The following is a 70,510-nucleotide window of genomic DNA, read 5'->3' on the forward strand; positions in this document are numbered from 1 at the left end:
GTGAAGACGAGGTGGCCATTGGGCATGTCAATCATGAAGATTGTAAGTTCTGCTCATCACCATACTTAACACGTTGTCTCCAATGTTAACAGTTGGATACTTATATACTTCACATACGAAATCATCAATATAAAAGGAAGGTGTTTCTGCGTAAGACGAGGAGCTGCAGTAGGAGAAGGTTCGCCTGCATGACGTTGGCAATTGTGACGACAACAACCAAGATGTCCATGAAGATGTGCCGGAAGCAAGAGTCCTCGTCTCACATAGAGGCATCGTCCTCATAGCCCTCGAAGCGCGATCACTCCCATGTAAACGACGACAAACCCCTAGACGTCGTGATTCTGATGTAACCAACCGCGTTTGATTCGGCTCGGTACTGTAGTGCGCTTCATGCTGCAAACATCGAGGCGATGGCTCTGAGCAAAATGCTAGTCGTTAACATGTAGGAAGCTGGGGCAACAGCCCCGGGCACATGACGGATGCTGCAGTCCTATTCACACGGGTGTGGCGTGGCTATTGGCATATCAGGGACGCGTCATGGATGACACCCTGACGGCTCGGGCAGTGGTCTATTATAGGAGGATGCCCCACCCATCCGCTAGTGTCATTTTTGTTTGACATGGAGTACATACCGGGGTGACTATCGAAAGATCTGTCCTTCATATGGTGATTCGATTACTGATTCATGCCTGGATTCTGGAGTGAAAACTTATTTTATGGCTTTGATTGGTTGGTCTCAATAACGATAAACTTGCGTCGTTACCTTATGGTGTTGTCTCCTTGCCGATGCTTGTCTTCGGCGGTTGGTCTCGTTGTTACCTTGCGCGCCATTGTCTTTTTATTGATGTGCTAGCCTTGGGTCGTTGGTATCGGCAATCAAGATGAAAATCCTTGTCTTGAAAAACGTTATCTCTTTGCTGATGTGTTGATCTTCGGTAGTTGGTCTAGGCAACCAAAAATGCAGAGCCTTGTCTTTGGCCGTATGTAGCAATGATGGTGAGATGCCGCTTATTATTTTTAAAGGCATTGTTGTAGAAGAAGTCAAACTTAATCATATATTTTTATTTTCCTGAATGATAACGCACACACGTGTGGCATACTTGCACATCATCCGCACGCCTTGATCCACCTTGATTCTGTTTTGTACGGATCCTAAAGAAATATGAGTGCCACGTAGACATAGCGTGTTGTGTGAGCGTCAGAGCGCTCGCCCACATGACCCGCAGCGCGCGGTTTGCCAGCTACGCCGTGTGGGCGAACCGGTTCCCGCCCACATAGTCACCAATCGTGTGGGCGAGCGCCTCTTTGCCCACACGACGCTCGTACTGTGATAGATGGCAACTGCAGTTGCGCGTATGCAGCAACTAGGTAAACACACACGACAACTATGATTTGTTGGTAGATGGCAACTGTAGTTGCGCGTACGTGGCAACCAGGTAAACATACATGGCAAATATGGTTAACTATACATGGCAACTAGGTAAGCACGCATGGCAACTATGATTTGATTTGCACGCGGCAACTACCATTAATTAGACATGGCAACTATAGTTAACCAAAACAGAGAGAGTTGCCATGCTTTTACAACTACATTTGCCATCCCGGAGGGCAACTAAAGCGTCATCCCGCGGGTAACTAACGCAGCTGCGCCAGGACGTGTGGGCATTTTTGCTTCGTACCACACGCACGGGATGGGATGAGCAGTACTTGTTGGGCGTGTGGCACAAAGTAGTTGTGCCCACACGTGTGAGCAATTCTAATATTGCCCACACATGGCCCGTGTGGGCTGCCTTCTGCTTACACCACACACGGTGTGTGGGCGGATGTCTAGTTTGCCACGCGTGTGGGCATTATCAGCGTCCTTTATTTTACTCTCGTAATGGTTCGAACGTGGGTATCTTTTTTTATATTTTTTATTTAATGGCTTGAGCGTGGGTATCTTCATTTTATATTCTATTTAATACACCATCCGTTCATAAATATAAGATATTTTGGATATTTTGATTTGCACCACATAGATAGTACAATAAGTAAACAGACATACTAAAACATGTCTGTACATCCGACTAAAAAAAAGAAGTGACTAGAGGTAAGTCGACTGAAAAATAAATTTAGGGCAGTCCATTCTTATCAATCCTCGAGTGCAAAATAAGAGGTCAAGATTGCATTTTCAACCTCCAGCGCTCAAGTTCTTCATCTCCCCGAACCGCCCAACATACCACCGCCCACGGCCGGCGGCGCTCCCGCGCCAGTCTTGCCGCCCCGCCCTCCCCTCAACTGCTTTCCATCGTTGTACTACCATCGCTCCGGGCCATCCCGCTAGCCCCGACAATGGCTAGTTTTTCTCCGGCAAACTTGCACCCCCCTCCACTCCCCTCAAGATAGATAATGAGGTAGCCTTCTCCAACAAGCTTATTCCTTCCCTCCGGCAAGCTCCTTCCTTCCCTCCGTTGTTCCTCCCGTCATGTGAAAATCGACTGACCGAAATTGTGTTTTCAGGCGATTGATGTGCAGCTAAAAAAAAAACTTATTTTATAGTATTTGTGAACGGAGGGAGTAACTGATAAAAATAATTGTATGCATCAGAGGCCAGGGTTTCATCTCCTTTTTTGAAAAAAATAAATCAGAAGGCGTTTCTCAACAAGGATTGAATCGTGAAATCCCATAGAGCGCACAAAGCTTAGAGCATCTCTAGTAGACCCCGAATAACGCCGACCCGCAAAACACGTTTACAGTTCGAGGAAAAACGGCTTTGCGGGCCGGCGCGGGCGGCCGCAGAGTCAGACACCGCAAAATGGACCCGTATAAAAGGATATTCGCGAATATTCCGTTTTACAATTCCGCTATGCGGGGTCTGACTCTGCCGCCGACCCGCAAACGGCCCACAAAAGCGATGTGGTATTTCTAAATTGGACACATATGCACATATTCAGAAAAATATCAATAACACAATACAACAATCATCCACATTACAATAATTATTCAAATCACCGAAGCAAACTAAATAATTCAATATAAAACTTGTCCCGAATACAAATCACACATGAATTAAATGAAAATGAGTAGAAACATGAATTTTGTTACTGCTCGGCACAAGCACAAGTAAAAACTCACCGGCTGCTCGAGGGCGGTGGTTCTCCGACGGCTCTGTGGCGGTTGATCCCGGGCGGCGACGGCGACTAGGGGGGCGGCGGCGACGACGACTTGGGGCGCCTCAGGTCGCCGGATCCAGGGGGCGGGGGGGGCGGGGGGGAGGGGGGGCGGGGGTGCAGCGGCTTGATGGAAGAGGGTAGGGGCGCCCCCGCGGCGCGATTCCGCCCGCAGATTTGGACGGAATCGCCGGCGGCGGACGGGCGGAACCAATGGCAGGCGGCGGCGGAAGGAAGTGGGGAAAGAGCGCGGGCTGAAATGTCCCTCCCGCCAACCGCTTTCCTGCGATACGAGGCACCGTAGGGGCGAGGCGGAAACCTGCGTATTCGCAGGTTGGGGACGAGATTTTGCCACGCCCCTCAAAATATTTACGGGTCGGACGCGTTTGCAGGGTCTGATTGGGCAACTTTTCCCGCGCCGACCCGTATTTTGGCGGTTATTTTGCGGGTCGCGGTTTTATACAAGGTTTGCTAGAGATGCTCTTAGACACGCACTATGCACATCTGAAACAGTGTGCCATGGCAAACTCTGATCCACTGCCATACGAAACACCTAAACAAAAAATATGTGCACCTCAAGAGAAGGCCAAATTTCCAGTAGCCAACAACAGGGCCAAAATACATGTTGGGTGATCAACCACATGAAACTAATCAAGCAGTAAAACCATACATATTTATCTAGTTAGAAGACAGGTGCATCCACCTGCTGTCAGAGCCTAGCTACCTATTTTCTCTGATGAATTGAATGAATACAGACATCATACGACATGTAAACAAAGCTACAGGATATGCACGTCCTGATGGCTATTTTTTAGTGCAGTCACCCCAGCAGAGCCAGCAGCAGGTTGGTGGTCCTCTGAGATATCATCTGGGCCTTTTATGTTGTTCAGCGACTTCTTGGCGTAAACTGTGAAGGCGACCGTGAGGGCAGCGGCAGCGATGAATGAGATTATGCTGTAGATTATCTCCACTGTAGTCAACTTATGCTTGCCATACTTCACATCGGCCAGCGTACGTATCAACCGCCCGCTGCATAAGCATTAAGCAAGATCAGTAAGTCATCACTACTTTGAGAGATGTCTCTGTTTGGGTCACTACAGTCTAGCTTAAATCAGCAGCAAGAAAACTCCTGCTTATCAAGAGCAGAAATGTATAGATTATGACGCTTGTCTACCAAATACTGCACGCTCTACTGGAAAAGAATTGGTTAACGATCGGCAATCCATGTACTATTTTGTTATATAAGGGCATTAATCAGATGACAGATGCACAATAAACCTAGATGCATGGCCTCAATAGTCATGACAAAATGATGCAGCGGAATTTAGTAAACCCATAATCTGTAATGTGGATATCCGTATATACCTGTAGATATAGATGAATGCCTCAGGTGTCATTCCGGCAACTGAACCACATACATAAGGGCTGAATTTGATTTCTGTCACGGCCACGGCATAGTTAAAAATCGAGTATGGAAACGGTGAGACTCTGAATAGCGCAACCACTCGAAACTGGTGGAACCAACTCCCTTCGCCAGCAAGCTTTATTAGAGCTATCTGCTGAGGCCATCTCTTTAACCATGCCTGCATTGAAAAAAAGGAAGAAAACAGAGAAGAAGATATTAAGGCACAGCTCCTCAGGTAGAGAAAAGATGCAAGTCTGAGAAATCTTACATGTAGTCGCTCGCGGAACAATGAGCCGATCCAATATGCTCCAACCATGCCAAGAGTCGTCCCAACAATAATAATCACGAAACCCCAGCCATAACCGAAGATCATTCCTGCTAACCACATAGAAGGTCCAGAGGGGACTAAAATGAGTGGGAAGATAGCCAAAGACGCGACGAGGACAAGAGCCAATACTGGACGACCAAAGGCACTTGCTTCCCATTTCATGATTGGAAAAAGAACCTGCAAGTAACAAACGCAAGAAAATACATACATACATATTAGCGTAGACGTTCTGTTTCAACAACCCAACTCAAAATCTTCTTCATAAAAAAGAGAGAGAATAAGATCAAAGAGTACAAATGCACAACATTGCTTAAAAACATGACACAATTGATATTTTCATACATACAACTAAAATTTCTCTCAAAGTAGTATGCCACATATGCATTCACTAAACAAATAGCATTCTAATTATATGAACCAACCAGAATATTCATGTCAATGGTGTAACAGTAATTCCTAACAATTACAAGCTGAACACTGAACATATGCTTGAGATCTAAGCAGATGTGACAAAAGGAAACATATAACAGACATGTTCGACAAAAAACCAAAAGTATTAAGTTGAATGCCTCACTGGTGCTAGTTTAAGTATATTGAAGGACAACCAAACAAAAAATGAGCAGTGTGATAACGACTTCAAGCATTATGATTGTCCCATGGAATTTATAGATGCATGCCACCTCAAAGTTCCTGATTATTATATAAAAAAAAACTATGGACCAATACAGACCAAGCAAAAGATCACAGCCCAAAATGGCCAACTACCAAAGAGTCAACCAACAAGCCAAAATCAGTTGGTTCTGAAATGCATTTTGTGAAATTCGGTGAAAGGTAACCAGAAGAATGGAAGTCTACTGACATTCCAGTGGGCTGCCTAAAATTACCCTGTAAGGAAGAGATTTTATTTTGCACCCACCTTCTCAAAGGCAAAGGGGGCTCCAAATTTCACAAAGATATAAGTTGCCATTATAAGAAGGAAGCAGACAAGCAGAGCTGTCATCCACCAACTGAAGTGACTTGACTTGGGTTGCTGAGGTAAAATTTCTGTGTTGTTGTCAGCTGTTGCATGTTGAGTTGGCGTCATCAGCATCGTGTATTCGTCGTCCTTTATGTTTTGCTCAGAATGCTCAATTCTATTGCATGACACCACAGCTGAAGAGCTTGGCGTGCTAGCAACCGTCTCACCAGCTCTGTTTACAAGCCAGGAAATATTATCAAATAAAGGTACTGATGCTGCCCACGAATGTAGAGATGTTATTAATTCGTGTCATAGATGTAAGGTTAAGGTTGACATGTGACAGATCCTTATCTACTCCCTCCGTTCCTAAATATAAGTCTTTTAAGACATTTCAAATGAAATACAAGATACGGATGTATGTAGACATATTTTAGAGTATAGATTCACTCATTTTGCTTTGTATGTAGCCACTTGTTGGAATCTCTAGAAAGACTTATATTTGGGAACGGAGGGAGTAAATTAGAGTCGCGCAGGCCCAACTCCATGTTATTTCCTTAAAACAACAATCGGGGTTACAGCTTATTCACCCACATATTACTGAACTCAAAATGCACTGGTTTGGGTAGCATGGTGTAGTGTTAACAAACAGTGACTGAATCATGATAGTTAAAAGCAGCATGGATGGATGTAACATGCTAGTGCAAGTAAGATCCCCAAATTGGATACAGCATTAGACTATTATGAAAGAAAAACGTTGAGTAATGCGACACGTGTTATCCTAGTCAAATTAGGACTGGAGATCAGGAGATATGTGCTCCTAAATGAATTCTAGGCTCAGAAACACCTGCTCTGTTATCTTTAAAACCATGATATGATATTGGGCCACAGGGAAGGGAACCCAAGCAACGATTGGAAGGAAAATAAAATTAGATAATCTGAGAGCAGGATGTAACATACTCATAAGTTGCCTGGATTTCTGATTCTTAAATCTCAGCCAGCTTTGGAAACCCTTGGATCAACATCCATCCCAAATACCTCCCAACCTCACCCCACACATCAAACTAAAAAGTGCAGATAGATATACGTCTGCTAAAATTGCATGCCTAGAACACTAGAATGTCTGTCTATGAGATGTACAAGCAAGCAATTCTGAAGGAGACCGGGATTTACTGAAACTTTAGACAAGCGAGAATGATGAGGAAAAGGATAACATTAACCAGGCTGGCCATCTAGCCGGCGTCCGTCGCCGTCCAGGACGAGCGCGGCGACGAGGTCGGGGACAAGGAATCCGCGGGGGCGGAAGGGGGGACGGCCTAGAGGCCCCGGCGCCACCGGCGAGGAGAGGAGCGGCGGCTTTATTGTGGCGGCCTCGAGGGCTAGGTTTTCGCTCCCGACGATAGGCATACATCGCCGAGCACCGAATTTCCAAAAATAGCTCCGCTCCACAGATAAAAACAACAAACATGGCGGAATCCGAGCAGGGAAAAGCAATACTAATACTGTAAAAGGAACAGAAACTGCATGCGGTGGCTCGAGAGGACGAGGCGCTGCTACCTGGGCGCCTCCCCGGGCTCGATGTCCAGAGGGAGGACGCGTGCCATGTCCGAGGCTTTGCTTCTTCCTCCCCTCTCCGTTGGAGCTCGCGGCGGAGGGGCAGAGGAGGGAGAGAACCAGAATAAGTGGGCCGGGCCGTCCGGCGCTGCGAGTAGCTCGCCGGCGGCGGAAGGTTTGATATGATATGATGGGATAGATTCGGGAGCGTTGGTTGGTTGGTGGCCGGCCGGTTTGCTTCAAACCAAAGCGAAGTACTATCCGCGGTCGACTCTTTCTATTGTGCGCGGTGCTCGTGGCAAAACCGCACCGGTGAATGAATTCTGGTCGTGTCTTAGGTGTGACTTTCTTTCGTCTCTAGAAGTTTTCTTTTCTATAGAAGGCTGCGGATATGTTATTTTAAAATAAAGGAACAACACAAGTATAAGGTCTTTTTTTTCACACAGTACAAACGGGCAAGCGCTCATATATACGTGCGGGTTTGCAATTGCAACGGGCTTTGTCATGTTGAAAGGAATCATCTTGTTTCATCGGTCAATGTATTGATTTTGGACCCTGATAAGTGTCACACGTGTGGCACGAACACATGACAACTTCAAACATTTTTTATGGTAAATTTAGTGACACGAGGGCGACAATTTTAGTTGTCAAGCATGACAACTTCTTTTCGGAAGACAAGTTTCAGTTTTTTAGGTTTGTTTTTTCTTTTTGAATGACAACTTTAGTTGTAAAACCTCAGGGCCGGAGTGCTTCGTGCCACACGTGTAACACTTATCATTTGGGTTGATTTTTTACAGCAACATGGCCGATTATTATAATTCCTTTTGTGCACTTGTTTGAAAATTGCTCGTGATAGTGAGTTTCATATCGTGCATGAATGCCTCGATGGTTAAAGCATTTTTTATGGAGTGCTATACTGTCATAATAATCACTTATTTAGCATTTGAGGGATAAAAACAGGTGTAGCATAATCACTGTATCTGTCCCAGCCCTATAATTTTTGGAGGCAGCTTCAAAGAGTCCATGAGCCTTCAAAGTTAGAGATTGGAAGTGTTGATATGCAATGAGCTCCAAAGCCAACCGCCCGGGTGGGAAGGAAGTTCCAACCAGTTTCTTCCTCCCGCGACTATTCTTGTCAATGACGCAGCCGTACATATGACTGTCGTGCCAACGACACAATCGTTATTCCATCAGGAAGAGAGTCGCTTAATAGCCGCCACGCCGCATGCCGCCTCCTCGACTACCCCTAATGGTTTGGAGGTCGCCTCAAGGTCTACTACTAGTGGTTGAGAATCGTATTTATGGTGATTTCTCAAGGAGAATAGCATGGGCCTTCGTGGTAACATGTACCTCCTCCAATGATGAATAGTCCCCCCTTCAAGAAAGTGAATATGTTGATACATCCTCGTCTCCACGGTCTTGGGTTAACCCTAACCCTAACGTGTTTACTTCTACCTTGCAAGCATCATATATGTTGTTCTCTCACCTTAGCCTTGCTAGGATCACTTTCATATTCTGTATAGCCTAAATTGCTAATAATCACTTTCATATACTTGTAGATTTGGGTGCAATCAGAATGTCCAACGCAAAGTCTGGCATCTGTGTTCTGCCAACTAAGCTTTGTGAATCTAGTTAAACTTCCTGGAGGGTGTGATCTCACCTGGACAATGATCATTCTTGAAACCGTGCCCTTACTGAAGGAGCTATACATGATAGTATGTGCTTACCTAAAGATCTATTTTAGCCACATGGGCCTAATATTTGTTTTTTCAAGATTTTTTCACCAGGTACATATGTGTGCTCATTGACTCCTATTGCTGACAAGCAGTTATGGGATGATTTGTGTTCGATGGAAATGGACGAGGAGAAGAGAAAAAAGAATTCTATAGCAAGAATAAGGGTGTAGAGTGAGGCTCAGCCGCAACTGATTTCCAACACCACAATTTGGTCACACTCGTCATCTTTGGCTTTGAATTTGAAGATTACTTTGTTAGTTATGTCAAACGTGTTAGGGCTGCGGCGGTTAGGACTGTCAGGACAAGAAGCTGACCAGGTTCCCCTAGACTAAAAGGCAGAAGATTTTGTTGAAGAAGAGAGTCACCACGGGGATCGAGTCGCTTTCCATAATACACTCCAACAAGACGATAAGGGTTGATCATAAAGCAATAATGCTTTTATCCATAGTGCTCACTCCATGACACAAAAAGTTGTTGATTTAACAGTCAACTATTGGAAGTCTTTGTTACTTTGGTTCTTTAGGAGTTCTTTCAATTTAGTTGGTACCTCTTCGCTCGTACGCACGAGGTAACCATCCGCTAGGGTTTATGCTGTCTCCCACTGCGCAGCCGCCGGCCTTCCTCATATCCTATGACCTTAGGGTCATGAAGATTTGGTGTATCCCGGTCTTTGCCGGCGGGAGGGCTTCGTTTTTAGGCATTTTTTGAGTTTTGTTAGCATTTGTGTTTTGCTCAAGAAGGTGAGACGACGCCGGCTTCCTGAAGACGGAATAAGGTTCTCAACGCCTAGTCCCCGTCCAGGTGGTGCTTCTAGCATCGTCAGAAGGCGTGTGGAGATTTGTCTCCGGCGAATCTCGCAGGATTTGGTCAGCGTTTTGTTGGGAAACGTAGTAGAAAACAGAAAAATTTCGTCCTATGATCACCCATGAACAATATGAAGATGCATAATGGGTTGTGATCAACGATCGTTACCGACTCCGGGAGTGCAGTGGAAGTAGACGAGTCGGTGTAGATTGTACTTGGAGTCCCTCGAACGTCTATGACGATCCCGCGAACCGCCCTCAAATGATCCCTCGAACTGAAGACCGAAAGCACAAGCTCTCTACTTGGTTGCAAGCGTACGGTCTTCACGATCCGGCAGCGCTTCGCCGTCCAGAGCTAATCATCATCGGAGAATTAGAGGGAGAAGTTTAGAACCACATGGGACTTCTAATTGTGGGGATTAGAGGTGGCTAGGGCTTGCTACTTCTTGAGTTTGTGTTGGTTTTTCCCTTGAAAGGAAAAGGTAATGTAGCAAAGTAGAGATAAGTATTTCCCACAGTTAAGAACCAAGGTATCAATCCAGTAGGAGAAGAACGCACAAATCACCAATACTTGCACAAACAATCAAACACTTGCACCCAACGCAATAAAGAGGTTGTCAATCCCTTCACGGTCACTTGCAAAAGTGAGATCTGATAGAGATAGATAAATAAAACTAAACAAAAGATAAAATATTTTTGGGTTTTTGGTTTTATAGATCTGAAAGTAAAGATTGAAAAATAATAGATCAAAAACTAATATGATGGAAAATAGACCCAGGGGCCATAGGTTTCACTAGAGGCTTCTCTCTTGAAGACAAATAATACGGTGGGTGAACAAATTACTGTTGAGCAATTGATAGAAAAGCGCAAAGTTATGACAATATCCAAGCAATGATTATGTAATATAGGCATCACGTCCGTGTCAAGTAGACCGACTCCTGCCTGCATCTACTACTATTACTCCACACATCGACCGACTCCTGCCTGCATCTAGAGTATTAAGTTCATGAAGAAAAGAGTAACGCTTTAAGTAATATGATGTAAACCCTATCTTTTTATCCTCGATGGTAACAATACAATACGTGCCTCGCTACCCCTACTTTGTCACTTGGTGAGGACACCGCAAGATTAAACCCAAAACTAAGCATTTTTCCTATTAAAAAAACCAATCTAGTTGGCCAAACTAGACTAATAGTTCAAAGAGAATTACATAAATATCAAATCATGCATAAGTAGATTCACGCATGCATAGCCCGGCCTCCGCACTCGGCCACTAAATACGATTGCCAGCACAGGTTTCAAATTTGTCGTCCAAATCTTCCATAGGTCACTGCTGCCACTGTGACAGCATATGACGTTGATGAAAGCGTAATGTAAAGCATATCCAGAACCTAAAAGATGCTGATATCAAAGTTTAAAAAAAATAGAAAAGGAGGATTGCCCCCAGCCTCTGCATGAGAGCTGCTGATATCGAAGTGGAGTCGCTCATACCTTAAACAAGAATAGCAAGGTCAGACTATGGCTTCAACGTTAGAATTTATTTGAAGCTCTGCAGTCAGCATAGCGGCGCATGCCAATGATGTTACAAACACAGATACATCTGAATGTACAACGTCGAGTAATTAGCATCCTCGGATCAACGGCCGGTTCTGTGAAAATTCTAACCGGACTACAGTCCCCTCCATGCGACAAAGGCTGACTAACTGGCAGCAGAGGTAGCAGGATCAGTGTCCGTTATGGACAGGATATAAGTTACTACCTTACACTTCTTCAGTGCAGACAGGTAAATCTGGATATTCAGTGAAGGCGGTTCAGCTGGGAAATCTGGCTCCTCCTCCGACTTCTTCAGTGCAGACAGGTCTTTTATGGCCTGAAGTCCTTTCCTGTTCCCAGCCATTATTTTCGTGGCCATCGTTCTTATAGATTCTTCTTCCGTGGACGGTCGTCTTCACCATTCGAGTCTCCTGATCTCAGGCCCTTGGCCATCTTTCTCCTCCTGTACCGCCGCGAAGCAGCTTGGATGAGGCGCGCGCCCCAGGTTCTCCACTTGTGTGAGTAGAAACGGAGACTGTGCTGCAACTTCTTGCTGTTCAAACTGCTAAATTGCATGGCCACGAACTTCAGATCCTCCGGCTTAAGTGAGAAGGCCTCCACTTCTGTGACCGCCTTCACTGTACGAGTGGCTGATGGCAACCTGGCGGTAGGCTTCGGGACAGGAGCCCACCCAAGAAGTTCCTCACCGCAGAAATCACCAGCTTTAAGGGTAATTGAAGTGAACAAGCCTGTGAGGCGATCTGTTGTCGAGCTTTCTAGTTCTCCACGAATGATGAAAAGCATCTCAGTCACCGGATCACCCTCACGAACAATGTATGTGCCCTTTGTGCACAGTGATGATACAAGACGCGCGCAGATGGTATCTAGAAGTTGGTCATCCATCTGGGAGAAAAACGGAACCTGAAACCTCACAATAGAAGAGAGATTAGCACATGACAAATGATAACAAGAAGTCCAGTCCTAAAGGCAAACCAGGAACTTTCAAACGTGGATTCCTTGTGTATTACACATAATCGTGTAGAAGTAGTTACCTGGCGAACAAGCTCCAAGCAAAGGTGGCGTTTAATGTCACGTCGTAGATCCTCTGGTAGAAACTTCAATACAGCCTCTTCATGCACACCTCCAGTCGCATGCCACTTGAACTGCATAAATCGTCTAACTCTTTCCCGCAGTTCATTAGGAAGTTGACGACGTCTCATCCACTCCTCCGCATCTCTTTGGTGTAACCTCCATTCGTCCTCCCTTGTCACAGTGATGGATTGGAGGGAGGTCTGCAATGATAACAATGTAAGATATTATGTTTTAAAAAACAGTTCTAATTGACCGTGCATTGCAACGTGGGCATACATATTATAGTGGTTCAGCATCAATCGTGCCCGATATATACCTTACACCCACCATATTCTAGATTTTTTGTAAGATTTGATTTGATTTGAATATGGGTAGGGGCATGCAAGAATATTTTAGATTTAGTTAAGGTTTTGGTATGATTTGATTTGATTCGGCTATGGGTGGGGAAGGCAAATAAAGTTTTGATTTAGTTGAGGTTTTAGTATGATTTGATTTGATTGAGTTAATGCAGGACATGGTTTTGGAAAGAGGTGAGAATGAAACCAATGAAACGACATACCTACCGCCATTTGTTGGAACTGATCTAAGGCCTAATGGGCCAAAGAGATAAACCAGAATAAAAGTTACGTTAAGGGGAGGTGGTCATGAACCAACGTTCGTACCCCCTCGACCCCGACTAACGCGCCTTGATCAGGGGCGACCCAAACCAACGTGGTTTATGTCCCCTGATTGCCAGCGCCACATATAAAGAGAGGTGGCAGCCGGCCACGCACGATCTGACATGTTCACATGCGTTTACTCTGCCCTCCTAAATCTCAAAACCCTAATCCGATCTGGGGGAGTGCTGTGCGACGAGAAGGCCTTCTCCTACCTCTGCTCTGGTGCCAGGGCAGTGTCGCTGGCGCCCGGAGGGACGCCGCTACCCGCTGCGAGCATCTACACCGAGCCTGCATCACGCCTGCATCGAGTAGGCACGGGACTTCGCATCGCCTACACCAATGGCTGCTTCCATTGGTGGTAAGATCCTAAACTATCCCTCTCATCTATGCAACTAGGTGATCTAATGACTAGGCTTGAGATCTAATCACATCAACCCTATTGGATTTTTTTCTAACAATGGTATCTTGAGCTAATTAAGCCTAAATTAGATCCCTAAATATGATATGTTTAAATCATTGATCATGATTACGTAGTAATGATTGTGGTTTAAGTTTATGGTTCATGATCAAGATTAAATGCCTCTGTTATAGTCAATGCTTAATGCCTAGGGTTTATACTTTCCGGTTAATGACTAATAGGCTACGAGTTAGTGCTAATTATCTACTGAAGATGCTCAATCCTTTCGGTTAGAGTAATTAAGCCATGCTTCCGCTTTTAAGTTAAATGTTCAATTAGCACGGTTAAGCAATTAGAAGGAGGGGAATCTATGATTATGTAAAATCCAATATTTTTCCCCGATTTCGTGTGAAACCGAAACCCTAGATCCTCCCCCCCGGCCTTCCGGGTCCACACGGCCGCCGCCGTGCGTGCACGCCGTAGCCGGAACACCGCCGTCCTTGGAACGTCGCGTGGAATGATGGAGCAGCAGCCATCGATGTTGCACCCTAATGGATGCGCGTGTGCCGTGGGTGGTTCACCTCGCACGTGGCCATCCCCGCCAAAACATTGTGCCGGCAGACGCCGGTGAAATGCTTCCTTGCACGCGCCGCCGAACGTCGTGCTCGCGACGCCAGTAGCCATGCTCGCCGGAGGAGCGCCCCGGACTCAGTACGCGACACGCTGCTTCGTTGAGCGTAACCACTGGGCCGCCATGGCGGGGCGCCACTCGCCACCGTGGTGTCGTCGTGGGTCCAGGTTAATCGTGGAGGAAATGGGGAAATGGGGGCTAGGGTTTGACCCGGTGCTGGTTTTGCTTCGCTCCAGGGCGATCGGGGCCGTCGGCTTGATCCGACGGACGAGACCGGACGAGCCTTCGGCCACTTGACGAGCCGTTTTCGCGGCTCGGCCTCAGCCCAGGTTGTCTTGGCCCAGTGTGACCAGTTTTTTCTTTCATGAGTTTTTCGCCGTTGGACCGCTGCATAATGGGTAGCCGTGGGCTATTAGGCAAACTAAAATTCTGTGCGTTCTTTTTACTTTTTATTCAGTGCATTTTTATTGTAATGATTATCCTCCAAATGTTTTGCATTGTATTAAATTAAAAATAGCCAGAAAAATTATGTTATAAATTATGCTTTAGTTTTCTGAATGAAATGGAACCAACTAGAGATTTTATTTAGAAAACTCTTATGAAATTAATGTTTGTGTCATTTTATGGCATATAAATGTTATCCTTTTTTGTGATATAGACCAATGTTGTTTTACAATTTTGAATCACCCTGTTGATTCCTTATTATTTTCTGCCCAACGGTGATATAATTTGGAGTTGTTTTTTGCATCAAAATTGATCAAACTAATGTAGGTTAATTTTTATGCAATTTAATTTAATTATGATGTTCTTTTCCTTTACTTATGCTATTTTGAAATGATGATAGCTCCCGGTCCTCGTGTTTTTCAAAACATCAAGCCACCCACGGGAAACAACTTCCAAACATGGAAGGACTTGTTGCTATTGCACTTGGGATGGCATGAGGTTGACCCGCACTGAGGGAAAGTAAACTAGTGGAACCTGAAAAGGGTGCCACTAGGTATGTTGAGCTTAAGAAAGCCTATGATGCTAAGTTGAGAAGTGTGAGAGGTCAAATAGAATGGCGCTCCTAATTATGAACTTCTCCATCTAGACTGATATTAAAGGGGCTATTCCCGCTAAAGGAAATGTCGCCGAATATTTGAAATCGGTGGAAGAACAATTTAAGGGCTCAGAGAAAGTGTATGTGGATGAGCTTTTGCACAAGCTGCTTGCAAAATATGATGGGCACGTGAGGGAGCACATTTTAAGTATGAGCAATGCCACGACAAAGCTTAAAACCATGAAGTGTGACTTGAACGAAGAGCTTCTTGTGCTCCTAGTTTTTAGGTCATTATCCTCACAATTCAATCCATTCAAGATAAACTATAATTCTCTTGAAATCAAATGGAAACTACTTGAACTCATTGCACATTGCGTTCAGGAGGAAGAGAGAATGAAGAGTGAACAGAAAGATCAAGCTTTCCATGTTAACTCCGAAAAAGGAAGCATGAGAAGAATGCTCATAGCAATGATGTGCCCAACAAAAAGCAGTTCTTCAAAAAGAATCCTCCAAAGCCTAAGCAATGCAATGAGGCAAGTTGTTCACATCCCACTCCTTCAGCGGCTTTGGACAAATTTAAGATTTATAAAGCCGAGGTTGAAAATCAACTCAATCTAAAGATCAAAGTATTACGTTCTGATCGTGGGGGAGAATATTATGGCAGGCATGCTCCTTATGAGCAAAGGCCATGACCATTCGCGAAATATCTTGCTGAAAATGGAATTATTGCCCAATATTCAATGCCTGGTGAACCTCAGCAAAATGGCGTGGCTGAACGTCGCAACCGCAGTCTGATGGATATGGTATGTAGCATGCTTAGTCATGCAAGTTTACTAGTAAGTCTTTGGATGGAGGCATTGAAAACAGATGCACACATCCTGAATCTTGATCCAACTAAGTTAGCACCGGGCACACCTTATGAGATGTGGGCGGGAAAGAAACCGAGCTTGAATTACTTGTGTGTGGGGGGTTGCCTGACTGAAGCTAAAGTGTCCAATCCACATATTAAGAAGTGGGACCCAAAGACAGTTAGTTGTTTTTTCATTAGGTACCCTCATAGAGGAAAAGGATATCGCTTTTATTTCCCAGGTCATACCACCAAGTTTGTGGAAACTAGGCAAGCGGTGTTTTTTGAGGATAATGAAGTGTTACGGTGATTGATCTTGAGGAGAACCGGGTGTATGTTCCATCCCTGTCTATCCTTGAGAACTTTATCCCTATGTACGAGACACCTACTAGTGATCCCGAACCTGAAGTGGATCCTCAATCTGACGAGGAGCCTCAGCATAATGAAGATCCTCAGCATGATGAAGACCCTCAGCCAAATGATGATCCTCAACCCAGTGTTAATCCTCAACCTTCTCGGGCAAGAAGAAATTCACATACTAATTAACGAGCCTATGAGAAGATCACAATGGGAAAAGAAAAATGCCATCTCCAGCGATTATGTCACTTTCATGTGTGAGGATGAAAATGACATAGGGAAGGTACAAGATCCGACCTCATATAAGGAAGCCACTAAAAGTGAAGACTTATCCAAATGGTTGGTGGCTATGGAAGACGAATTGAAATCTATGAGCTCGAATGATGTTTGGGACTTAGTAGAAGTTCCTGATGGAGCCAAAAGGGTAGGCTGCAAGTGGGTCTACAAAACCAAATATGATTCCAAAGGGAACGTCGAAATTTTCAAAGTGATACTTGTAGCAAAAGGTTTTACACAGAGAGAAGGGATCGATTTTAAGGAGATCTTCTCACCTGTGTCAGCCAAAGATTATTTCAGAATTGTCATGGCACTTGTAGCTCATTATGATTTAGAGCTGCATCAAATGGATGTCAAGACGACATTTTGAATTGGTGACTTAAGCTAAGAAGTTTACATGACTCATCCTGAAGGTTTTTTCATGGAAGGAAAAGAACATATGGCATGTTGTTTAAAGAAATCCATATATGGCTTGAGGCAAGCTTCAAGGCAGTGGTACCTCAAGTTCGACAAGATTATTAGAACGTTTGGTTTTAAAGAAAATGAAGTGGGCAACTGCATATATGTTAAATTTAAAGGCAGTTATGTGGATGATATTCTATTGGCTTGCGGCGATAAAGATATGTTGCATGAGACCAAGAGATTTCTATCCTCAAAATTTGACATGAAGGACCTCGGCGAAGCCTCGTATGTCCTTGGCATTGAGATTCATCAAGATAGGTCCAAAGTAACATTAGGACTATCGCAGAAGGCATACTTTGAGAGAGTGCTAAAGAAATACAATATGCATAAGTGCCCTTCCTCACCTGCCCCATAGTCAAGGATGATAAGTTTGGGATATTCCCATGTCCAAGGAACCAAAATGAAACTGATCAGATGAAGTCGGTTCCTTATGCTTCAATTGTCGGAAGCATCATGTATGCTCAACTATGTACACGCCCTGACTTAGCTTTTGTAACCGGGATGCTTAGCAGATTTCAATCTAATCCAGGACCGGGCCACTGGAAGGCCGCAAAGAAAGTCTTACGTTATATGCAAGGTACTACAAATTTCATGCTTACATATAGAAAGTCCGATAACCTGGAAGTTGTTGGTTACCCAGACTCTGATCTTGCCGGGTGTGTGGATATTATGAAATCCACGTCAGATTATATATTCACACTCACTTGAAGAGTCATATCGTGGAAAAGCTCCAAGCAAACGATAGTTGCCTCATCTACGATGCAGGCAGGATATCTAGCATGTTTTGTTGGGCAGGTTGTATGGCTAAAGAATTTCCTTCCCGGACTTAAAGTGGTTGACAGCATTTCCAAACCACTGACATTGTAGTGCGATAATGAACCCGCAGTTTTGTATACGAATAACAACAAGTCAAGTGCTGCTGCCAAGCACATTGACCTAAAGTACTGTGTTGTTCAACATAGAATCCGGGATCAAACTAATAATGTTAAGCATATCAGTATGACACGTATGCTTGCGGATCCTCTTACTAAAGGCTTACCACCCAATATTTTTCGTGAGCACATATCCGGCATGGGTTTAATGGAAGACTTTTGATCCTGAAATTATGGGACCGCTAATATAAACTACTCAGATTAAGTCAAAATGTTTCCCATTTCGAAATAGGATGTGTGCTATGATTATTGAGTTTCAATGGCCTTTCATCGGCTGTGGTAACACCTTACTCTGGTATATCATTCCTATGGAGAATGGGCAAAAGTTATTGAGCCTAACGATCAAGGGGGAGAATGTTGAATTGATCTAAGGCCCAATGGGCCAAAGAGATAAACCAGAATATAAGTTACGTTAAGGGGGGGAGGTCACGAACCAACGTTCGTACCCCCTCGACCCCAACTAACGCGCCCTGATCGGGGGCGACCCAAACCAACGTGGTTTAGGTCCCTTGATCGCCAGCGCCACATATAAAGAGGGGTGGCAGCCGGCCACACACGATCTGACCTGTTCACGTGCGTCTACTCCGCCCTCCTAAATCCCAAAACCCTAATCCGATCTAAGGGAGCATTGTGCAACGGGAAGGCCTTCTCCTACCTCTGCTCCGGTGCCAGCGCAGTGCCGCTGGCGCCTGGAGGGACACCGCTACCCGCTGCGAGCATCTACACCGAGCCTGCATCACACCTGCATCGAGCAGGCACGGAACTTTGCATCGCCTACACCAATGGCCGCTTCCATTGGTGGTAAGATCCTAAACTATCTCTCTGATATATGCAATTAGGTGATCTAATGACTAGGGGCTTGAGATCCAATCACGTCAATCCTACTGGATTTATTTCTAACAATAATACTAGAGATGATTAAAATGGTAAATTTCATGCACATGAATAATGAACTTCTACAATATAGAGAGCGCAAGTATGTAAAATGTACCTGCACATTTCCAATCACATATGCAAACAAGACCAGACCAGATGATTCCAAGACAAGACCGAATACTGCCAAGAATATACAGAACAGTGTCTCACCAACGTAGGTGCTAACAGAAAGAGTCTGGCCATAGCAACTGTCAAGAAAATGGAAGGGAGATATACCATGTTAGAGAGCCACTCACCAATCCTCACAACTGATAAAAAGATTATGATAACACTACAGGATCTTCTAAGTTAATTTCCCAATGTTATTCAGCCGAAACTGAAAGAGTAAGATCCTAGGTTCTCATCAAAGCTTTCAACTTACATAAGTATATAATAATGGTATCAAAGTGCTACTGGTTTGTAAAAGGAAATTGCAACGTAAGTTCTCACTTAGTACTCTAGTTTGATATCAAGATGTCCAGTACAGAAATACCTTAGATTCTGTAAACCCCACCAAAAGGAATAGATCAACTTTATCAAGAAACTCTGAGCAGGCACTAGATTGGACAGTGCAGGCAGGAACATGCCATAGTCGAAGGTGATGCTGGTATCACTAGCATTGCAGCTATGGAAGACATCAGTTGTACTAGCCCATTTCTGATTTGGTGTCATATCACAATGTAGGTACCTAATATCGCACCTAGTTTCATTCCTGCAACTTATTTTCCAGCAAGCTGTTTGGCGATCAACAGATAGCAAGTACCATAGTGCACCTAACACCTGAATGAAGTGGAACGGGGATACTAAGAAACTTGTGACATAATAAATAAATGAACTAGGAAATGAAAACTTGAGCAGTACATTTAACAAGAATTTGGTGAACTTCAACATATGAAACGATGAAAGGTTGCATATGAAAGTATACAGATACCGTACATGACTAGCTATCATGTAAAGCAGCAGGTTGTATACAGCCCCTTGCCAAGCAGTCTTTGCAACAACTTTAGTAGCTTCGATAATTTCATAAGTTAAAGGGAATATGAGATATAGTCTTGGAAGATACTGAGCAAGAACTATAAGCACCATGATGTTATTGTTGTGCTCAGCAATGGAATATTTGATAGCTGGTATCACATACCAGACTATGATCTGCACATTAGTAAAGATACATAAGTAGACAAGATATTTGCCCTTACAGAACATAAACAATTCGCAATAACTGTATATGAATGAAAAAACAAGTTCAGCGGTTATCTCGTAAGCTCCACAATCTCTGCATTAGAATCTCGAATTTCATTTCAGGAAAGGATTTTGCCCATGTTGAACCAGTCACATAACTTAATATGAACATGGGTGCAGGAACACACCATGAGGTTGAGGCCCCTCAAAGTTTCGAAAAAAAAAGAAAAAAAATCTTTACTATAACCCACTCTACTCAAACTGCAGAAATTTAATTTCAGGTAATCTTTTTCTGGAATGTCCTTTACAGACAATCCCAAGGGCTGGTCTGGAGAGAGAATGGTTGAATGTCCATCATATTTCTTCACCGTGTCCAGTGGAGTGCTGCACTCACACAGAACTATATCTACTGTTATTTTAACAAAATGCTCGTATTGCAATTGCAATGAAGAAAATTATTTGAGTCCATCCCTATCTTACAATCTCACACTTAATATAGCATATCCGTGTTAAATAAGATCAAACATTGCAAATACTTGACCAAAATCCTAAAACCAAGGATCATTACTTCATTAGTACTACTTACATTCCACTTGGAACAAGAAAGAAGATTAGCAAGTTACCTGTGGCAAAGGCAATGCAGCCACCACATCAATTGCAAAGTCAGATCTCAAATATTTCCATGCAATCTCTTTAGGGTCTGTGACAAGATCTCCTCCTTTAAAAATCCCCCAGGTTGAGCTCGTTTTAATAAATGCAGTTCTGAATTTAATTATGATGTGAATCACATAGAAAAGATCGGTAATTGATCGGAAGAATGCAAGGATGATGGTTAAATGTCTGTCTGTCCCAGCACAGGAATATGCGGTGCCGTAGACAATTTTTGGGATGTAGAAGTACAGGGGGTCTATGAATAGAGCAAGGAAGCACGAAAAAAGGAAAACACGGTTCCACGTCAAGATAAAGTCACTTGATGGGTCGAAAATCTTGTTCTTCCCTGAGCTCGCGACACCAAGTTTAATAGCAGGTAATGCTGCCTGTTTCTGTTGAATTGGTGGCGGTGGCATCCCCATCTCCTCATCAAACCTGTAAATAATGGGAGCAGCACAAAAAATTAGTCGGATTGGACCTTAGCACCAGATTTCCCCAACATCTGAGCCGTGCACAAGAAAATGGACTCTTGTTCCTTACTAACAACATGGACTATAATTATTTATTCTTCATTCTATATCAAGGAAGCAAAGGAACATTCTACTTTAAATAGATTCAGTTCTCCATCAACAGTTTTTTAGTTTAGGTGAAACCCTTTTTCGTCGTCGTTTAGTTTAGGTGATGATGCTAATTTGTACCGACCAGATCAACCAAATAGGGGGAGAAGCTCCATGCCAGTGTAGCTTACCAACTCAGGGCGCGCTTGGAATGGATGTAATTCCATACGGAGCTGTTTCAGCTACACGCATATCGTACCGGCATTGGTCAAAACTAATATGTGAAGTAAATAAAAACGGAGGGAGTAGGTATTATTTACAACTGTATTTAAAACGAAAACGGCTATCCAAACAGGGCCTCAAAGATTTAGTACTATATACAGTAATAGACTACGAATAAGAATTATCCTGTCGAGCACCCATGCCCGAAGCACGCGCGGAAGCAAAAAAGCAAACAGACCGAAGAGCTAGCTCCCGCGGCTCACCTCACGATCCGCTGCCTGCCGAGCGCCATCTCGTCCTCCGTCTGCTTCAGCGGCTCAGCGCGATGCCAGTCAGCCAAGCTACGCCGGCCAGGAAGAGGCCGGCCGCTCGAAGCAAGTACGCCAACTCGATCAGCAGCAGAATCCGGCGGCGAGACAACGGGTGGCTGGTGGTCTCCTCTGAGTCCGCGGTGGGATGTGATCAAGGCGGTGAGGGCGGGACTGGAGAGCCGGCGAGGCCGAGGAGTTCGAGTGAGGGAGGCGACAAAGTGGACGACCGGACAGAGACTTCCTGCCCGTAGGTCTGCCGTTTATAATTGCTTTGGTCGCCGCCGGAAGGGCGTGTACTCTGCCTTAGCTACGTAGAATATTTGGGAGCCAACGAGGTGGGAAAGAGAGAAAACGAAAACAGAAATGCTGTCTGTTTTTCTTTAACATGGTACAGACGCAGGTGCTCCTATAGACGTCCATACACTTATCCTTATGAACGCACACGCGCATATTCTCTATGATCATCTTCAAGAGACTGAGCCGGCATGTCATCTTAAGAAATGTTGTCTGTTAATTGATATATAATAGCACGAGTCTATATTTCAAAAAATAATGGTAGACATTTGTCTCTTTGTACGTGATGTTCTTCTCTTATTCACACGCTTTCTAGTTTTAACTTTAATCGCCTCATAATTTTATAATTTTAGAATTTCGTAACATTAAGTGCTAGAAATAACATAAAAGACATTCTATTCTATAACATGTTTTATTGTCTTCTCTAAATGACTATACATCAAAAAAATACCGCCTTATCAACCATTGTATATGATTTAATGAGCCGGGAAATTATCCGGCTGAAGCGACACATGTTCTTCATGCGCCGCGCAACCTTGTCCCCTTCTTCTGGGTACCCAATATACTTCAATGAAATATAGGTGTATGGAACATAAGTATTTTGATTAATAATATGGGAACTAGGACTAAAAATGAATACGGTTTATTGTATTTGATAACTGTATAGTTGTACATATTTCTTGAATATAATCTGTTGTAACAAAAATTATTGAATATAAGCACAACAACATAATCTCAAGAATTTTCCATTCATAGTTGCATGTTGAGGTGGATCACCAGCAGCTACAAATAAACCTTCCCATGTAAGTGTCTATAAGGACTCTCCCAATAAATTTATTGGGTTTCACAGGTGTGTCGTTGTAGCGGCTCCCCTATAACCCTTCCCTATAGTTAGTCTGACACATGTGCCTTGGTAATATCTCTCTTTCTCTCTCCTGTGCACAAAAGACATCATTGACAGCGGTGAGGCATTGGTGGGCGGTGGTGAGGTGGTGATCAGCGGCGGGGAGGCGAGGCGGCGGGCGGGTGGTGGTGGGGGTTGCGGGCGGCGGGGTGGCGAGGTGGCGGGCGGGTGGGGGTGGGGGTGGCGGGTGGTGGGGGGGTTGCGGGCGGCAGGGAGGCGAGGTTGCGTGCGGGTGGTAGTGGGGGTGGCGGGCGGCGGGGAGGCGAGGTGGCGGGCGGGTGGTGGGGGGTGGCGGGCGGTTCAGGAAGCAACCCGCATGGCGCGCCAGAGGGCAGGGGAGGCGGTGCAACAGGCCCCATGGCAGGGGCGGATGGGGCAGCCCAACGATCGTCAGCAGCGATAGGGGCATCTGACGTCTGCTACTATGGCGTGCCGACCGGTGACAGGTAGTTGGCTCCCGCCTCCGTGACTTGGGATATAGGAAGAGATCAACAATTTGGGAAGATGCCGTGTTTTTTTAGGTGAGATCCTAAAAATATTGGTATAGCAGAACTATTGGAGTGTGTGTTTTTTATTAGGAAAAGAGAAGCCGCTGGAGATACTCTTATTTGGAATCACTAATTATCTCTACTATTAAGGAGGAGTTAGTAGTGACTTTGTTCGTTTGACACGCAGCTATTAACGTGCAAAAATCGTCCCAATTATCTCGCTTGCCCAATAATATAATTATAAATGTTAATTAACTACTCCCTCCGTCCCATAACATAAGAACGCTCGAAGGGAGCAGGTATTAATTCATGAAATGTATCATCGAGCATTCGACAGGAGGAAATATGAAAAATATTATTCTTTGGATGAAAGATAATTTGGTGCGTGAGGTGCGCTCCAAATTTTAAATCATTTGGACAACTGAGTAGCTCTCGGCAAAAAAGACATATTTAGGGTCTGTGAAAAAATCTACTGTTCATATATTGTTTTGACCTAATTTATCTTTTTGACTGAGAGCTACTTATATATCCAAATGATCTAAAATTTGGAGCGCGCCTCACGCACCATTTTTTTTTACTTTTTAAGTATTTTTTGTGAATTTTCTCTTCACCGGGGGTCATCGGGTGTAGATGACCCTGGGCTTAAAAATGGATATTCACTATCTAGCACGTTAATTATGACAAGTATCATCAAGCATTGGACGAAAGGGTCACCATGCTCCGGTTGCAACGCACTAGTACTGCTGGGTAGTGGCTCACTCGGCCAGCAATGGTCGTCTTGCCCGCGTCCTCACTCTCAGACTCAGTCATTTCGTTTTGCAGCGGTGGATTCGAGTCAACGGTCATTTCCCCACCGGTGCTTCGAACGGACGACAGTGCAGACAAAAACGTCGAAAAGGAGCGGAAACTGCGCGGAAGAAACATTTATTTTTCTTTTCTTTTTCCTGGGATTACGACTTGGACCAGATGACGGCAGCCTGCAAGAACGAGGAAGAACTGACGGAGAACACAAGATGTCAGGCTTTCTCAATTACCCTCGCGCGGCTTCTTAATCATCGATCACGCTTATGCCGACACGCCGACGAACAAAAACCTTACAAATCGATGTCAATCAGCTCATTAACAACGGCATCTCGTGAGACCAATGCTAAGCCCAAACCAAAAAGAATGCTATTACGAAGGCAAAACTAGAATGAAACATGTGCCACGGAAGAACATGCCAGAGAGCGAAGGAGATCATGACGCCGTCGCCATGATCTGACCACGGACGCGATTTTCAAGAACAAAAAATAACTACTGTTTGATTATTTCAAATTTGCATTTGCTATCCGTAGGTTGACTGAAAATGCAACTTGCCTCGGTGTATTTTTGCCGAAGAAGAAAGGGGAGGAGCAGAGATCCGACGACGACAAGCAGCAGCAGCGAGACACGGGGTCACCGGTTAGGCTAACCCAAGGACGACACAGCAGCGGGCATCGCCAAGGAGTCCGAGGCTTACGGTTCGAGGTGCAAGGTGGGCTGACCGAAGAATGATGGTTGGAGTGCTTAGAGGGAAGGTCAGGACGTCCACAGCACAGCAAAGGCAGCAGCGAGGCACAAACAGGAGCACCTTGTGCCAAACGAAAAAATTCCCATGGATATGCCCAAACAAAAATATGGCATTCTAAGAGTATTACCGCACACAAAGATTTACCCTCACTGTCTAGCGGCCACTAGCAAACTTAACTGAGGCTGCCACTAGAACAAATCAGACAGTTGCCTGAGATGACAAACAAACAACATTTGATAAATCAGAAGGGGATTTGACAGCATTTTCCAGCACATGAAATCTATCTTTGGACGTCTAATGTAAAAGGGTGTACAAGTACAACTGTGCTGAATGGCCAGTACACAGTAGTTTCATACTAAATGCAATATTAGGTCACAAGTACTTCAATAACAATCAAGGACTTGCCTAATATAGAAAGCAAGAATGCATCACATCTTGGAGATGGCAAGACATTCCCATTCGGAGACTACGCAGTGCAGGCAGCAGGCAGAAGACGGAGACTATGCAGTGCACGCAGCAAGTAGAAGACGGAGACTATGCAGTGTAGTTGTCGAGGATAACAAATGAAGCGCGCAGATGAAGATGAAGTCGAGCCTATGCAGTGCAGTGCAGTGCAGTGCAGGCAGCAGGCAGACTTATTCAGACTGCGAAGAATATGAATGCTGATGAAGCCCGCAAAACTGTTTAAATGGATTGACTCTCGGTGAAGACAAGATGAAGTCCACAAAACTGTTTAAGTGGATGACTCTCGATGAAGCCAGCCTCATCAAATTCCTTGATGCTCTACTACAGAGCGCAGCTCAAGGCCCATTTTTCTCCCTATGAACAAGATGTAGAATTAGTTTCACTCAAGTGCTGCACGGTCAATACCTTGTTGACTCCTGGCTCTATACACAAAACCAATGCTCCGGTTACTTTAACAAGTTGCACTTGTCAGCACATCCAAACTTATCAATTTGAGATAAAGAGATTACTAATTTTGAAGGCAGCTCTTCAACGAAGAACGTCAGACGCATCGCAGGCAGGGACTAATGGAGGATGCGCGAAGCAGTAAGGGCGTGCGAAGAATGAAGAGCGAACAACAAAACCACGAAGACAACAACTGAAGAGCCGTAGTTGGCTGAGTCGTTTAAGCAGAAGTGCAGGACGATGCCTTCTTAACACACAGAAAGAAAGGTAATATGTCTCAGTTGCATACCACATCCACCACATAAGTTTTTTAATGACAGAATCAGAAGCAAAGATAACTATAGATAAAGTTGAAACCTTAACCGAAGTCAAGAAGTTGACGTCAGGTCTCAGTACTCCTAGCAGGCAGAGCTAAAGAGTAACTTCTCTCAGAGAACATGCATCGGACACAGGCTTCAGGTCTAACTCCGGCTGCGGCGAAACCTGGGGGAGCAGTCCAGTATGAGAATAGGACACGGTAATTTTTATGAAGAAATGCAACAAAGCAGACAGGCGATATTTCCACAGAATCTGCATTACCCTTTAGCATCAGGAGAATCATCCCTGGCACGGACCGGTGACTTGCTATAGCTGCGACCACGGGCTGGGGCTGGAGAAGCACTGCGGCGTCTTGGAGAGCGATCACGAGGGCTGTAACTTCTGTTTGCAGAGTAGTTAGTTTCTAAGAGTTCATTCCTTCAATCATAATCCTAGGCATAAATGCCACAAAGTAGAAGGCGCACATAACCAACAATAACAAAAAGTAAAAAAATCAGGCACCCGAGCTTGTCATGGTAGGTAAAAGAACTCTTAAAGAACAAGCAACCATTTTTAACATAAACAGTATACAACGAAATGGACAACAGAGCTAACCTAAACAAAAGACTTAGAATACTGAATGCATTAACAAAATTTGTTACCTTCTGCCATAGCTCGGACTCCTGCGGTACCTAGGACTGCGGCTGCGGCTGCGGCTCCTGCTGCGACGCCTTCCACTGCCCAGACCACCAGAACCAATACGCAGACGACATTCACGAGCAAAATGCCCAGATTCACCACATTCATAGCATTTCATATCAGACCCACCACGATCACGACCGCCGCCGCCACCACCAGCACCACCACCACGACCTCCACGGTCACCACGGTCATTGCGAGACAGCTCAACCCTCCATCCATTCTTGCCTATTAAAAGAGAAACAATACTTTAGATTACGATCTACGGTCATGGATGAGATAACAAAGTGTGCATCTGAAAAAGCAAAGTTCATGATCTAAGAACTCAGAAAGATTGTCTAGTGGCTAGGATGTGTATATAATCTGAAAGGAAAGAGATTATTTTCTAAGTTTAAAAGAAAAGAGATTATTTTCTAAGTTCTAACCATTGAAAGCTTGCTTCCTTAACCAAAAAGATGAGCAAAAAAGACTGCAAGTTCTACATGTTTTTGCTAATCAGACATTTGCCATTAAAATCAGATCCAGGAAACAAAGTAATGATGTAATGTCCTGCCCAAGATTCAAACAAGCCTCCACAAGAGAAATGGTTACATTACCATCTAGATCACGAAGTGCATCCTCAGCATCCCGCTTGTCATCAAAATCGATAAACGCAAAACCAGGTGGCTTACGTGCAACCCAGACACTACATTGAACACGAGTCAGTCCAACATGTCAAGAGATAGAGAAAATCTTAATCTACACTAAGCCATTGAGTATTTACAAAGGAACAACTGATCATCTCATCAGCTGAATGATACCGGTCTCCACCTCAAAAGATATGAAGTTCTGAACCATACCATTTTGAAGGAAAAAAGCGTTCAAGGTTCAGACACACTTAAATAAGCAGCATGTCTCGGTGGTCCAAAAACTCAATTTAAAAGTCCATGATAGGAGTTCTTAAGCATGTTATGTTCTGATGTTCATTGGTGAACGAGCATACCCACAGCACAAGCACCGCTAGAAGTAGAAAGCATTTCACTGGATAGTTGGACATGTTTGAACATACAAGTTACGAAGATGGAATGTATCCTAGTTACATAGAGACGATTCAAACATGAATGAAAATAACTAAATAACAACTTCAATTGTGAACAACATAATTGCTTCAAAGATCTAGCATCCCTTTATAAGCATAATCGCTGGCATACATGATTATCATTTTGCTTCAAAGATCCAACATCACTTTATAAGCACTGGCATGAATGATTATCCTTGCAGTATACAATAAGTGAATTCACGCATCAAAAAAATTCCCTACAAAGAAAATACTGCGAAGGCAAACTGTAATGAAACTGACCTTCGCAAAACTCCAAACACACGAAACTCGTCTTCAAGTTCCCCAGCAGTCACCCGGGCATCCAAGTTGCCAACATACAAGCGGGCCATGGTGAACAAATCCCTGGGTTTAGTAAAGAGAGAAACCAGTTATAATGAGGATTCCTCGTCCCGAGGTATATGCACAACACGGCACGAAAGGCCGACAAGATTATATACACTTTTAGATCACCAACTGCATGTTACACAACGTAAGCATATCTAGCAAATTCCCCGAACTACGCTCTAGTTACCCCAATTCAAATCCAGACAAACAGCAACAATATCCTAGTCCCAGATCTGAAATCTCAAGATCTGGAGAGTCCACTTAACACCAATTCAACTACAGCCTCAACTAAAACTCCCCGAATTTTCGACATCGAGATACTACCTAACCCCGTGCGGAAAACAAACGCAAAAACTGAAGGGGGTGATTCCACGAATATTTCGAAGGATCCCCAAAACAGCCAATCGGGAGGAATTGGACTGAACCCGTAGAAAACCGCCGAGACCAAGAAGCTGTGAAATCAAGCCGACCAATCGCCCATCTAACTCGGAACATCGCGACGAGGCGGCCGTAACAACTGGCCGACGGGTTCCTAGGGTTCCGAAACTGGACGCATGGAGGGTTAAGTACGGTGGAATCAGATGGAATCCGGGAGTCTAGGGTTACCTGCGCCGACGAGAGCCGGGAGCTCCGTGCGTAGGGGAGCACGGGCGAGCTCTGCGTCGCGGCGCGGCGCGGAGCGGCGGCGACGGCGGCGGCGGAAGCGAGGCTTCCGGGTTCGCGTGCGGGAGAGAGAGAGAGGGGCCGGTGGTGGTACACGGGTGCTTCGTTTTATTTATTTTTTGTAGGGGATATGTGTGGACCTGGTGAGATGCGTGCACAGGCGGGCGCACTGGGCTAGTAGGCTTATTGAGTTGGGCTGTACAAGGGAAAGCATCACTACAGAACACTTCAAGGAAAAAATACCCCTCAAAAAAACTTAAAGGAAAAAAAACACTTGCCTCAAAAAAAACTTGAAAGAAAAACACAACATTCTTTAAAAAATCCTTGGCAGCTAAAACTAATATGTCTTTTACTATAAAACAACATCCCTTTGTCTTTGGGGGAACTCTCCCTAAAAATACCACTTTGTCTTTTAGGAGAACTCTGCTGAAATTTCCCTAAAAATATTCTCCAAAAATTCCCTAGAAATATCAGTACACATGTATTTTAAAGTATCAATATTTATCTTATTGGGGTGTTATCGACAACTTCTTTGTAAGCAATAAATATATTTTTATGTGACAAACTTCCAATCTGTTCATCTTCAATCATGGCCGTACAAAGAACAACAGAGGTAATGAAAATTACAAACATGTTCGTGGACCACCTAGCGACGACTACAAGCACTGGAGCGAACCAAAGGCGCGCCGCTGTCATCGCCCCTCCCTCACCGGAGCCCGGCAAACGTTGTTGTAGTAGACAGCCGGGAAGTCGTCGTGCTAAGGCCTCATAGGACCATCACACCAGAGTAGCAACCATCGACGATGAAGGAAGTCGTAGATCAGAAGGGTCAAACTTGTAAACACTCAAACGAAGATGAACGAAGACCGAATCCAAACATATCCACCGAAGACAAGCACCGACCAAATCCCGCGAGATCCGACGAAGACAAAACTCCACACGCCCTCCGACGATGCTAGAGGCACCATCGGGACGGGGATAGAACGTGGGAGACATTATTCATACTAAGTGACATCGCCGCCGCCACACAACCCCAACCAAGACGTTGAATCTAACAAGAACGAGAACGGGGTCCCTCCCTCCGGCGCGCGGGGGGGGGGGGAGATCCTCCGCACCTCCATGGCCTAAAGGCCATCAAGGATGGGGCGGACTGGCGGCGGCGCCGACGGGAGGAGAAGAGCTTTTCTTAAAGCAATAAATATAAGCAAATATGATATTCCAAATTGCTAGTTGTTACGAGCAAAAGATTTAACTACAATTGTCAGGTGAAAAACATGCATGCTTTAGTTTGTATTTCATAAATCAACACAATTGTTTATGAGTTGTTTGAATAACGTTAAATATGACAGAGCGTGGAATATATGGTTGGTGTTATAAGACATAATGTGTACATCAATGTAACGTGTTATGTGGGGCATTCTTAGTGGAAAATGTGGTTGATTTGAATGATGAACCCAAGGTTAACTCTTTTAGTTAATGTATGTAACATGAAAAACAAACACTATAATTTATACCTTTCCCATGTTTGATGGTAATTTTGGTTTATATTCTAACTGTTATGAATAAGGGGAGCAATAAAGACTATTTTAGTATATATGTATGCGCGGCAGCCAAGCTTCGAGATGTCGAAGCAACTACAGGTATGTCAGTTAATACAAGTTGTTCCATTCTGCATTTTTCAGGGCATGAGATAATAAATAATGCGGGTAACTTGGGGATCTCTCTTGGTAGTAATAGGAAGGAAATTGCCAAATCAGTTAATGACTTGTTGGACTTAGAAGCGGATAGAGCCCTGGATTTGATTCGAAATATCATGGCAGTGAAACCTATGAATGACAATGATATTAATAATATAGGTATTACAACACTACAGAGTCTGTGCGAAGATCTTGTTCCCACTACAGGGATAGAAAAGGAGTTAGAGAACGATGAGGCGGATACGGTTTCAGAGGGGTATGTGACCCCTTTGGACCCACAGGTTTCCGCTCATCCGGTGATTAATCATGAGGTGTAGGATAAACCAAAACGATTGTCGGAGTAAATGGCCACGGGTAGCCTAACCGACTCCCCTGGCTCTTCGAAAAATTATCAGGCCAATCGAGCCTTCAAGCATCCAGAGCATGGGGCCGCCTTCCTCTGGCCGGCTATCCCTAAGGCCGACTACCAGAAGGCGACCCGGCCTCAAAAACCTTCCCGAAGAAAGCTACGAGATGGCCGACTCCAGGAAGCCGGCCCCAAGAGGACCGACTCCCAGAAGCCGGCCAAGACTGCACCCACCAGGGCTGCACCCACATAACGGCGATAAGACGGGGCATGGCCGCAGTACAGCCTACTACCCCCGAATCCCGGAACATGCATGGCCACAGGGCGCCGTACGGGTCAGCCATCCCCCGTCCGGCGCGGCACTGTAGCCATGTCGACCTCGATGTCACCCACGACAGGCGCCAGTACGGCCCGCGGGCGGCGGGCCCCTTTAGCCAGAGAGACGCTCGAAGGCGGCGCGACCTCCCCTAGTCGGCCTGGGGCGTAGCCGGCTCCCAATAGCCGGCTACCTCCCTCCCTCGAAACATGTGCATCATTAAGGAGACAAGACGAGGTGAGGGTACAGTGAGAGCCCGCAAGGCGGCGACACTGTAGCCACGCTCACCCCGACAAAGCCCTCGTCATCAGGGGCGAGGCAACAGTAACCAGCCGCCAACAAGGCCCCCAGGCGGTGGGGCCAGCCTGTCGGCCAAGAGGCCGGCAGCCGGCGGGACCCACCAGTCGGCGGGCCCCAATGGCCGGCAGAGAAGCCGGCGAGCACAAACACTGACGGCTGGGACCCGCGCCCAGCCGGATTACCATTGTACCCCTGGGAGGTAGGCCTATATAAATCCCCCGGGACACCCATGCAAAGGGTTGATCTCATAGAGTTTTACACACCACATAGAGAGAAAAGGAGAGCTAGCCTTGCCCTTCTTCTTCTTCTAGCCAAACAGCTCAAGGAGCACTTGTAGCTACTTGTGTTGATCTAGTGATCATGCGGAGACCCGGCAGAGCAGGACTAGGGGTGTTATCTTCACGGAGAGCCCCGAACCTGGGTAAGATCCGCCAGCGTGCATGTCTTTGCCTTATCCCGTTTCCAGGCACCGGCGATGTCTTACTAGCTCCCACAATGATAAGCCACCCGTTGGCATATGTCGCACCTACCACCCGACATTTGGCGCCCACCGTGGGGCCAGGTGCACCGTCGTCCGGAGACCTATTCTGGACAGGAACCCTTTTCCTCCCCCGCGAGCGTAGCCAGCCCGCTACGCCCGATGGCGCTTGCCCTGACGCGCGGCAAGGCGTCGACGACGCCTACGCGACGAGCTGCCTCGCCGACCTTCTTGGCGAGACTCGCATCTCCGACGAGCCCGCGTCCGACACGGGCACAGACTACACCGATAACCGCCTCGTCAGCCTCCTCGACCAGCTTCACGTCTCCAGCGAGCTTGCTGTGGACTTGGAGTCGGTCGGCTCCACCGACCCGATGCTTGTCGACTCCGACACGGCATCGCTTGACGCCTTCCCCACCGACGTGGTAATCATCGGCGACCCTCTCACTCGAGCCGACAGTGGCAGCAGCACTGTCACTGAGGTGCTGGTCATCAGCCACGGCGTCGTCTCGGGCGAGAACGCCCACGACACCCTACAAGCGGCGCTGCACGACTTGTCTGTCCCCATCCCGGCCGACGCCGACGCTGAGACTCTGGAGGCACGCCGCTTCGCCCTCATCGCGGATGGCCAGAAGATAGCATCCATGAGACGCTTCACTGAGACTCACCAGCGCGAAGTCGACCGCGCCGCCTTCGGTACGCCGCCTCCTGGCGGGCCGAGCCGAGCCGGCCTCGTCAAGAGGCGCGGCGCGGCCATCGCCAGCATGCTGGGAGCAGACCGCCCAGTCTACGCCACGCCACTCGAGAACCTGCGTGCCGCTCAGGCGGCCGCAGAAGAGCTGAACGGGTTGGGGGCTGATGAGCTCCCCTACATGATTAGACGCATCCAGCAGCTAATCGACGCGGCCGCAGAACGGCATGAAGCCGGCGCCCGCGCTGAGAGTCCTCCCCCATGCCGAGAACACGCCGCGACATCCCGGACGCTGACTGCAAGCGGCGCCCGCGCAAGGAAAGACAAGGAGCCGGCTGCTAGCCGCAGCCGGACTCGGATCACCATTGAGCGCGACGCAGAAGGCCGCCCCCGAGCGGTGGAATGACAAGGCAATCCGCCTCCCCCCCCCCCCCGCCTCGTGGGGAGAGATATCCCACCCCGCCGCCTGTCACGCATCCGACTCTCGGTGGCCGATTAGGTCACCGCGAAGGAGTCGGCGAGAATGATGCCCGCCATCGGATCGACCGCCTAGCGCGATCCCTGGCGCTAGAAGAAGAAGATGATGTTGGCCCGCCTTGCTTTGGCCCCCGCATCCGCGACGAGCCCTTCCCCAAAGGATTCTCACTCCCCAGAGACACGCCAAAGTACAACGGCTCCGTGAAGCCGGAAGATTGGCTGATCGACTACTCTATCGCAGTCAGCATAGCAAACGGCAACAGGCGCGTTGTCGTGAAGTACGTCCCTCTCACGCTTCAAGGCACGGCACACACCTGGCTGAACAGCCTCAAGCCCTATAGCGTCAACAGCTGGCTAGACTTCACGGAAGTCTTCGTACGCAACTTCACCAGCACATACAAGCAGCCTCCCAAGCCCCGCCAGCTCTCCTTATGCGTCCAAGGGCCCAGCGAATCGACTCGCGACTACCTCACGCGTTGGGCCGAGCTCCGCAACTCCTGCGAGGGGGTGCACGAGGTTCAAGCCATAGAATACTTCACCGCCGGGTGCCGAGAGGGCACCCTCCTCAAGCACCGACTCCTCTGCGACGAGCCGACTACCCTCGACAAGCTGCTGATCATAGCAGACAAGTACGCCACGGCCGACTCCTCGATGAAGACCGAACTCCGAGTGGACGCCTCTGGAAAGGTGCTCGCTCCGGCTCCCAAGATGCCGGCTGGTGACTCCAACCGACGCCCCTACCAGAACGACCACAAGCGCAAGGCCCCCATGCCGCCTTCCACCAGTCGGCAAGTCGCCACCGTCGAAGACGAACAGCCCGAAGAGCGGCCCGCTCCCAAGAAGAAGGGCGGCAGGCCGGCTTGGCAGCCGGCCTTCTCCTACGAGCAAACTCTCGATGCCCCCTGCAAGTTTCACAGCGACGCGAAGCCGTCCAACCACACGACCCGAAAGTGCCACTAGCTCACGCGGATCTCCAAGGGCGAGGGGCTGGTGCCGCCTCCGCCTCCCGGCCGGCCGCCTCCAGCCCCTCAGCAGCCGGCTGTTCGACCAGCAGTCGGAGCCATTCAGGATGAGTTCCCAGATGAGCACGCCGCCTACGTCGTCTTCACGAGCCAGATTGAAGACAAGCGCAGTCGGCGCCGACAGCACCAAGAAGTCAACGCGGTCGCCTCCAGCAACCCCGAGTTCATGCATTGGTCTGAAAGGCCTATCAGCTGGAGCTGGGCCGATCACCCAGAGGTGATGCCGTCTCCTGGCTCCTACGCATTGGTGTTGGACGTCACCCTCGCGACGGAGAGGAGAGCTGCCCGTTTCTCCCGCGTGCTGATTGATGGTGGAAGCAGCATCAACATACTGTACCGCGACACCATGGAGAAGTTGAACCTCAAGGCGAAGCAGCTCATGCCAAGCTGGACTGTGTTCCATGGCATCGTACCCGGCCTGTCATGTTCCCCAGTCGGCAAGATCAAGATGGATGTTCTCTTCGGAGACAAGGATCACTTTCGCCGAGAAGCGATCTGGTTTGAAGTGGTGGATCTAGAAAGCCCTTACCACGCCTTGCTTGGCCGACCAGCCCTGGCCAAGTTCATGGCTGTGCCCCACTACGCCTACCTCAAGATGAAGATGCTGAGTTCGAAGGGGATCGTCACTATAGCCAGAGACTACAAGAAGTCCATCGAGTGTGCTGCAGCCAGCAGCCGACTGGCCGAGCCCCTCGTGGTTGCTAAAGAGAAGAAGATGCTGGACCGAGTCGTGGCCATGGCCGGCAAGCAGTCGGCCCTGTCCCCCAACCCCAAGGAATATGATGCTCGGGGCTCCTTCCAGCCGGCCAAGGAGACAAAGAAGATACCTCTGGACCCGGAGAACCCGGAGAGGTTTGCTGTCATTGGTGCAAACCTGGACAGTAAATAGGAAGGCGAGCTCGTCGACTTCCTCCGTGAGAATCGGGACATCTTTGCATGGTCCCCAAAGGACATGCCGGGTGTTCCGAAGGATTTCGCCGAGCACAAGCTACCCGTCCGAGCGGACGCGAAACCAGTCAAGCAGCCTCTCCGCCGACTGTCGGAGGAAAAAGAAGGATCATAGGAGAAGAGATAGCCCGGCTCTTGGCCGCCGGCTTCATTATGGAGGTGTTTTATCCAGAGTGGCTTGCCAACCCGGTCTTGGTGTTGAAGAAGAACAACAAATGGCGTATGTGTATAGATTACACCAGCCTCAACAAAGCCTGCCCCAAAGATCCGTTTGCCCTACCACGGATCGATCAAGTGATAGACTCCACAGCCGGATGTGAGCTTTTGAGTTTCTTGGATGCTTACTCAGGATACCACCAGATCAAGTTGGACCCAGCCGACCGCCTGAAGACCGCCTTCATCACACCATTCGGAGCTTTCTGCTACCTGACTATGACATTCGGCTTGAGAAATGCCGGTGCCACTTTTCAGCGTTGCATGCAGAAATGCCTCCTCAAGCAACTCGGCAGAAATGCCCACGTCTATGTAGACGATATTGTGGTGAAGACGGAGAAGCACGACACCCTGCTGGAAGACCTCAGAGAAACATTTGCCAACTTGTGCCGATTCCAGATCAAGCTCAACCCCGAGAAATGCGTGTTCGGAGTACCAGCCGGCCAGCTTCTAGGCTTTTTGGTCTCCGAACGCGGCATTGAGTGCAACCCAGTGAAGATCAAGGCCATAGAGAGAATGGAGATTCCTACCAAGTTGCGAGACGTTCAGAAGTTTACCGGGTGCCTGGCCTCCCTAAACCGCTTTATCAGCCGGCTAGGGGAGAAGGCTCTCCCCCTGTACCGACTCGTGAAGAAGTCCACCCACTTCGAGTGGAACGACCAAGCAGACCAAGTTTTCCACGAGTTGAAGAAGATGCTGACCACACCACCTGTCCTGGCAGCAGACTGAGAAGGAGCCCATGCTCCTCTACATTGCTGCGACTAGCCGAGTGGTCAGTACAGTCATCGTGGTCTAGCGCCCAGAAGAAGGCCGAGCTCAGTTAGTCCAGAGGCCGGTATATTATTTAAGCGAAGTACTGTCCACCTCGAAGCAAAACTACCCGCATTACCAGAAGATGTGCTATGGAGTGTACTTCACCGCCAAGAAGCTAAAGCCCTACTTTCAATAGCATCCCATCACGGTCGTATGCACTGCCCCGCTTGCCGAGATCATAGGCAGCCGGGATGCATCCGGTCGGGTGGCTAAGTGGGCCATTGCGCTGACTCCTCACACGATCTTCTACCAGCCCCGCACCGCCATCAAGTCCCAAGCATTGGCCGACTTCCTTGTCGACTGGGCCGAGACCCAGTACCTACCGCCGGCTCCCGACCCCACTCATTGGCGGATGCACTTCGATGGATCCAAGATGCGCACCGGCTTGGGAGCCGGCATCGTCCTCACCTCTCCCAAGGGCGACAAGCTCAGATACACATTGCAAATCCATTTTGCCGCCTCCAACAATGTGGCTGAGTACAGGCGCTCATACACGGGCTCCGGCTAGCCAAAGAGCTCAGCATACGCCGGATCCTGTGTTATGGCGACTTGGATTTGGTGGTCCAGCAGTCATCTGGCGACTGGGACGCCAAGGACGCAAACATGGCGAGCTATCGATTCCTCGTCCAGCAAATCAGCGGATACTTTGAAGGGTGCGAGTTCCTCCACGTGCCACGGGCCGACAACGAGCAAGCAGATGCCCTGGCACGGATCGGCTCCACCCGACAAGCTATACCAACCGGTGTCTCTCTCCAGCGCCTCCTCAAACCGTCTATCAAGCCGTCTCCAGAATCGGACTCTATCTTCGTACCGCCTGCCCCTGATGCAGTCGGATCCGACTGGGGGAACCCAGCAGGCGGCTCGGGGACTTCGACTAGCGGCCCGGGGACTACAGCAGTCGGCCCAGGGACTGCAGCAATCGGCCCGGGGACTGCAACGACACAACAGGCGGTGGCCGACTCCAACTCTCCACCACCCAACCCACCCACCCAGGTCACAGTAGCCGTACTGACAACAGAAGAAGTCACAGCTCCATCATGGGCCCAGCCCATCCTCAACTTCCTAGTAAACAAAGAGCTGCCGGCTGATGAGATCTCGGCAAGACTAGTTCAACGTCGAGCCGGAGCATACGCAATAATAAACAGAGAACTTGTTAAGCGTAGCGTCACTGGAGTCTTCCAGCGCTGCGTCGAGCCAGAGAAGGGCATAGCAATCCTCAAGGATATCCACCAAGGCGAATGCGGACACCACGCGGCCTCAAGATCACTTGTCGCCAAAGCTTTCCGCCATGGTTTCTTCTGGCCGACTGCTTTGGAAGACGCCAAGGAATTAGTCAAATGCTGCAAAGGATGCCAAGTCTTCAGCTCCAAGCAACACCTGCCGGCTTCTGCACTCAAGACCATCCCCCTCACCTGGCCCTTTGTCGTTTGGGGGCTGGACATGGCGGGCCCATTCAAGATAGCCCGCGGTGGCATGACACATCTGCTTGTCGCCGTGGACAAATTCACCAAGTGGATTGAAGCAAAGCCAATCAAGAAGCTGAACGGGCCGACTGCCGTGACATTCATCGCAGACATCACTACTCGGTATGGTGTACCACACAGCATCATCACCGACAATGGCACGAATTTTGCCAAGGGAGCACTGGCACATTTCTGCGCGACATAGGGCATCCGACTGGACTTAGCGTCCGTTGCCCACCCGCAGTCAAACGGCCAGGTCGAGCGAGCAAACGGCCTCATCCTCTCCGGCATCAAGCCCCGACTGGTCGTACCACTGGAGCGTTCGGCCGGCTGCTGGCTCGATGAGCTTCCGGCTGTCCTCTGGAGTCTATGTACTACCCCGAACAAGTCAACCGGCTTCACTCCTTTCTTCCTTGTATATGGTGCCGAGGCTGTCATCCCAACTGACATCGAGTTCGACTCGCCTCGGGTCACCATGTACACGGAGGCGGAGGCCAAGGAAGCTCGAGAAGACGGCGTCGACCTGCTGGAAGAAGGCCGGCTGTTAGCACTCAGCCGGTCCGCCATCTACCAGTAGGGTTTGCGCCGTTACCACAACCGGAAGGTCAAGCCAAGATCCTTCCAAGAAGACGATCTTGTGCTCCGGCTGATCCAGCGAACAGCCGGCCAACACAAGCTCTCGGCCCCTTGGGAAGGCCCTTTCGTCATCAGCAAGGCCCTAGGCAACGACTCCTACTACCTGATCGACGCACAGAAGCCGAGAGCACGCAAGAGGGATGATTCCGATAAGGAGTCAGAATGACCATGGAACGCCAATCTCCTGAGAAGATTTTACAGTTAAAAGCAGTATGCATCATGCTACCTTTTTGTATTAAGTACAAGACAACGGGCCCCCCGAGGCGCACTCGGGGACTGCCCTCCTTTATCTATGAATGACGAGTGTCATACCCATGAATGTACTATTGCATTTGATTCTCTATCTGGCACCGGGTTCGACTAGTCGGCCCGGGGACTGGCCGCCTTGAGTTATATTAAAAGTTCTACCTGAAGTCAGACAAGTAGTGTGCCAGCACCCGAGCCCTCTCTTGTCGTAAGTCACAGCTCGAAGAACCGACTGTCCGACTGGCAAGAGCCAAAGGCAGGAAAGGATGCCCACACGAAAAACGGCTAAGGACTAACGAACTTATATAACACAAGCCGGCCTCCCACCACGCCTACCGGCTGTCAGAACAGCCGGCTAGCCGGTTTCCCAGTCACTTCGCTACAATCCAAGAAAGCTAGAGTACTTGCCCTCCCAACTGGCCAAGCACTTCTCCAGCCACAGACTGCAGAGCAGCTGTCTGGCTAGGAAGGCGGCAACCAAGGGAGGGCGGCAAAGGAATCAGCCAAAGGATGAAAAGCAAAGAACAATGGAAAGCCAAACACATGCATGATTATATTTACACATAAGGCCTTCAACAGGCCGGCAGTCAATATAGTTTGAATACACCCCCAGTGGGTGGAACTACGCAAGCTTAACGAAATATTGTTCAAAGAGTAATAAAACAGGAAAGTAAAGGCGGCAGATTAGACTAAGGGCGCAGCAGGGAGCCGGGCTGGTCGGTGGAGACGGCTGCGCCGGCTGGAGGAGTGGCGGGCTGGCGAGTCTCGGCTTGATCATCACCGACTGCAGGCGGTGCGCTCGCACGCGCCTTCTTGCTGGAGGCACGGTCAAGCTGAGGCTGGCCGGCTGCTCCACCATCTGGCACGGCGTCTTCACCCTCCTCCTCCTCCTCCTCGCCCTCGTCGCTGGAGTCGATCTCCTCCGTCGAGTCCTCGCCATCTGCTGGGTTCAGCCTGAACCACTCCTCCGGCTGGGCAACGTCGTTATCATCCACCTCAGGAGCAAAGGCGCTGGTGTCGGTGTAGTCAGCGATCGCCAAGGCACACTGGATGATAGCCGGCCACGCCGGCTCCAGCTCCGTGTCGGCCTCCTGCCGCCAGGTGGCCAGCTGGTCCAAGCTCAGCTCAGGATACCAGGCTTTGACGAACTCCAGCGCCCGCCTGGCGCCTGACCGAGCTGCAGAAGCCTTCCAGGCCTCGAAGCGGCCGGCCGCTACCTCCAGCCAGTTGGCAGTCCGACTGGGGGTGCGGGGAATCACCTCGCCGGGCCAGAGAGCGGCCAGCACCTGCGCCCCAACACGCTGAAGCCGGCGGAGCATGCGGTGAGCCGGCTGGAGGCGGGCTTGTATCGCCTGGAGCTGTTCCTCAAGCGACCGGCGAGCGTTCGGCGCGATCTCAGCGCCAGCCTGCCTTTGCGCCTCGCGGTGGGCCTCGATGACCTGGTTGGCGGCAGTAGAGTAGCCAGGGAAGTACTCTGCACAAGAAAGAAAGAGAAAGAAGAGAAAAATACCAAGTTAGAGAGTGAACCAAACGGCAAGCGGCAAGCAAGGAACGAAGAAGAGGGCGGCCTACCGTCAACCAAGTCTTTGATCTGGCCGTAGCCGTTGATCAACGACTGCCTCGCCTCGGCCCAGCTCGCCGCCTCGGTCTCATATTTGGCTTGGAGGGCGGCTTCGCTATCCTGCACCGCCTTCAGGGCCGCCTTGTGGCTCTCCTCCTGGTCGGCCAGCTTCTTGACCAGGCGGTCATGCTCCTGAGCCAAGGCGTCGAACTCGGCTTCCTTAGCGCGAAGGGCGGCCTGGGTCCCACCCAGCTGCTCCCTCAGTTTGGCGTTGGCCGCTGCAGATATGGCAGAGAAGAAAAGAGCAATAAGAAAGAAGTCGTCAAGAAAGATCCGACCCGACTGCTCAGCAGTCGGCCCGAATCTCGGGGACTACACCCAGTGGGTGCGCTGACGCGCCCCCACGTGAGATAAAAGATGAAGCACTTACCCCGGCTCTCAGCTAGATCAGCAGTCTTCTGGGTCAGCTCCCGAGCCTGGGAGTTGAAGGCAGCCGCACGGAGGTTGTGGTAGTCCTGCAAGTCGGACAGAGAAGCGAATGAGAACAAGATAGCAAACAAAGCCTACTAAGAAGTTCCAAGCCGCCTGCTCAGCAGCCGACTCGGAACTCGGGGACTACACCCAGTGGGTGCCCTGACGCGCCCCCACAGAAGAAACCAAGATCAAGAAGCAAAAAACGGGAAGACTTACCCGAATGGCCGCCCATGTCGCGAGGAACTCGTCATTATACTGCCTCAGCACTACAGCCTAGGACTGAAGCCGGTTCCGGACTTCTTGCGCCGCCACATTCACCACGGCCGTCCCACCACCCGGCGTCCACCCCGAGCTGGCGCTGGCCGTCTCCACGTCCTGGGCCGACGAGCTGGAGCCCGCGGCCTTCTGCGGGTCCGGAGCCGAAGTTGCCTTCCCCGCGCGCTGGCGCGATGGTGACTGGACCATGTAATGCCCCAAGACCGACGCTCCAGAAGTCTTCCAGCTGCCTTGTTGTCGCCGTGTGTTTTATTTTTATTTGTTGCATTCATCATTGCATCATCCGCATTGCATCCGCATGTTTTCTTAAAACTCTTAGTTCGTTCGTAGTTGCCGCGTCTCTCTGTTGTCCGTTCCGAGGCCAACCGGGTTTTTTGAGTCCCTCTTGTCTGGCCGCTTAATCTCTTTGCTCAGTGCTCAAACCCCTCGCTTGCTTGTCCGAATCTTCTCCGAACTCGACCCGGGCAGTCATGACCGTTGGGTCCGGATCATCCCCTAACATCTGTAAAACATCTCCGTTTTCTTATTTGGACTCCCTATCTATTTTTTTCTCGACCGCCCGATTACGATCGGACGGACCGAGTTAATCCCTACCCTAATCCCCTACCTATTTAAATAGACCAACCCTAAATTCTAGGGGATTTGTCCCTGCCGCCGCCGCCGCACTCATCTCCCACCTCGGGATCCCCTCGCCCAATCTCCTTGGATCCCCTCGCCCAGCCAACCACCGAGCGCCAGCCTCCTCGGATCTGAGGCCTCCCCAAGCCGCTGCCTTGCCTCCACTCGGTCAGCACGCGCCACCGGAGCCTCGAGCTGCTGCAGCTCCAAGCGCCTCGCCTCTGCACCCGCCCCGATGGCCTCCTCTACCCCGGTCTCTTCTCCCATGGATCCCTCCTCCTCCTCTGCGTCGAGACGCCCGAGTTCCTTGCCTGCTGTCCGCCGGAACGAGCAGGAGCTCGTCCATGGTGCCTCCTTCTGCTTCCCCTGCCGCAGGGCTACATCGCCCCTGCTCGTCTTCATCTCGCGCACTGCGTCGCCTCTCCTCCTCCGCAACCCCAAGCACCCCTCGCGAGCCCCTGCTTCCTCGCGCTCCATCGTTGCCCCGCTCGTGCAAGCCTCCTCTGTTCGCCGCTATGGACGCCGCCATCCGAGCTCCTCAAGCCGACGCCGTCCAGGGTCCCGACGACCTCGCCGTCCTGGCCTCCTCCGCCGTGCCGGCGAGCGCGACGCCGGAGCCCCGCAGGTCGCCGTGTCTCCTCCTCCCGTCCTTCTCCTGCTTGCCTCCCCTCTGTCTCTCATCCCTCTCGTTTTCTCTCTGACTAGGAGCACCAACTGCCGCCACCATCGCCGGAGATGGGCTCCCGACGCCCAGGTCCGCTCGGATCCGGCTGCATCCGCGCCATCCCGGTCGCCAAGTCCCGCGCCGCTGTCGTCTTCACAAACTGCACCGAGCGCAGTCGAGCCCTGCTTCCCCTGCGCGCGCTCCCTCCTGTGCGTTCAGATCGAGCAGAGCAGCTCGCCCGACCCCTCGCCCGTTGACCGATCCGGCTGGGTCACAGCCACCCCAGGCCCAGCGCCCCCTTCCGGCCTCACCTCACCACCGACTGGGCCGAGCCCATGGGTGAGAAGCCCTCCAGCCCTCTCCTGTGCACTTTTGGCCCAGCCTGCATATTCGGCCCGCATGTGTTTTTTTTTCTTGCCTCTGCGAATTTAGTATTTATCCAGGAATTACAGATTTTGCACAAAAGTACCTAGTCTTCATGCATATAATAACTCATTAACCGTGCATCGGATTAAAATGTTTTAAACATGTAAAGTGCTTGGAATTTCACCTAGTTTCATAATATGCCACTCTCATCCATGTTTAAAATGTTTAGATTGCTGTTTGATTAAATTTGCTAAATGCCATGTTAAAATGATTTATTTCATAACTAAATAACCGTAGCTCGAATTTAAATAAACTTTATATGTAAATGGGGTAGAAAAATGCATAGATTAACATGGTGCACTTTATTTTCCTGTTTAACAACAATAAAATATGGTTTTAGGCAGATCAGTACCAAATCTAAAATATGCATGTGGGGATTTTCCGGAATTGTTGTTTGTTATTTCCGGCCTCATTTAACTTGCTTAAATAGTTAGTTTATTTATGCTTCACCCTCTTGCCATGTTTAACAACATTTAATATTGTTGGGTACATAAACAAGAGCGATACTAAATAACTTGAATGTGGTGTTTCGTCAATATGCAACTCGTTGCATATTGAGCTCCACTTAATTTGTAGTATTGTTTGTTGCATTTTGCCATGCCATGCTCATTAAATCGGATATGCATCATACTTGATTGTGCATCATGCCATGTTTATGTGATGATTGTTTACTATGTTGTTTGTTTCTTTCCGGGTTGCTTCTCTCGTTAGCTTCGGTTTCGTTCCGGAGTTGTGAGGATTCGTTCGACTACGTCCGTTTGTCTTCTTCATGGACTCGTTCTTCTTCCTAGCGGGATTTCAGGCAAGATGACCATACCCTCGAAATCACTTCTATCTTTGCTTGCTAGTTGTTCGCTCTATTGCTATGCCGCGCTACCTACCACTTGCTATATCATGCCTCCCATATTGCCATGTCAAGCCTCTAACCCACCTTTCCCAGCAAACCGTTGTTTGGCTATGTTACCGCTTTTGCTCAGCCCCTCTTATAGCGTTGCTAGTTGCAGGTGAAGTTGAAGTTTGTTCCTTGTTGGAGCATGAATATGTTGGGATATCACAATATCTCTTATCTTAATTAATGCATCTATATACTTGGTAAAGGGTGGAAGGCTCGGCCTTATGCCTGGTGTTTTGTTCCACTCTTGACGCCCTAGTTTCCATCATACTGGTGTTATATTCCTTGATTTTTGCGTTTCTTACGCGGTTGGGTGATTTATGGGACCCCCTTGATAGTTCGCTTTGAATAAAACTCCTCCAGCAAGGCTCAACCTTGGTTTTACCATTTGCCTACCTAAGCCTTTTTCCCTTGGGTTCTGCAGACTCAAGGGTCATCTTTATTTACCCCCCGGGCCAGTGCTCCTTCGAGTGCTGGTCCAAACCGAGCGATGTCCGGCGCCCCCTGGGCAACCAGGGTCTATGCCAACCCGACGTCTTGCTCATCCGGTGTGCCCTGAGAACGAGATATGTGCAGCTCCTATCGGGATTTGTCGGCACAGCGGGTGGTCTTGCTGGTCTTGTTTTACCATTGTCGAAATGTCTTGTAAACCGGGATTCCGAGACTGATCGGGTCTTCCTGGGAGAAGGAATATCCTTCGTTGACCGTGAGAGCTTATAATGGGCTAAGTTGGGACACCCCTGCAGGGTATAAACTTTCGAGAGCCGTGCTCGCGGTTATGTGGCAGATGGGAATTTGTTAATGTCCGGTTGTAGAGAACTTGACACTCGACTTAATTAAAACGCATCAATCGCGTGTGTAGCCGTGATGGTCTCTTTTCGGCGGAGTCCGGGGAGTGAACACGGCTTTCGGGTTATGTTTGACGTAAGTAGGAGTTCAGGATCACTTCTTGATCATTGCTAGTTGACGACCGTTCCGTTGCTCCTCTTCTCGCTCTTATTTGCGTATGTTAGCCACCATATATGCTTAGTGCTTGCTGCAGCTCCACCTCACTACCCCTTTCCTACCCTTAAGCTTAAATAGTCTTGATCTCGCGGGTGTGAGATTGCTGAGTCCTCGTGACTCACAGTTACTTCCAAAACAGTTGCAGGTACCGATGATACCAGTGCAGGTGACGCAACTGAGCTCAAGTGGGAGTTCGACGAGGAACTTGGTCGTTACTATGTTTCGTTTCCTGATGATCAGTAGTGGAGCCCAGTTGGGACGATCAGGGATCTAGCATTTGGGGTTGTCTTCTTTTATTTCGGTTCCGTACTCGGACCTTGATTGTACTCTGAATGATGTATGATTTATTTATGTATTGTGTGAAGTGGCGATTGTAAGCCAACTCTTTATCTCATTCTTGTTCATTACATGGGATTGTGTGAAGATGACCCTTCTTGCGACAAAACCACAATGCGGTTATGCCTCTAAGTCGTGCCTCGACACGTGGGAGATATAGCCGCATCGTGGGCGTTACAGACCACCAGGTCCGTCCTCATAGCCGGCTCGCCCCCAGCTGATTGCGCAGGCGGCGCGTTAGGCCGGCTGCCTTGGGCCACCCCAGTCGGCGAGGGAGGTGCCGCCTCCCTCTCCTGGACGACGACGTCGTCCTCCTCTCCAACCCCGGCAGGTCGCCGTCGGCTTCCTCCGGCAGGGGCTCCGGGATCTCGGGCGCCGCGACACGCAGGGGGTGACAAGCAAGGCCCCCTCCGCTGTCGCTGCGGCTGCGGCCTCCGCCTGGGCCTTGGCCGCCGCGTCGGCACGTGCCTTCGTCGACTCCTCCGCCTCCTCCTGCGCCGCCTTGGCGGCAGCCGCCCTCAGCTCTTCCGCCTCCCGCTCCTCCCGCGCCTCCCGCGCATTTCGCTTCATCGCCGCTTGAAGCTCGGCGCGGGGGTCCACACGGCGGGTGCTCCCAGATCCTCCCGGCGATCCAACCACGGAGGCGGCAGCAACCCGCTCAAGAGAAAGCGGAGCCCTGATTTTTGAGACAAGACAAGGATTCAGAAATCGACAAGAAAAGAAGAAAGAGTATGCAAGAGAATCTACACTTACGCCGAAACCGTTTGCGGCTGCTTCACCACCTTGCGGAAGTGGGCCGCCTTCGCGGCCGCCTCATCCCGTCTGGTCACCGCCGCCCCGCCCTTGGGCTTCTTCGGCCGACTACCGAACAAGCCCGACGCGGCCCGGCGCTTCTGCGCGCCGCCCCGAGCAGGTGGCGCGGCAGAGGAACCCGCGCCATGGTCGGACGCCGGCTGGCGGCGTGGGACGATTTCCGCCTTGTCGTCATCCGGCCAGTCGTCGAAGCTGGCTCCAAGCCCGGAGCCGCCCGCGTCGCCGCCTGCTTTGCCGCCTCCCGCCTCGGTGTTGTCATCCATGGCGGCCGCCCCCAAGTCGGGGTCCTCCAAGTCATGCTCCGCCCGGTCGGGGAGAAATCGGCAATCCGCCCCCGCTATCCCGGCCGCGAGTCGAAGGAGAGGGCTCTGCCAAGACGTGCCGACTGGTCAGAGTCGGCCAAGAAAAACTTGGTGACAAAACTAAAAGAAGAAAGGATAAAGAAAGCATACCATAGGTGGGGGATGAGCACGGGAGTACGGCTCCTTGCCAAACCACGACTCTGCGGAGAGCTTGCAGTCCGCGAGATAATTCACCATATGAGCCACCTCGTCATGAAGCATCTCTTTGGTGCACATCCGACTCGGATCGAGTTGGCCGCTCATCTGACAGATCAGATGAGGGTGGCCTTGAAGCGGGAGCACCCGGCGCACGACGAAGGCGGCCAGCAGGTCGGACCCAGTCAGGCCCTCCGACTGGATCATTACCCGGAGTCGGGCGACGGCGGCGGCTCCAGCCGGCGACAGCGTCACGGCCCGATAGGACCACTGGGGCCGCCTCCCAGCCGGCGGGCCGGCTATGTAAGCCGGCAAGTTGACGTAGTCGCCTTGCGGGGCGATGTTCTTCACGTAGAAGTACGAATTCTGCCAGCGCTTCACCGACTGGATCAGCGTGATGACGGGGAAGGGGTTGTCGGCTGCCGGCCTCCGCATCGCGACGAAGGCGCCGCTCTGAGCCGGCACGCCCTGCATGCGGGTGCCGAGCTTGGTTTGGAAGAATTCCTCCCAGAGCTCGAGGGTGGGAAGAACGCCAAGAAAGCCCTCGCACAGAGTGACGAAGGCGGACAGCAGCACCACCGTGTTTGGAGTGAGGTGGTGCGACTGGAGCTGATAAAACTCGAGGAAGAAGCGGAAGAAGGCGCTCGCGGGCAGACCGAGGCCGCGCAGGAAGTGCGAGCAAAATATTACCCGCTCGCCTTCCTCCAGCGCCGGCGTGATCTCCTTCTCCGGCGCGAGACGGACCCGCACCTGGTCCTTGCCGGGCAACCGCCGCGTCTTGCGGAGGAAGTCGATGTGGTCCGTATGGACGTTGGAGCCGTCCCAGTCCCCGTCGCACTGCATGATGGCGAGAAGCTGGCGAGAAAGGGTGCGGCGGCGGAGAAAGCACGACCCCGTGGCGGCGAAGCTGCGGGGTGGTGCGAAGATTGGTGGGACGGCGCGGCGGCAAGATGCTGCTGCGACGGAAAGGAGGAGGAAGAAGATGGCGGAGAGAGGACGAGCGTGCGAGCGTCTACCGCTTCCCCTCCTCCCCCTACTTATAGCCTCGTGCGGTGAAGCCGAGGAGGCGAGGCGTGGGGGGGAACGTGGGATTAACTGCGCCCACTCCCCCACGTCCCGCGATTATTGCGCCCTAACGACGTGCAAAAACTGCCGCCGAAAGGCGTGCGGCCCGCTTTGGGCCACAGAGAATCCGCGCCTGGGCCTAGGCGTAGGAGTGGTGGCACCCCGGCCTGCGGCGACGTCCTGTCGCGCGCGTGGGTTGGCAGGCTTTCTTCAGCCGGAGGATGCCACGTGGTTCGCGGGCGGCGAGCGGCCGGCCCGCGGCCCGGCGCGCGCACCAACCGACTCCCGCCTTCAGACTTCAGAAGTTCCGCCAAGACGGCGCACCCAACCGAAGCCGGCTCCTAGCAGCTGGCTCGTCAAGATAAGAAGCTGACCGAGCTTCTCGACCTCCTCTCAGCCTCGAAGCCCAACCAGCTTCGGGGACTACTGTCGGAGTAAATGGCCACGGGTAGCCTAACTGACTCCCCCTGGCTCTTCGAAAAATTATCAGGCCAATCGAGCCTTCAAGCATCCAGAGCATGGGGCCGCCTTCCTCTGGCCGGCTATCCCCAAGGCCGACTACCAGAAGGCGACCCGGCCTCAAAAACCTTCCCGAAGAAAGCTACGAGATGGCTGAATCCAGGAAGCCGGCCCCAAGAGGACTGACTCCCAGAAGCCGGCCATGAAGAAGACCGACTCCCAGAAGCTGGCCAAGACTGCACCCACCAGGGCTGCACCCACATAACGGCGATAAGACGGGGCGTGGCCGCAGTACAGCCTACTACCCCCGAATCCCGGAACATGCATGGCCACAGGGCGCCGTACGGGTCAGCCATCCCCCGTCCGGCGCGGCACTGTAGCCATGTCGACCTCGACAGGCGCCAGTACGGCCCGCGGGCGGCGGACCCCTTTAGCCAGACAGACGCTCGAAGGCGGCCCGGCCTCCCCTAGTCGGCCTGGGGCGTAGCCGACTCCCAATAGCCGGCTACCTCCCTTCCTCGAAACATGTGCATCATTAAGGAGACAAGACAAGGTGAGGCTACAGTGAGAGCCCGCAATGCGGCGGCACTGTAGCCACGCTCACCCCGACAAAGCCCTCGTCATCAGGGGCGAGGCAACAGTAACCAGCCGCCGACAAGGTCCCCAGGCGGTGGGGCCGGCCTGTCGGCCAAGAGGCCGACAGCCGGCGGGACCCACCAGTCGGCGGGCCCCAATGGCCGGCGGAGAAGCCGGCGAGCACAGACACTGACGGCTGGGACCCGCGCCTAGCCGGATTACCATTGTACCCCTAGGGGTAGGCCTATATAAATCCCCCGAGACACCCATACAAAGGGTTGATCTCATAGAGTTTTACACACCACATAGAGAGAAAAGGAGAGCTAGCCTTGCCCTTCTTCTTCTTCTTCTAGCCAAACAGCTCAAGGAGCACTTGTAGCTACTTGTGTTGATCTAGTGATCATGTGGAGACCCCGCAGAGCAGGACTAGGGGTGTTATCTCCACGGAGAGCCCCGAACCTGGGTAAGATCCGTTGGCGTGCATGTATTCGCCTTATCCCGTTTCCAGGCACCGGCGATGTCTTACTGGCCCCCACAATGATAAGCCACCCGTTGGCATATGTCGCACCTACCACCCGACAACGATCCTGGAAGAGGAAGGTTTACCCCACATCGGTAGTTCGTAGGAGTGCGAGAGTCAAAAAAAGAAAAAAAGAAATTATGATGAAAAATGAAAGGGATCTTTTGGAATAGCAGAGGTCTAGCAGACTTGGCTAAAAGGAGATTCCTTGCGAAAACGTCGGTAGAATAGCAACTCGATTTTTATTGCCCTACTTGAGATAGGCAGAGATAACTTCACGTCACAATTCCTCAATACCATTTCATGAGGGGTTGATTTCGATTGGCATTGCTTGCCCCCAAGAGGTCGATCCGGAGGGATGCATCTTGGGGTTAGGTGTGAATCGCTATAAGTAATAAATGTGGTCCATGGGGATTTTGCCGTTAAATTTCGTGTGAGGTCGAAAGTTGACGGATTCAGATGGGCTTTGGTGGTTGTATATGGTGCGGCTCAACCAGAATTTAACCTGACTTCCTTGCAGACATGGTGAGGATCTGTGGGGATGAAAGGTTGCCTATCCTTGTGGGGGGAGACTTCAATATCATTAGAAGGAGGAGAAAAATAATGACAACTTTCCGTTCAGACGTGTTTTGACATCAACGCGGTCCTGCATCAGTCCGTTCGGTTGTTCCGACGCTATTTTTTCCCGCAAACCAGAGACAAACTAGGGGGTGTGTGCGGGCGTCGGACCGCTGCCAAGTCCGCATCTAACTAACCTGGCCCAATAAAACACCTTTCTTGTGCCCGCTCGCGTCCCGCCTGAAGCCAGCTACTCGCATTCATGCCAGCCCAGAGCGGACACGACCACTCACTGGAGCCGGCATGAATGTGGCTCGTCGGCCAAGAGCGCCGCCCGTTAATCGCCTGCTGCGCGCGCCTGATCTTCGCATTGAAATGGGACCCACCTGCCCACCTACCTCTATTAAACTCGGGGAACCTACTCCGGCGCCCCGAGCGCCACACGTTTGTTCCTGTGCCGGCAAGCATGAAACACCTCACCACTGGCTCCTCGCATCCGCCCGCTATATAAATGTGTCTAGGCGTCGGACAAGAAGCACACCTCACCTATGCTCTCTCCATCCCCTCCTTGCACAACACCTGGCGAGCAGAGGGAGTTTTTCGGCGTTGCAGCTGCCTGGGTTGCCTGGCGAGCCAGCCTTCGGATCCGGCGCCACCACCATCGCCATCACCACCCCCTCATCGCTCGTCCAGGCTGGACAACATCGTCTCCCAGCAAATCTGTCCGATCGATGTAGGCAACGCGTCGGGCGGGTGGGAAAAATTCATGCCGACGGAGGTCGGCACGTCCGCGGCCACCGCGGATAGCTGAGAAAATTAGATCATGGGAGGTCACTGCCACTTGGGTCCCACGAAGGCCACCGCGTCGCCGATTACATAGCCGGTGTCTTTCCCGGTGAGCGGGGGCGTAGACCACGACGACCGTCTTCCCCCGCCCAAAAACCAACTCTGATTCGTGCTTCATGGAAGCCGAGGGAGGCTATTCTTCCCCTCTCGCTGAAGCATAATCCCTCCAGTGCATCCGACAGTCCGATGAGCGGGCAGCCGGACATGAGGAAGACTATTGTGGGAGTGACGATCCGCCGCGGCCGGCCGTAGACTAGTTTTACCATAGCGCGGTATAGTTTAGTTAAAATATGCCCGAAATGTAAATGTTTTCGTCTGGTTTGTATGAAAATCATCCGGTTTGCATGTAATTCATCCGATTTATTTAAAAGGTGTTTGAAATGTATGGTGTAGCGTTGGATGGCCGGCTCCTGCATTCGTGGACTGATCTCCTCCTATCCGTGGCCGGATGCGAGAGAAAATTTATGGGTCATTGTTCGAGATGCCCTTAGCCCTTTGGGTATTGCGGGTTTTTTTTTTCTGAGACAACCTTTGGGTATTGCGTGCAGGTGGTTTTTTTTTCCGCGCTCCCGAGGAGGTTTGTGCGTCCATGTTGGAGATCTTGGACCTTGCAGTTGGGCTTCCAAGCTTGGGCCATACCGGTGCGACTCGCGGAACAGGCCCGGTGCCCCTACCTCCTCCTCTCCGAAGCCCCGAGCTCCCAGAGGAACTACACCGATTCCGCCGGCGGGACTCCTGTCCGGGAAACGCCGATCTAGAATGGCGGCCAACTTCTGGACGTCGTCGCACAGGTAAATGCCGGCACCCGCACCCTCTCTCGACCGGTGTATCGCACCAAGTTGCTCCGTGAATTTTGAGCTGCTAATTCGGTGCGCGATGGCTCCGTGCGAGCAGCAAGCAGCTGCTCGACCCGGAGGAGGTGGATGTGGTGCCGGCCGCGGACCGGGAGCGGGGCGTCACGCCCGTGGAGTTCCGCCTCGTCAAGATCCACATGTCCTTCCGTGAGCTCCTCCTCCGCCGTCATCCCCATCCTGTTTTCTTTTGCTCTCTCTAGTATCTCGGCCGTCCAGATTAGCAGTGGTCTGTTTAGTTTATACCAAGCCTTAAAATGTGCACATTTTGGTGTAATTACGGTTGGGATGGGGTGCTGTGTCGCGAAGCATAGGAGGATTGGGTGCCCCTATGACGAATTATAGAATTGGCGATAAGCCCGCCGGTCATAGATGTGGATTTTATAGCGTTCATTGTGGCAACTGGCAATCAGTGGTTTGTTTTGAAGTTTGGAGACTCCGATGTTTGGGATGGCCGCTGTATGGTACACAACCATACCCATGGGCGCACCGTGACATGTGCCTTTGTAGCATAAAATTCGCCATGGCACACATGGTGAATGTTTTCCTATCATTCCTGCTAAAACAGATATCTCACGGTTTGTTTTTACCGAATGGAGAATATCTTACAGCCTTCTTATTCCGCTTGAGCAATTTCCGCTGACGCAAGTTGTGCATTTCTTAATTTTCATTAACTAGCACAATCCTGGCTATAAATTATAAGTATTAATCTAGCATATGTGTGCAAATGTAAAAAGAAGTAGCGATTTAGCATAGGTATTAAATTTCACCACAGGCGCTTAATTCACTCCATTCCAATTGTAGCAGTCACGGGGTAAATACCGTCGTGATGATGGCAGGGAGTCATGGCTTGCTTTGGTGAGAGAAGATGATGAAAATGGGGATGAACTCATTCTTTCTTTGCAACCCACATATATAGATGATCTAGGCTTGCCCCTAACAACATAATGTGATAGAAATAATAGGAATATGTAACAGCATTATCTCATCTATGCGAATCTTACATAAAGCAACTAAGGAACTAATCAACCACTTTGCTGCCTGCTGGAATCGGGATGGGCACATTACAATATCTTACAATAATTTATGGGCATTCTGCATTTGTTTTTTCCTCACAGGGTGCATCTGATTATTTCAGATATATGGCGGTTGGCCCAGCAGGTCAAAGTTAGACAAAGGTTAGAGACATTGTTTTTCCATTTCCTTAACTGTACCTTTGTTTATACTCCCTCCATTCCAAATTACTCGTCGTGGTTTTAGTTCAAATTTGAACTAAAACCATGACGAGTAATTTGGAACGGAGGGAGTAGTTGTGTATGATATCTGTAGACTTCAATGATCATACAAACTTACCCGTTTTTTGCTTTAGACCATAGCTAGCATGATTTTCTTCTACAGTAGTATGTACAGTTACATTCTTGAAGTGGCTACCTTTGTATCTAAAAAAATTAACATATTGGCGTATATATTGCTGGTGTACTACCTGAAACACATTAAATTGCTTGGTGTTATTTATTCTTTTCCTCATGAAGTTCTTAGTTCTAACATCTCTGTGGAGTTTGGTTAAACTTCAAGACTGAAATAGTGACACCGAAAGCTAACTGCTTTTAAGAGGAAAAAAAATGCCAGCAGCATTCCCATCTTCTTTATATGTAGGGTGCTGCAATTTTTGTTAATGGGTGCTAGTGAATATCTATTACTCCAGTTTTTTTAATGTGTGCTACTGAATCGCTCACGTTTCCAGTTTATGATATGTTGTCCATTCTCCACTAGACCTATCTGGAATTAACTCACGATGCTGACGATCTTAAATCATTGTTATCTCAGAGTCATAGCTACTGCAATCACGTACTTCAGGCGTGTGTACACAAGGTATGATTGTCTATTTGATAATAATACAATTTTTTTTAGGTTTTGATAATAATACATCAGAGAGAAAGAATGCCCCTCTGGTTTCTAATGTTGCTGTCTGAATTTGACTATTTCTTACTAGCCAGAGAATGAAAACACGGTATTACTTTTCTTTAGTCTGTATAAGTAAGATGTTGTGCTACTAAGAAATTAGCAAGTGTATTCTTATTATCTAAGATGGTCAACTTACAGTGCAGTAAGAACAGTGTATTTCCTTAAAAGAAAAGGTAAGAACAGTATACTGTGATTGTACGTGTTTAGGTGTTTCTCAAAAATATCCGTGAGAACTTGTGAGCTTCATTCAGAACTTGTGTGATTGTAGATGTGAGGTTCTCATAAACATGCTTCCATCAGAATTGGTATGATGGCTTCAACCAGAAATCTTTAAAATTTAATTTACAAATAGTATACTTCAAGCATCAAGCTCATGTCTCTATATTTTCTGTCACCAAATATTGGGCATGAAGGTTCATACTTATTGCCTGTCTCTACATAATTCCTTGAACATTTAATTCCTTTTCAGTGGAACTTAATCATTCAGAACCGTGTGTTTCCGGTTATAAATAATAATCCAGAACTGTGTCCGAATCTACTTACAGAAAGAGCATGACAGAGTATGATCCTCGTTTGGTAGCACCAGCTTGTTTGTATTTGGCATCAAAGGTAGAGGAAAGCACCGTGCAAGCAAGGCTTCTTGTATTTTACATCAAGAAGATGTGTGGTGAGTCTCCTGATCATATAGATAGACCCATGCTTACCTGGAATGCTGGAAGAGCTGCACAGCCTACTGACCACTTATTCTCCTTCCCTTAAATTGTAGGTTCTGATGACAAGTACCGATTTGAAATCAAAGATATCCTTGAAATGGAAATGAAGCTCCTGGAAGCACTCGACTATTATTTGGTTGTTTACCATCCATACCGTCCTCTTCTACAGTATGGCTTTGTTCCCCTTATTATCTCAATAGCAATGGCATTTCCATTAGAATGACTTGAATACTGAATTTGACGTTTTTCTGCAATGGCACTGAAAGATGTTCTTTTTTACAGGTTATTGCAGGATGCTGGCATAACAGATCTGACACAATTTGCCTGGTAAGCATGTTTTGTTGAATAAGAATGCGGTATAATATTGAGGACGGTGTGCTGCCAATCTGCAACGGAACTTATAGGCCTTTCTAATTTTAGTCACAAGGTGTGCTTTTTTTGTGTGTGTGGATGGAAGCTGAATTCTGTCTTATATGCAGGAAAAGTTCCTTGATATACTCTAGTGATAGTGATTGTTAAAATTGGCCTTCTCTTTTTTGAAACATTTTATTATGAGTAATTTTAGTCGGAGCAAACGGACTGCCCTTTTAGTGCCCCCTTTTAGAATTTGTCTGCACATGTATTTCATTTAAATGAAGAACATTTACATTCCGTATGATTGTAATGGAGCATTCCTGGTAGGAATGCAGGACCATGGGGATAATACAAATGCCTCTACCGGGTTTTCCTTCTCACTTAAGTATAGTAGTATGATGAGATAAATATCTTTTATGCGGAATAGCAGGGAAATACTTTTTATTTCTGATATATGGGTGTATTGTATGCTCAGTCATACACGACCTATATCTATGCTGATAAGAAACTGTTACTTGCAGGGGCCTTGTCAATGATACTTACAAGATGGATCTCATTCTCATATATCCTCCTTATATGATTGCATTGGCCTGCATATACATTGCAAGCGTTCTTAAAGATAAGGACACAACCTCGTGGTTTGAAGAACTCCGTGTTGACATGAACATTGTAGGCGTTCCTCTGATATTTTTCCCATCGGTTGACAATTTCATTACGTCCTCATATTAACCGATCGACACTTGTTTGCAACACTCAGGTTAAGAATATCTCAATGGAAATCTTGGACTTCTACGACACCTACAAGATTGATCCTCAAAGGGGCCTCCAGGAGGACAAGATCATCCCTGTGATGAACAAGTTGCCATCAAAGGCCTGAAGGCCGATCTGACACCTGACCGTTTAACCACCTTACACCGCCTCATCTGGAGCGTGTAACCCCGTAACCCTGAACATCTTTGAAGGCGAGAGATCCAGGGAATGCCTTGGGACTTGGATGACATCAAATTGTTAGGCGCAAGTTATTTTCGCGATGGCAATCCCAATGTAGGGGGTTATCTGTAATACTTAGCATCTGATTTCTGTATCATACAATACCCAAGTGGAATTGTTTCAACCTGAGCCCTGTTTGTTGACTTGTTCTTATAGTTCCTCCATTTATCTGAAACCTAGTACCATTTCTGCTATGCAATCTGGCATCTCTACCCTGCGGTAGAAAGCTCGGCACTCCTGTAAGCAGGACAGCCTGTGACCTCACACCGGACCCGAGTGGGCGAGCTGCCCTTACAGCCATGCCGCCTACAGCGATGTGGTAGCCGACAAGCCTACCATTGATCAGGGCTGAAACGTAACACACGGGGCACATCAAAAGAACACAGAGATACTGAAGATGCTATCCACTGTTTTATCTCAGCTTCAAGCTTAAACTCAGTTACATAGACCAACCATCTAATGGTACGTACACCAGTCAACTTAAATCAATTGTTCATCTGAGCACCTGCTACAGGTTCCTCAGCAACCATAATCTATGTGATGATACTCTTTGGCGATTGATCCGCTGCTGACCTGAAAACAGATTTCACAGGAAGATGTTAGTCCAACGGCACTGTATTTGATGAGTGTACCCAGGTGAAAAAAGGCAGAAGGGCTCACCTTAACCATCTGAGTTCGGAAGATAAATACGGTGGAAGTTGTTCTTCCTCAGGGCCTTGCGGCAAGTAGGGCATTTTTTCTGAAACTGGATGGCTTGCTTGATGCACTCGGCGCAGAAGATATGGCCACATTTTGTTGTCGAAGGCTCCACCAGCTTGTTAAGGCACACCGGGCAAGTGAAATTCGGTTCCTTTGGAACCACCACCTTAGCAGGCTCTTGGCTAACTTGCATCGCATTGTTCGACTGCCGAGACGGAAAACATACAGTTATAGTTGAACAAAAACTGTAAGGCAGTAAGGCCAACAAGAACTGGGCACAAGGTTCAAACACATGGAGAAAAATGGAGGGGAACTTCTACCTTATTCCAACATATCCTCTAGCGTATTGCGTAATCATATCAATGCATGCCACCTATGCTACACAAGGTAAGATGGTCCTTGAAATTTAGCGGTTGCCAACTTGTCGGTGCAAAATTATAATCTTTACGGTTAGCTGCTACCAAGAACAATCTGAAGAGACCTATATGGCATCATCACAAAATTACACATATGAGTGTCTTATTATTTATCTATGGCTTGTAAGTTGTAACAGAACAAGAAAAATATTGTCTACTTAAATCAAAGAACCTTCACACTCATAGTTCACTCAAAGGGCAGGATATCTCAGAACTCTACAGGAAGGATAAAGACAAGCATATACCAAGCAGCTGCTATGTACATAGAGGACAAAGTAGATAGCAGCTAAGTAGCAACTAAACAGTGTCTTAAAGCTGTGAAACTGTTCCCTTCAAAAATTACAAATTTTACCTGCAGGCTGGACCCTTCTTCCCTTTCTGGGGAGAGACATATCAAAGGCGCAACCCTTTGGCGTTTGTTCCACATGTTATGAGAAGGCATAGCTGCATTATCTTCATGAAAGAGTACTGATTGAGTAAATCATAAAGCAGAATGACAAAGTTGTAATGAATCTAAATTGACTCGGGATCAGATAGCATATGATGAACATGTTTACATCTTATACTTAAGCTTTCCAGATTCAGTGTTGATACACGTGCATTATCTTACAACAAACAACTGCAGTGTGAAATTCGAAGAAGAAAACGTCAAACAATGAGTCTAATTCTGAGCAGCTTATGTTATGATTGCTTCCACATTTGAAAAATAGATATCCTCATGTTACAGGTAAGAACCCAACAATCTACTGTGCTGCTCACGATTTCAACAGTTCTAGACAAATCTATCAACACAAATCATATTAAACTGATGCAGAATTTATTCCCATATTCTTTTATGTTAGAAGCTAAACATTTCTATCAAGTGCAATATATGATGAACTAACCTTCCAGGGCAGCATCTTCATCCAGATAAAGTGGTGTCAAAAATTGACTTCTAGTTCTCCGATTATCTGCAATGGGAAATTTAAAGAAGAATACGTCAAACAATGAGTCTAATTCTGAGCAGCTTATATTATGATTGCTTCCACATTTGAAAAATAGATGTCCTCATGTTATGGGTAAGAACCCAACAATGTACTGTGTTGTTCGTGATTTCGACAGTTCTAGACGAATCTATCGACACAAATCGTATTAAAATGACGAAGAATTATTGCCAAATTCTTTCATGTTGGAAGCCAAACATTTCTATCAAGTGCAATATATGTAGTAGGTAATGAACTAACCTTCCATGGCAGCATCGTCATCGAGATAAAATGGTGTCGCACATTGCCTTATAATTCTCCAATTCTCTGCAATGGGAAATTCAAAGAAGAAAACGTCAAACAATGAGTCTAATTTTCAGCAGCTTATATCATGATTGTTTCAACATGTGAAAAATAGATGTCCTCATGTTATGGATAAGATCCCAACAATGTACCGTGTTGTTCATGGTTTCAACAGTTCTAGAAGAATATATCAACACAACTCATACCCAAATTCTTTTATGTTAGAAGCCAAACATTTCTATCAAGTGCAATATGTAGTAAATAACGAACTTACCTTCCAGGACAGCATCTTCATCCAGAGAAAATGGTGCCACAGGTTGCCCTCTAGTTCTCCTGTTCACCCCCTGCAAAACGCAAGGTAGTTCGATAAAACTGATCCATGATTATGGATATACTCCTAGAAGGAAACTCTGAGCAAGAAGTACACCAAACACTAGTAAATGGTGCATACACAGACTCTGTTTTTCTTAAGCATCACCACGGATCCAATGGCATAATATTAGTTCTTGAAAAGTGAAGCAACAAGATGTTTCATTAAAAGACGAGGATAAGAAATTTACCGGGGGAGGCACTTGTGAAGGCGATAGGGCCTGCACTTCATCATCGAGAGCTTCCACATCAATAGGTGATGTGCGTGCACCAGGGAAGACCGAGAGCCCATGATGGTTCCCCGCCACCGGCGAGCTTGCATCCAAGTCCACAACAACTTTATCAGCAGATCCATCTTGCGATTGCCTCCTCGCGGCACGCCGTGCGCCGCTGGTATTACTCATGCTATAGACCTCTGATGCTTATACTCACCTTACCCTTCTCCAGTTCTACAATCAACCTGGATTTTAAGAGCGTGGTCAATCTCAATCCCACTGTTCTACAATTATTTGTGTACAAAAGACGACGATAACGATTTTGCATTACATGAACCCAGCCCAACCATCCTAAAAGTGGTAGTATTATATACAAATAGGTAAACACGCCAAAACTTTTGATCGCAACTTTAGACTATCTTGGCAAAGCCATTCTGCAATAGCAACAATATAATAACAAAACAAAACAAAGGCTTCACCAGAAAAGGAGTAACCGAGTAGACTTTTCTTCTCCTTTTGCGGACAATCGAATTTGGGGAAGTGAATCGCAGATGGTCATACTCCTACTACTATTGGGGCATAAATCCTAATCCTAATCCGGTAGAATCCGGTGGATAATAACCAGGAATGGACGAAGAAAACTAGGGCAGGGAGAGATGCCCCCCTAAATCCAACCGAGCAGCCCGCTTGGCTACAACTTGGGGCAGAATCGAGCGAGGCCGATCCAAGGATCGGCACGGCGACCGAATCAAGAACTCCTCGCCCGGTCACGGTCAGATTCCGATCGAATCGAACGCGAACGCCCGAGAGAAACTAAGAAATACAGATCGAAGGATAAACAGAGAGCGATCCGCGCTTACTCGAGCGTGGCGATCGAGGGACCTGATGAGGGTTTGAGGCAGAGTCGCCCACGCACGCACGCCACCACCACCACCAACCGACGAACTGGACTTGAATGTGTCTCCGTCCTCTTCGCTCGGCGTTTAAAAGGGGGCGAGCGATGAGCGGTGCGGTTCACTCTTTTTTCCTCCCTCGCCGGACCCCACTTGGAAGTCGGATCCCTTTCGTGTGGTGGGACCGTGTGTCAGGGGGTGGGGGGTCGTGTCGAGGCGGGGGTGGTCGCCGGGGATTATTTTTGGGGGGATCGGCTCGCGGCGGTGAGGTCGGCTGGCCCACACGTGCTCGTCCTCCTCGTCGCCGGGGCACGGTGGGCTGGCTGGGTAGGCCGTAGGCGTGCGCAGATGGTCGGACGAGGAGGGGAGGGGAGGATAGCGGTGGGAAGACTTGGCGGTTGACCCAGGGATCGGATCCCTCTATCTCACGTTTTATTGCGTGTGCGCAGACGTCTGCAGACGCACGTAAATTGCGCAGTTGGTGCCGAAATTAGTCGATATCAGCCGCTATTTGCTTAGACTTTTACGTGTAAATAAAGCTGATGCTTGAACTTGTCACGAATATTCAGTCTAGTGTCTGAACTTGAAAAAATACACTAAACTGGTTATACAACTTTGGCATGAATGTGTAAATACAGTGCTATTTATTTATTTATTTTTTAAATGAGGATGACCCCCAGCCTCTGCATCTGGGAGATGCATACAACAATTTTATTAATTATTCACAAAATACAGTGCTAATGTCATCCGCAGACGTAAAAGTGCGCCGACGTAGCACCGTATATGGTTGACATGGCCGTATATAGCTGACATGGCATCGACATGTCATGGGGTCCACTTGTAAGACAAAAACAGGGCTTCCTAAATCCGGCACCGAATAACGTCCACAGGGCGTCCGGACGCGTCCGTGGAGAGTGACCGGACAATACTTTAAATCAACACGTCAAAAGTCGTGTATCTCAAATCCGGTACTTTATATTCATATTAAAGCATACGACGTGAAACTAAATTATGTAGATCATCAAATGGTCATAGAAATGCACATAATCCACATACCGATCACAAAAAGATCACCACAGTTTACATGATCCACATAACCAACACATAGGTTCTAAACTGCTCCCCTCGTTCCTAAATATTTGTCTTTATAGAGATTTTAGAGATTTCAAATGGACTACCACATACGGATGCATATAAACATGTTTTAGAGTGTAGATTCACTCATTTTGCTCCGTATGTAGTCACTTGTTGAAAATCTCTAGAAAGACAAATATTTAGGAATAGAGGGAGTAGATTACTAATAACGGAAATAAACACTTAGAGAGGGCGTGCTTCACCACTTCCTCGCCAGCTCTTTGCCCTTCCTGTCACCGGCGCTATTTGTAGGTGTCCGGGTAGGCAGCAAGAGGTGGGTACTGTTGGGGAACGCAGTAATTTCAAAAAAAATCCTACGCACACGCAAGATCCATCTAGGTGATGCATAGCAACGAGAGGGGATAGTGGATAGTGTTGTCCACGTACCCTCGTAGACCGAAAGCGGAAGCGTTATAACAACGCGGTTGATGTAGTCGTACGTCTTCACGATCCGACCGATCCTAGTACCGAAAGTACGACACCTCCGCGATCTGCACACGTTCGGCTCAGTGACGTCCCACGAACTCTCGATCCAGCTGAGTGTCGAGGGAGAGCTTCGTCAGCTCGACGTCGTGATGACGGTGATGATGAAGTTACCGACGCAGGGCTTCGCCTAAGCACTACAACGATATAACCGAGGTGGAATCTGTGGAGGGGGGCACCGCACACGGCTAAGACAACTGTCAACTTGTGTGTTTATGGGGTGCCCCCCTCCCCCGTATATAAAGGAGTGGAGGAGGGGGAGGGCCGACCCTCTATGGCGCGCCCAAGGGGAGTCCTACTCTCACCGGGAGTAGGATCCCCCCCTTCCCTAGTTGGATTAGGAGAGGAAGGAAGGGGGAGAGAGGGGAAAGGAAAGGGGGGCCGGCCCCCCACCCAATTCGGACTGGGCTTGGGGGGGGCCCTCCTAGGCTCCCTTCTCCTCTCTCCCACTATGGCCCAATAAGTCCCATATACTTCCCGGGGGGTTCCGGAAACCTCCCGGTACTCCGGTAAATGCCCGAACTCACCCGGAACCATTCCGATGTTCAAACATAGTCATCCAATATATCGATCTTTATGTCTCGACCATTTCGAGACTCCTCGTCATGTCCGTTATCATATCCGGGACTCCGAGCAACCTTCTGTACATCAAAACACATAAACTCATAATACCGATCGTCACCGAACGTTAAGCGTGCGGACCCTACGGGTTCGAGAACTATGTAGACATGACCGAGACTCACCTCCGGTCAATAACCAATAGCGGAACCTGGATGCTCATATTGGTTCCTACATATTCTACGAAGATCTTTATCGGTCAAACCGCATAACAACATATGTTGTTCCCTTTGTCATCGGTATGTTACTTGCCCGAGATTCGATCGTCGGTATCTCAATACCTAGTTCAATCTCGTTACCAGCAAGTCTCTTTTCGTTCCTAATGCATCATCCCGCAACTAACTCATTAGTCACATTGCTTGCAAGGCTTATAGTGATGTGCATTACCGAGAGGGCCCAGAGATACCTCTCTGAAACACGGAGTAACAAATCCTAATCTCGATCTATGCCAACCCAACAAACACCATCGGAGACACCTGTAGATCATCTTTATAATCACCCAGTTACGTTGTGACATTTGATAGCACAATAAGTGTTCCTCCGGTATTCGGGAGTTGCATAATCTCATAGTCATAGGAACATGTATAAGTCATGAAGAAAGCAATAGCAACAAACTAAACGATCAAGTGCTAAGCTAAGGGAATGGGTCAAGTCAATCACATCATTATCTAATGATGTGATCTCATTAATCAAATGACAACTCATGTCTATGGCTAGGAAACTTAACCATCTTTGATTCAACGAGCTAGTCAAGTAGAGGCATACTAGTGACACTCTGTTTGTCTATGTATTCACACATGTACTAAGTTTCCGGTTAATACAATTCTATCATGAATAATAAAAATTTATCATGATATAAGGAAATATAAATAACAACTTTTATTGCCTCTAGGGCATATTTCCTTCAGTCTCTCACTTGCACTAGAGTCAATAATCTAGATTACACAGTAATGATTCTAACACTCATGGAGTCTTGGTGCTGATCATGTTTTGCTCCTGAGAGAGGCTTAGTCAACGGGTCTGCAACATTCAGATCCGTATGTATCTTGCAAATCTCTATGTCTCCCTCCTTGACTTGATCGCGGATGGAATTGAAGCGTCTCTTGATGTGCTTGGTTCTCTTGTGAAATCTGGATTCTTTTGCCAAGGCAATTGCACCAGTATTGTCACAAAAGATTTTTATTGGACCCGATGCACTAGGTATGACACCTAGATCGGATATGAACTCCTTCATCCAGACTCCTTCATTTGCTGCTTCCGAAGCAGCTATGTACTCCGCTTCACACATAGATCTCGCCACGACGCTTTGCTTAGAACTGCACCAACTGACAGCTCCACCGTTCAATATAAATACGTATCCGGTTTGTGATTAGAGTCATCCGGATCAGTGTCAAAGCTTGCATCGACGTAACCATCTACAATGAGCTCTTTGTCACCTCCATAAATGAGAAACATATCCTTAGTCCTTTTCAGGTATTTCAGGATGTTCTTGACCGCTGTCCAGTGATCCACTCCTGGATTACTTTGGTACCTCCCTGCTAAACTAATAGCAAGGCACACATCAGGTCTGGTACACAGCATTGCATACATGATAGAACCTATGGCTGAAGCATAGGGAATGACTTTCATTTTCTCTCTATCTTCTGCAGTGGTCGGGCATTGAGTCTGACTCAACTTCACACCTTGTAACACAGGCAAGAAACCTTTCTTTGCTTGATCCATTTTGAACTTCTTCAAAACTTTATCAAGGTATGTGCTTTGTGAAAGTCCAATTAAGCGTCTTGATCTATCTCTATAGATCTTGGTGCCCAATATATAAGCAACTTCACCGAGGTCTTTCATTGAAAAACTCTTGTTCAAGTATCCTTTTATGCTATCCAGAAATTCTATATCATTTCCAATCAACAATATGTCATCCACATATAATATTAGAAATGCTACAGAGCTCCCGCTCACTTTCTTGTAAATACAGGCTTCTCCAAAAGTCTGTATAAAACCATATGCTTTGATCACACTATCAAAACATTTATTCCAACTTCGAGATGCTTGCACCAGTCCATAAATGGATTGCTAGAGCTTACACACTTTGTTAGCATCCTTTGGATTGATAAAACCTTCGGGTTGCATCATATACAACTCTTCTTCCAGAAATCCATTCAGGAATGCAGTCTTTACATCCATTTGCCAAATTTCATAATCATAAAATGCAGCAATTGCTAACATGATTCGGACGAACTTAATCATCGCTACGGGTGAGAAGGTCTCATCGTAGTCAACTCCTTGAACTTGTCGAAAACCTTTTGCAACAAGTCAAGTTTTGTAGACAGTAACATTACCGTAAGCGTCAGTCTTCTTCTTGAAGATCCATTTATTCTCTATGGCTTGCCGATCATCGGGCAAGTCAACCAAAGTCCACACTTTGTTCTCATACATGGATCCCATCTCAGATTTCATGGCCTCAAGCCATTTCGCGGAATCTGGGCTCATCATCGCTTCCTCATAGTTCGTAGGTTCGTCATGGTCAAGTAACATGACCTCCAGAACCGGATTACCGTACCACTCTGGTGCGGATCTTACTCTGGTTGACCTACGAGGTTGAGTAGTAACTTGATCTGAAGTTACATGATCATCATCATTAGCTTCCTCACTAATTGGTGTAGTAGTCACAGGAACTGGTTTCTGTGATGAACTAATTTCCAATAAGGGAGCAGGTACAGTTACCCCATCAAGTTCTACTTTCCTCCCACTCACTTCTTTCGAGAGAAACTCCTTCTCTAGAAAGGATCCATTCTTAGCAACGAATGTCTTGCCTTCGGATCTGTGATAGAAGGTGTACCCAACAGTCTCCTTTGGGTATCCTATGAAGACACATTTCTCCGATTTGGGTTCGAGCTTATCAGGTTGAAGCTTTTTCACATAAGCATCACAGCCCCAAACTTTAAGAAACGACAATTTGGGTTTCTTGCCAAACCACAGTTCATAAGGTGTCGTCTCAACAGATTTAGATGGTGCCCTATTTAACGTGAATGCAGTCGTCTCTAAAGCATAACCCCAAAACGATAGCGGTAAATCAGTAAGAGACATCATAGATCGCACCATATCTAGTAATACGATTACGACGTTCGGACACACCATTACGCTGTGGTGTTCCGGGTGACGTGAGTTGTGAAACTATTCCACATTGTTTCAAATGATGACCAAACTCGTAACTCAAATATTCGCCTCCACGATCAGATCATAGAAACTTTATTTTCTTGTTACGATGATTTTCCACTTCACTCTGAAATTCTTTGAACTTTTCAAATGTTTCAGACTTATGTTTCATTAAGTAGATATACCCATATCTGCTCAAATCATCTATGAAGGTCAGAAAATAACGATACCCGCCGCGAGCCTCAATATTCATCGGACCACATACATCAGTATGTATGATTTCCAACAAATTTGTTGCTTGCTCCATTGTTCCGGAGAATGGAGTTTTAGTCATCTTGCTCATGAGGCATGGTTCGCAAGTACCAAGTGATTCATAATCAAGTGATTCCAAAAGTCCATCAGAATGGAGTTTCTTCATGCGCTTTACACCAATATGACCCAAACGGCAGTGCCACAAATAAGTTGCACTATCATTATCAACTCTACATCTTTTGGCTTCAGTGTTATGAATATGTGTGTCACTACTACCGAGATTCAACAAAAATAGACCACTCTTCAAGGGTGCATGGCCATAAAAGATATTACTCATATAAATAGAACAACCATTATTCTCGGATTTAAATGAATAACCGTCTCGCATCAAACAAGATCCAGATATAATGTTCATGCTTAACGCTGGCACCAAATAACAATTATTCAGGTCTAAAACTAATCCCAAAGGTAGATGTAGAGGTAGCGTGCCGACGGCGATCACATCGACTTTGGAACCATTTCCCACGCGCATCGTCACCTCATCCTTAGCCAATCTTCGCTCAATCCGTAGTCCCTGTTTCGAGTTGCAAATATTAGCAACAGAACCAGTATCAAATACCCAGGTACTACTGCGAGTATTAGTAAGGTACACATCAATAACATGTATATCACAAATACCTTTGTTCACTTTGCCATCCTTCTTATCCGCCAAATACTTGGGCAGTTCCGCTTTCAGTGACCAATCCCTTTGCAGTAGAAGCACTCAGTCTCAGGCTTAGGTCCAGACTTGGGCTTCTTCACTTGAGCAGCAACTTGCTTGACGTTCTTCTTGAAGTTCCCCTTCTTCCCTTTGCCCTTTTTCTTGAAACTGGTGGTCTTGGTGACCATCAACACTTGATGCTCCTTCTTGATTTCTACCTCCGCAGCCTTTAGCATTGCAAAGAGCTCGGGAATCGTCTTATCCATCCCTTGCATGCTATAGTTCATCACGAAGATTTTGTAGCTTGGTGGCAGTGATTGAAGAACTCTGTCAATGACACTATCAACCGGAAGGTTAACTCCCAGCTGAGTCAAGTGATTATGATACCCAGACATTTTGAGTATATACTCACTGACAGAACTATTCTCCTCCATTTTGCAGCTATAGAACTTATTGGAGACTTCATATCTCTCAATCCGGGCATTTGCTTGAAATATTAACTTCAACTCCTGGAACATCTCATATGCTCCATGACGTTCAAAACGTCGTTGAAGTCCCGGTTCTAAGCCGTAAAGCATGGCACACTGAACTATCGAGTAGTCATCAGCTTTGCTCTGCCAAGCATTCACAACGTCCGGCGTTGCTCCTGCAGCGGGTCTTGCACCTAGCGGTGTTTCCAGGACGTAATTCTTGTGTGCAGCAATGAGGATAATCCTCAAGTTACGGACCCAGTCCGTGTAGTTGCTACCATCATCTTTCAACTTAGCTTTCTCTAGGAACGCATTAAAATTCAAAGGAACAGTAGCACGGTCCATTGATCTACAACAACATAGACATGCAAAATACTATCAGGTACTAACTTCATGATAAATTAAAGTTCAATTAATCATATTACTTAAGAACTCCCACTTAGATAGACATCCCTCTAATCATCTAAGTGATCACGTGATCCAAATCAACTAAACCATGTCCGATCATCACGTGAGATGGAGTAGTTTTCAATGGTGAACATCACTATGTTGATCATATCTACTATATGATTCACGCTCGACCCTTCGGTCTCAGTGTTCCAAGGCCATATCTGCATATGCTAGGCTCGTCAAGTTTAACCCGAGTATTCTGCGTGTGCAAAACTGATTTGCACCCGTTGTATGTGAACGTAGAGCTTATCACACCCGATCATCACGTGGTGTCTCGGCACGACGAACTTTCGCAACGGTGCATACTTAGGGAGAACACTTGTACCTTGAAATTTAGTGAGAGATCATCTTATAATGCTACCGCCGAACTAAGCAAAATAAGATGCATAAAGGATAAACATCACATGCAATCAATATAAGTGATATGATATGGCCATCATCATCTTGTGCCTTTGATCTCCATCTCCAAAGCACCGTCATGATCACCATCGTCACCGACGCGACACCTTGATCTCCATCGTAGCATCTTTGTCGTCTCGCCAACTATTGCTTCTACGACTATCGCTACCGCTTAGTGATAAAGTAAAGCAATTACATGGCGATTGCATTTCATACAATAAAGCGACAACCATATGGCTCCTGCCAGTTGCCGATAACTGTGTTACAAAACATGATCATCTCATACAATAAAATTTAGCATCATGTCTTGACCATAACACATCACAACATGCCCTGCAAAAACAAGTTAGACGTCCTCTACTTTGTTGTTGCAAGTTTTACGTGGCTGCTACGGGCTGAGCAAGAACCGTTCTTACCTACGCATCAAAACCACAACGATTTTTCGTCAAGTATGTTGTTTTAACCTTCAACAAGGATCGAGCGTAGTCACACTTGATTCAACTAAAGTTGGAGAAACTGACACCTGCCAGCCACCTGTGTGCAAAGCACGTCGGTAGAACCAGTCTCGCGTAAGCGTACGCATAATGTTGGTCCAGGCCGCTTCATCCAACAATACCGCCGAATCAAAGTATGACATGCTGGTAAGCAATATGACTATTATCGCCCACAACTCTTTGTGTTCTACTCGTGCATATAACATCTACGCATAGACCTGGCTCGGATGCCACTGTTGGGGAACGCAGTAATTTCAAAAAAATTCCTACGCAGACGCAAGATCCATCTAGGTGATTCATAGCAACAAGAGGGGAGAGTGTTGTCCACGTACCCTCGTAGACCGAAAGCGGAAGCGTTATGACAACGCGGTTGATGTAGTCGTACGTCTTCCTGATCCGACCGATCCTAGTACCGAAAGTACGGCACCTCCGCGGTCTGCACACGTTCGGCTCAGTGACATCCCACGAACTCTCGATCCAGCTGAGTGTCGAGGAAGAGATTCGTCAGCACGACGGCGTAATGATGGTGATGATGAAGTTACCGATGCAGGGCTTTTCGCCTAAGCACTAGAACGATATGACCGAGGTAGAATCTGTGGAGGGGGGCACCGCACACGGCTAAGACAACTGTCAACTTGTGTGTTTATGGGGTGCCCCCTCCCCCGTATATAAAGGAGTGGAGGAGGGGGAGGGCCGGCCCTCTATGGCGCGCCCAAGGGGAGTCCTACTCTCACCGGGAGTAGGATTCCCCCCTTCCCTAGTTGGATTAGGAGAGGAAGGAAGGGGGAGAGAGGGGAAAGGAAAGGGGGGGGGCACCCAATTCGGATTCGGCTTGGGGGGGAGCCCCCTCCTAGGCTCCCTTCTCCTCTCTCCCACTATGACCCAATAAGGCCCATATACTTCCCAGGGGGTTCCGGTAACCTCCCGGTACTCCGGTAAATGCTTGAACTCACCCGGAACCATTCCGATGTCCGTCATCCAATATATCGATCTTTATGTCTCGACCATTTCGAGACTCCTCGTCATGTCCGTGATCATATCCGGGACTGCGAACAACATTCGGTACATCAAAACACATAAACTCATAATAACGATCGTCACCGAACATTAAGCGTGCGGACCCTACGGGTTCGAGAACTATGTAGACATGACCAAGACTCACCTCCGGTCAATAACCAATAGCGGAACCTGGATGCTCATATTGGTTCCTACATATTCTACGAAGATGTTTATCGGTCAAACCGCATAACAACATACGTTGTTCCCTTTGTCATCGGTATGTTACTTGCCCGAGATTCGATCGTCGGTATCTCAATACCTAGTTCAATCTCGTTACCGGCAAGTCTCTTTACTCGTTCCGTAATGCATCATCCCGCAACTAACTCATTAGTCACATTGCTTGCAAGGCTTATAGTGATGTGCATTACCGAGTGGGCCCAGAGATACCTCTCCGAAACACGGAGTGACAAATCCTAATCTCGATCTATGCCAACCCAACAAACACCATCGGAGACACCTGTAGAGCATCTTTATAATCACCCAGTTACGTTGTGACGTTTGATAGCACACTAAGTGTTCCTCCGGTATTCGGGAGTTGCATAATCTCATAGTCATAGGAACATGTATAAGTCATGAAGAAAGCAATAGCAACAAACTAAACGATCAAGTGCTAAGCTAACGGAATGGGTCAAGTCAATCACATCAGTCTCTAATGATGTGATCCCGTTAATCAAATGACAACTCATGTCTATGGCTAGGAAACTTAACCATCTTTGATTCAACGAGCTAGTCAAGTAGAGGCATACTAATGACACTCTGTTTGTCTATGTATTCACACATGTACTAAGTTTCCGGTTAATATAATTCTATCATGAATAATAAACATTTATCATGATATACGGAAATATAAATAACAACTTTATTATTGCCTCTAGGGCATATTTCCTTCACGTACCGGCGCTATTTGTAGGTCTCCCGGTAGGCAGCAAGAGGTGGGTCATCGGAGCCATCGTTTTCTGAGTCGTCGGTGATATTGGGGGAGGAGGAGGAGTCTTTGTGTTTTTTCGACGGAGCTGGCGGGCGTCCGTCTTCGCCATCATAAGAGAGCGGTGGTAGACCCAGGCAAGGAGGCGCACCCCATCATCGGGCACTGCCGGCAGCCCACGGCGTTGGGAGGACTGAGCGACCGCATGTGAGGCCACCACCCACATCTCCCTAGCCCACTATCGCTCGCAGTGGACGACACGAGCCTCCGATTCAGGCGAGCGCATCCACGGCGTCGACGGAGCAGACACTAAAACCCTTCGCTGCCTTTGCCGAGTAGTGACCCGAGGGTTAGGTGCAAGGCGCGGAGCAGGATTAATGCGGGCCAGCGATGGGGAGCGGGTGCACCTCGCAGAGCTCTACGTGTCGGCAGGAGGGGCCAGCACCAGCATCGGTGCTGCGGCGGCGGGCTTCAAGGGACGAAGTAGAGCTGGAGCTGCCGCTCGTGTCCACCCACTAGTGCTGTAGCGCGACGCGAAGGTTAGATCCTCCTCGTGCTCGCCACATCATGGCGGAATGCGTCCCAATCATCGTCGGATCTGTTCACCGATGTCGGAGCTGGACATGGTGGATGCGGAAGTGGAGGGGGTTGAATTGGGGAAAGGGTGGAGAAGATATGGAGAGCGAAGCGAAGTAAGTGAGCTAGGGTTTGCTCTGCGTGGTGTTTTTTGTGAGGACAGAGTGGGATAGTGGTGGGTGATGGAGTCCTGGATTAAGGGGTCCTCGGGCGTCCGGCCTGTTGGACATGGACCGGACTGATGGGCCGTGAAGATACAAGACAGAAGACTCTCTCCCGTGTCCGGATGGGACTCTCCATGGCGTGGATGGCAAGCTTGGCGTTTGGATATGAAGATTCCTTTCTCTGTAACCGACTTTGTACAAACCTTGTCCCCTCCGGTGTCTATATAAACCGGAGGGTTTAGTCCGTAGAGGCAATCACAATCATGCAAGCTAGACTTCTAGGGTTTTAGCCATTATGATCTCGTGGTAGATCAACTCTTGTAATACTCATATTCATCAAGATCAATCAAGCAGGAAGTAGGGTATTACCTCCATAGAGAGGGCCCAAAACCTAGGTAAACATCGTGTCCCCTGTCTCCTGTTACCATCGACCTTAGACGCACAGTTCGGGACCC

At 48.2% G+C, this 70,510-nt stretch overlaps 4 protein-coding genes and 1 pseudogene across 7 annotated transcripts; 1 reads left to right on the forward strand and 4 right to left on the reverse strand.

Moving 5' to 3' along the window:
• Positions 1-3,703: 3,703 nt before the first annotated feature.
• LOC109734962 (uncharacterized) lies at positions 3,704-7,727 on the reverse strand. The gene is made up of 5 exons (XM_020294152.3): positions 7,395-7,727; positions 5,799-6,072; positions 4,823-5,059; positions 4,515-4,732; positions 3,704-4,178 (listed from the first exon to the last, which is right to left on the reverse strand). The coding sequence occupies exons 1-5, from the start codon at positions 7,439-7,441 to the stop codon at positions 3,929-3,931; spliced, it is 1,026 nt and encodes a 341-aa protein (XP_020149741.1). The 5' UTR covers positions 7,442-7,727; the 3' UTR covers positions 3,704-3,928.
• A 3,722-nt stretch (positions 7,728-11,449) lies between these two features.
• Positions 11,450-22,205, reverse strand: LOC109734963 (cyclic nucleotide-gated ion channel 17-like; annotated as a pseudogene).
• A 4,118-nt stretch (positions 22,206-26,323) lies between these two features.
• LOC109734964 (serine/arginine-rich splicing factor RSZ21) lies at positions 26,324-29,368 on the reverse strand. Of its 3 annotated transcripts, none has more exons than XR_006665633.2 (7): positions 29,160-29,366; positions 28,470-28,571; positions 27,727-27,815; positions 27,094-27,358; positions 26,714-26,833; positions 26,492-26,617; positions 26,324-26,378 (listed from the first exon to the last, which is right to left on the reverse strand). XR_006665633.2 is itself a non-coding variant. In XM_020294153.4 (6 exons), the coding sequence occupies exons 2-6, from the start codon at positions 28,556-28,558 to the stop codon at positions 26,596-26,598; spliced, it is 585 nt and encodes a 194-aa protein (XP_020149742.1). In that variant the 5' UTR covers positions 28,559-28,571; positions 29,160-29,368; the 3' UTR covers positions 26,354-26,595. The 3 variants fall into 3 exon arrangements, 1 of the variants encoding a protein (XP_020149742.1); XR_006665632.2 differs by having other exon boundaries at positions 26,354-26,381; XM_020294153.4 differs by having other exon boundaries at positions 26,354-26,617; positions 29,160-29,368.
• A 21,714-nt stretch (positions 29,369-51,082) lies between these two features.
• Positions 51,083-55,466, forward strand: LOC109734966 (cyclin-C1-1). The gene is made up of 9 exons (XM_020294154.4): positions 51,083-51,239; positions 51,343-51,449; positions 52,438-52,477; positions 53,127-53,171; positions 53,810-53,931; positions 54,031-54,145; positions 54,260-54,304; positions 54,853-55,000; positions 55,089-55,466. The coding sequence occupies exons 1-9, from the start codon at positions 51,208-51,210 to the stop codon at positions 55,206-55,208; spliced, it is 774 nt and encodes a 257-aa protein (XP_020149743.1). The 5' UTR covers positions 51,083-51,207; the 3' UTR covers positions 55,209-55,466.
• A 227-nt stretch (positions 55,467-55,693) lies between these two features.
• Positions 55,694-59,377, reverse strand: LOC109734967 (uncharacterized). Of its 2 annotated transcripts, none has more exons than XM_020294157.3 (8): positions 59,146-59,377; positions 58,262-58,530; positions 57,976-58,045; positions 57,660-57,725; positions 57,321-57,386; positions 56,789-56,880; positions 55,982-56,225; positions 55,694-55,894 (listed from the first exon to the last, which is right to left on the reverse strand). In XM_020294157.3, exons 2-7 carry the CDS (start codon positions 58,472-58,474, stop codon positions 55,983-55,985), a joined length of 750 nt encoding a protein of 249 aa, XP_020149746.1. In that variant the 5' UTR covers positions 58,475-58,530; positions 59,146-59,377; the 3' UTR covers positions 55,694-55,894; position 55,982. The 2 variants fall into 2 exon arrangements, with proteins under 2 accessions (XP_020149746.1, XP_020149744.1); XM_020294155.3 differs by having other exon boundaries at positions 56,789-56,889.
• Between the last annotated feature and the right edge of the window lie 11,133 nt (positions 59,378-70,510).

This window comes from Aegilops tauschii, chromosome 6 (assembly GCF_002575655.3).
Source record: "Aegilops tauschii subsp. strangulata cultivar AL8/78 chromosome 6, Aet v6.0, whole genome shotgun sequence".
Taxonomy (NCBI): Eukaryota; Viridiplantae; Streptophyta; class Magnoliopsida; order Poales; family Poaceae; genus Aegilops; species Aegilops tauschii.

What these genes read in the sequence shown, in the direction of transcription:
- LOC109734966 (XM_020294154.4), top strand. Translation starts at nt 51,208, where the DNA reads ATGGCGGCCAACTTCTGGACGTCGTCGCACAG. An exon ending in TTCTGGACGTCGTCGCACAG is followed by an intron (nt 51,240 to 51,342) that starts GTAAATGCCGGC and finishes CCGTGCGAGCAG; the next exon opens with CAAGCAGCTGCTCGACCCGG. An exon ending in CAGGTCAAAGTTAGACAAAG is followed by an intron (nt 52,478 to 53,126) that starts GTTAGAGACATT and finishes TTGTTATCTCAG; the next exon opens with AGTCATAGCTACTGCAATCA.
- LOC109734967 (XM_020294155.3), bottom strand. Translation starts at nt 58,474, where the DNA reads ATGAGTAATACCAGCGGCGCACGGCGTGCCGCGAGGAGGCAATCGCAA. An exon ending in CTTCACAAGTGCCTCCCCCG is followed by an intron (nt 58,046 to 58,261) that starts GTAAATTTCTTA and finishes TGCGTTTTGCAG; the next exon opens with GGGGTGAACAGGAGAACTAG. An exon ending in TGACGATGCTGCCATGGAAG is followed by an intron (nt 57,387 to 57,659) that starts GTTAGTTCATTA and finishes TTCCCATTGCAG; the next exon opens with ATAATCGGAGAACTAGAAGT.
- LOC109734964 (XM_020294153.4), bottom strand. Translation starts at nt 28,558, where the DNA reads ATGGCCCGCTTGTATGTTGGCAACTTGGATGCCCGGGTGACTGCTGGG. An exon ending in GTGTTTGGAGTTTTGCGAAG is followed by an intron (nt 27,816 to 28,469) that starts GTCAGTTTCATT and finishes TGTTCAATGTAG; the next exon opens with TGTCTGGGTTGCACGTAAGC. An exon ending in GATTCTCCTGATGCTAAAGG is followed by an intron (nt 26,618 to 26,713) that starts GTAATGCAGATT and finishes CTGCTCCCCCAG; the next exon opens with GTTTCGCCGCAGCCGGAGTT.
- LOC109734962 (XM_020294152.3), bottom strand. Translation starts at nt 7,441, where the DNA reads ATGGCACGCGTCCTCCCTCTGGACATCGAGCCCGGGGAGGCGCCCAG. An exon ending in GAGCCCGGGGAGGCGCCCAG is followed by an intron (nt 6,073 to 7,394) that starts GTAGCAGCGCCT and finishes GCTTGTAAACAG; the next exon opens with AGCTGGTGAGACGGTTGCTA. An exon ending in GCATTCATCTATATCTACAG is followed by an intron (nt 4,179 to 4,514) that starts GTATATACGGAT and finishes ATGCTTATGCAG; the next exon opens with CGGGCGGTTGATACGTACGC.